The 72,089-nt window shown below is 41.4% G+C and overlaps 1 protein-coding gene across 1 annotated transcript; it reads left to right on the forward strand.

The window, feature by feature from the left end:
* The first annotated feature begins 13,918 nt into the window (after window positions 1-13,918).
* Window positions 13,919-35,623, forward strand: ICOS (inducible T cell costimulator). Its single transcript, XM_058549665.1, has 5 exons — window positions 13,919-14,014; window positions 29,374-29,712; window positions 30,401-30,507; window positions 31,496-31,580; window positions 33,640-35,623. The coding sequence occupies exons 1-5, from the start codon at window positions 13,957-13,959 to the stop codon at window positions 33,678-33,680; spliced, it is 630 nt and encodes a 209-aa protein (XP_058405648.1). The 5' UTR covers window positions 13,919-13,956; the 3' UTR covers window positions 33,681-35,623.
* Window positions 35,624-72,089: the final 36,466 nt, after the last annotated feature.

The raw sequence follows: 72,089 nt of genomic DNA on the forward strand, positions 1-72,089 counted from the left end.
TTATGTTATGTGGGTTTGCTTCTGGATTCGGTATTCAGTTTAGGTAATTCTTATACCCTTTCTTGGGGCCCAGCCCCTTGTCACTTCACATTCCAGCCCATTGATTGTCATGATTATGCTCAACTTTATTCTTCCACGAGAACTCTTGGATCATTTGGTCAGATTCTCAAACGTGAAAATTCCAGATGAAAAACATTGCTTTATAAATTGATTTGGAGAGAATTGATATTTTTATAACATCGCATGTTCCCATCGGAGGCTTGTGTGGCCTTCATTTATCCAAATCTTGTTATGACCCTTAGGAAGTTTCACAGTTTTCGTGATGTAGGTTGTATATACTTATTGTTATTTCCCCCGTGTAGTTTTCTAACCATTGATTTTTTTTCCTGACCTATAGAAAGCTATTGGTTTTTCTTGTATTTGTTTTGCTCGTGGCCATCTTACTGAACTTCTTTAATAATCGTAATACCTTTTTAATTCATTCTCTTGGATTTTCTTGGTGATCAGTCCCATCAGAACCAGTATCTGATAATTCTTTCTCCTCTGTTAAAGAATGTGTAGCCCTTACTTCTTCTAAATATCTTTCTGAATATTGAAAAACAGCAGGGGTAGCGCCTTCCTCCAAGTCTTAGGTGATTCCTTCAATTTTTCATAATTATGCACGCTCAAGTTAATGAATGATCTTTTAAGTAGAAACAGAACTTTTAATTTATTAATTACAATTTGTTTTTGTTTCCTAATTGAGTATTTTTTCTGTTTTTAAATATATATTAATTCTGTGTTTCTGCTTTTTAAAGGCTTATTTAGTTTTTCTTTTTTTATCTTTCTCTCTCTCTTTTTTTTTCCTAAGGAAGATTAGCCCTGAGCTAACATCTGTGCCGATCTTCCTCCACTTTATATGTGGGTTGCCACCTCAGCATGGCTGACAAGTGGTGTAGGTCCAGGCCTGGGGTTCCGAACCTGCAAACCTGGGCTGCTGAAGTGGAGCGCACCGAACTTGAGCACTATACCATGGAGCTGCCCTCCCCTGTTTTCTTTTTTGGTGAGGAAGATTAGCCCTGAGCTACTATCTGTTGCCAATCTCCCTCTTTTTGCTGAGGAAGATTGGCCCTGGGCCAGCATCTGTGCCCATCTTCCTCTACTTTATTTGTGGGACGCCGCCACAGCATGGCTTGATAAGCAGTGTGCTGGTCCACCCCCGGGATATGAACCTGCAAACCTCAGGCTGCTGAAGTAGAGCACGTGAACTTAACCACTATGCCACAGGGCCAGCCCCTGGCCCCCTTTTGTTAACTCTTGATCTACATGATTAGCTCATTAGTATTTTATTCTCGTTTAATAGGAAGAAAACTAAAGTTACATGAATACGTTTTTTTCCAATTATAGCTTTGGCCACATCTAATATGTTTTGATAAGTGGTATTTTATTGCCACGTTCCCCAAGGAGTCTATAATTGCAATTTACCATTTACTCTTTGACCAAAGAGCTTTTTAGAGAGTGATTTTTGAAATTTTCAGGTAGCTATGTTTTAACACTTAAATTTTTCTTACTAATTTTCAGTTTTATTGCATAGCGATCAAAGACAGTGTACATCTTCTGCTTTTAAGTTACACTGAGGGTTTCTTTGAGTCCTAATACACAATCGTTTTTCATAAATGTTCCACACATGTTGGAAAAGCAGGTATGGTCTCTAATAGACTAAAAGTTTAATATGTATCTAATAAATCAACGTTTATAATTTTGTTATTCAAATTCTATCTGTAAACTTTTTGCTTGTTTGAACTAACAAAGACTAAGAATAATCTCTCATAACTATTGTACTTCTGCCAATTTTCCATATATTTCTGGCAGTTTTTATTTTATATTTTCCATTGATATATTATACACATATAAAGATTTATGTGTATAATATACTAAATCTTCATTGTGAATTGTTTTTTAAATCAATATAAAAAGACTTTTTTTGTCTTGAGTTTTGCTTTGATATTAATATTTTGACCCCACCTTCCTTTCTATTTGTCACTGTTTATCATACTCATACACATCTTTTTACATTTTCCCTCTTTTGTCAATTTTGTATTCAAGTGCTTTGCCTATCTAACTGTGAGGTCTTAATGTGTTCCTGTCAATTTGCATGAGCCTTTTACATATGAAAAATATTAATCCTTTGCCTCTTTCTTGTATATATTGTCTCTCATCTGTTTGAATTACAATCCTTATTTTTTTTATGTGCAGAATTCTTTTTGGAGCCAATCAAACTTTCTCTATGAGATTTCTTTTGTTGCTTTTACGCTTGAATATACTTCTCTATATTCTTTTATTTTTTAATATGAATTTTATAATTTAACTTTTTAATTTATATGCAGTTTATTTTGATGTATGGTGTAAGGTATAGATCTAAAGGAATTTGTTTCCAACTAGCTATCCAAATATTCTGGCATTGTTTATTAAATAACTCTTCTTTCCTAGCTGATATGAAATGCTGTTTTTGGTGGACACTGAGAATTGGCTTGCTCAAATTCCGTTCCAGCCTCCAAGTGAGACTTCCCACATTGCAGAGGCTGGAAATCTGAAAGCTACCTTTCAGATGTGCCAGCACAACACTTATTTTGAGAATCACATTATTGAAAGAGAAGTGGAAGACATCTATTTTGCTGGCACAAATTATGGCAGAGGCAGGATAGTCTTAGAGTCAGCAGACTGCTGACATGTAGCCTCCAACAGTGGCCACGGCAGCTTTTAGGATCATGATAGAAATCTTATGAGTCTGGGGGCTGGGAATTATTTCTGGAAGCTAAGCTTAGAAGCTGCTTCTCCAGCCCTTCCAAAGATTTTGTAATATCTGATGACAAATCCTTTTCTGTTTAAACTAGAAAATGGTTTCTGTTATCTACAACTGAATCCTACCCAGTGCATTGACTTTATCAAATATTAAATTCTTATATACACAAGTGCCTAGTTCTGGATATATATTCTTTTCCATTGAGTTGTCTATCTTTGTGCCAGTATAAAATGATCTAATTATTATAACTTTATAATATATTTTGACATATGGCAGGCCAGTATAAAAAATTTATTCTTCTGGATGAACTTTAGTATCACTCTGACAATTTCCTCATAGTCCTTGTCCTACTCACCCCTGTTCCTTGGGGATTTTGATCCAATATGCTGTTTGAGGAAACTGCTCACCTCTGGGCTGGGGGTCCAGGTTGGGCTTACAGTATCTCGATAATAAGCCTAGTATAACTGTCACAAAATAATTCTAAGAGTTTAAGGTGGGGGTTTTGATAATAAAATGTGACATTAATTTTAATGGCTTTATAGCTGCACCTGCCAAAACTTTGTTTATATTTTTATATCAAATGACTTATGAAAAGCTAACATCAAAGATGCTTGGACACTTCAGTGCACCTACAATCTGGAGAGGCTGGGTCCAAGACTACTTATAATTGCATTCTTTAGGCACAGAAAAATGGAAACTCTGAGAGACTGAAGTAGAACTAAGCATAAGGATAAACTTCTATAAGCCCAGCATCTTTGTTTCTTTCTTTCTTTCTAGATACTTATAAGAGCATTAATCCAGAAACAAGTACACATGAGTTCTGGGTCTGACTCTGGACTAGCTAACTTGGCCAAAACATAAACTTCTCAGAGACGGGTTTTCATTCCTATAGCATAGGAACGATAATACCTGTTCTGTGCAAGTCATTGGTTTTTAACATATAACGTACATGTGGTATCGTGTAAACTGTACTACGCCGTAAAATGTGAGTTAATATATTTTTTGTCTTATATCATCTTTTTTACCAGCCTTAATCATCAGGGTATTCTGCTCTGTCTTCTCCATCAAACTTTTCAGCTATCTCTGATTTTTCTTGACTTGTCATGAGCCCCAAACAGCTACCCATTTGCTATATTAGTTCTCTTTGTCATTTGCTTTTCTGTCGAACCCCAGTAGCCTTTATGAGATACTTGCCCCTCTTCTCAAGTGGTTCAGCACTTAAGAATGGGGAAAACTCTTGTTACGTGTTAATTGCTTATAGTCACCAAAGTCTCTTCAACACATGAAATAGTGATTAAGAAATAAAGGTGAACTTTGATAAAAAGTGTGAGATTAATTTTATATCTGTTAAACTTTCATTTGACTTTTTAAGTAAAATGGTTTATGGAAGCTATGAATTACTAGGCTATAGGATGCTCCTGGGATTCAGAAGCAGTAACAGAGGTCTGAGCACTCAATGAGTCAAAATCTCACAATGGAACGAGGTGGGGGCGGGAGGGGGCTTGTGAACATCTGACAACTATTCTCAGGTTCATTTGGAAAAACAATTAGGTGACAATGAATATTTTTTGTAAAGAAAAACAGATCAGAGGCCTTACTTGGCCAAAATGTATAGCTCATTGTTAAGCTATTAAATCACTTTTGCCCTTTGTGCTTTAGGTATTCTGCTTCCTCATGCACGAGGTAATTTCATAAAACTTTTTATTTTTTATTGATATTTTAATGGTTTTTAACATTGTGAAATTTTGGGTTGTGCATTTTTGTTTGCCCATCACCATATATATGACTCCCTTCACCCCTTGTGCCCACTCCCCACCCCCACTGACCCTGGTAACCACAGTAGAGTTTTCTCTGTCCATGTGTTGGTTTATATTCCACATATGAGTGAGATCATACAGTGTTTGTCTTTCTCTTTCTGGCTTATTTCACTTAACATAATACGCTCCAGGCCCATCCATGTTGCTGCAAATGGGACGATTTTGTCTTTTTTTATGGCTGAGTAGTATTCCGTTGTATATATATACCACATTTTCTTAATCCAATTGTCAGACGAGGGACACTTAGGTTGCTTCCACTTCCTGGCTGTGGTGAATAATGCTGCAATGAACATAGGGGTGCATAAGCCTCTTTGGATTGTTGATTTCAGGTTCGTTGGATAGATTCCCAGTAGTGGGATGGCTGGGTCATAGGGCATCTCTATTTTTAATTCTTTGAGGAATCTCCATACCGTTTTCCATAGAGGCTGCACCAGTTTGCATTCCCACCAGCTGTGTATGAGGGTTCCTGTTTCCCCACATCCTCTCCAACATTTGTTGTTTTTTGTCTTGGTGATTATAGCCATTCTAACGGGCGTGAGGAGATATCTTAGTGTTGTTTTGATTTGCATTTCCCTGATGATTAATGATATTGAACATCTTTTCATGTGACTATTGGCCATCTGTATATCTTCTTTGGAGAAGTGTCTGTTCATTTCCTCTGCCCATTTTTTGACTGGGTTGTTTGTTTTTTTGTTGTTCAGTTGTGTGAGTTCTTTATATATTATGGAGATTAACCCCTTGTCAGATGTATGTTTTGCAAATATTTTCTCCCAGCTGGTGGGTTGTCTGTTCATCTTGATTCTGGTTTCATTTGTCTTGTAGAAGCTCTTTAATCTGATAAAGTCCCACTTGTTTATTTTTTCTTTAGTTTCCCTAGTCTGGGTAGGCATGTCATCTGAAAAGATTCCTTTATGACCAATGTCAAATAGCGTGTTGCCTATATTTTCTTCTATGAGTTTTATAGTTTCAGGTCTCACCTTCAGGTCTTTGATCCATTTTGAGTTAATTTTTGTGAATGGCGATAGCAGATGGTCCACTTTCATTCTTTTGCATGTGGCTGTCCAGTTTCCCCAACACCGTTTATTGAAGAGACTTTCCTTTCTCCATTGTATGTTCTTAGTACCTTTGTCGAAAATTAGCTGTCCGTATATGTGTGGTTTTATTTCTGGGCTTTCAATTCTGTTCCATTGATCTGTGTGTCTGTTTTTGTACCAGTACCATGCTGTTTTGATTACTGTTGCTTTGTAGCATGTTTTGAAGTCAGGGATTGTGATGCCTCCTGCTTCGTTCTTTTTTCTTAGGGTTTCTTTAGCTATTCCGGGTCTTTTGTTGCCCCATATAAATTTTAGTATTCTTTTTTCTATTTCTGTGAAGAATGTCATTGGGATTCTGATTGGGATTGCATTGAATCTGTAGATTGCTTTAGGTAATATAGACATTTTAACTATGTTTATTCTTCCAATCCACGTGCATGGGATATCTTTCCATTTCTTTATGTAATCATGGATTTCTTTCAATAATGTCTTGTAGTTCTCATTGTATAGGTCCTTCACCTCCTTGGTAAGATTTATTCCTAGGTATTTTATTCTTTTTGATGCAATTGTAAATGGTATTACCTTTTTGAGCTCTCTTTCTGTTAGTTCATTATTAGCATACAGAAATACAACTGAGTTTTGTAGATTGATTTTGTACCCTGCAAGTTTGCTATAGTTGTTGATTGTTTCTAATAGTTTTCCAACAGATTCTTTAGGGTTTTCTATATATACAATCATGTCATCTGCAAATAGTGAGGGTTTCACTTCTTCGTTACCTATTTGGATTCCTTTTATTCCTTTTTCTTGCCTAATTGCTCTGGCCAAAACCTCCAGTACTATGTTGAACAGGAGTGGTGAGAGTGGGCAGCCCTGCCTCGTTCCTGTTCTCAGAGGAATGGCTTTCAGTCTTTCCCCGTTGAGTATGATGTTGGCTGTGGGTTTGTCATAAATAGCCTTTATTATGTTGAGGTACTTTCGTTCTATTCCCATTTTGTTGAGAGTTTTTATCATAAATGGATGTTGTATCTTGTCAAATGCCTTCTCTGCGTCTATTGAGATGATCATGTGTTTTTTATTCTTTGTTTTGTTGATGTGATGTATCACGTTGATTGATTTGCGGATGTTGAACCATCCCTGCGTCCCTGGTATAAATCCCACTTGATCATGGTGTATGATCTTTTTAATGTATTGTTGTATTCGGTTTGCCAATATTTTGTTGAGGATTTTTGCATCAATGTTCATCAGCGATATTGGCCTGTAATTTTCTTTCTTTGTATTGTCTTTGTTTGGCTTTGGTATCAGGGTGATGTTGGCCTCATAGAATGATTTAGGAAGTGTTCCATCTTCCTCTATTTTTTGGAATAGTTTGAGAAGGATGGGTATTAAATCTTCTTTGAATGTTTGGTAAAATTCACCGGAGAAACCATCTGGTCCTGGACTTTTATTTTTTGGGAGGTTTTTGATTACTATTTCAATCTCTTTACTTGTTATTGGTCTATTCAGATTCTCCATTTCTTCTTGGTTCAGTTTTGGGAGGTTGTATAAGTCTAAGAATTTATCCATTTCTTCTAGATTGTCCAATTTGTTGGCTCATAAAACTTTTAAGAAAGGAAAAAACTGTTAAGTGGGTGAGCACACATACACACTCCCCTATGTTTGTTTATTCCTGCTATGATAATGATACATGATAATAGGAGAAAATCTCAAAAGTGCAGAAAAGCACAGAGGAAAAATACTTATTTGTAATACTAGCAAATTAATTAGCAAATTAATATACTGGTGCCTATCTTTTGATGGTTTCTAATGTATGTATATATTTTTTGTTTATAAATTTTTATCTAAAAATTTAAACATTAAACTCATATACATGTAATACATATAATGTGCTTTTTCCACTAACTGTATCATGAACATTTTCTCATGATTCCATGAAATCCTTGACTTGTACTTCTGGCAATTACACTTTTGACAGCGTTGGACTCTGCTGGATGTGGTTTTCTTTTTCTTTTGGGTTAAACGATGAACATTGATTTTTCTTCGTAAAAGGAAAGAGCAGATTTTCTGTTTATACCAGTAGGTGTCATCCATTCACACAAAGCACACCCAAGATGCCCAATGTCATTTGACTTCACCTCTGTAATATCTACCAAATCTCCGTATTTAGTGTTCTAGCCTATCTGAGCTGCTTGAGTGGAGGGCATTTATTCTAGATGGAAATTGGAGAAGATGCTGCCTTTGCCCTTAAGGTGCTTGCAAAGAAAGAAAAGGAAACAGGGAGCAGTTTTGAAATGGAATGAATTTCATAGGCTTGGAGTGATCATCTTATATCCTAAAAATATATCAATTACTGGGAAGAAGTTATTAAAATCTTAGTCTGAATAGCTACCCAAAGAAGGTCAATAATGTTATTGTCATGTTTTTCTGCAAGAGGGTCACCAATCTTAATCCCATGTATAAAAATTCAAGATGAGTCAAAATGTAATGAGATATTTTTAAAATATCAAAAAATTATTAAAAAGTCATGAAATTTTAGTCAATGAAAGTTGATTATAATAACTATATTTTTTGGTATCATGTAATAGTTCTTAAGAGCTTTCATATCCATTGCCTTTTGGTCCTCACAAGAATCCTCTGAGGTTACAAATGAGTAAATTTCTGTTCAGAGAGGTTAGGCATCTTGCTCAGGGCCACACAGCTGGTAAATGATGGAGCCAGGTCTAGAACAAGGATCTTCTGACATTATATGCATATGTATATGGAGGTACTGCCAAACGAGTGTTAGCTTTTTAAGCAGAGGTTAAAAATTGATAGTCCATGGGCCAAATTGGATCTTCAGAGATGCCTTCTTTGCCTCTCATAGTGATGGATCACATCGCATTTTAAATTTTTTGAATAAGTTGCAAAATTTAAATATTAGGATATTTTCCACAGAGACTAGAATTTCGTATTTATTTGGAAGAAATCAGAAGCTATGGCTGTACTGGACTCATATTGCCATGTGGCAATGTGCAGTGGATCTGATCGGCTGCTTCTCCTGTGGGCTTTCCAGTTTGCCCCAGTTCCCACCACTCCCTATTGCCTTATGCCAGGTCCACTTCATTCATTTGCTCTATCTGCCTGACCTCTGTACGTATATAAGTTTGTAAGTCTTTTTTGAGCTTTAGTCTTTTGGGAAAGATTATGTACTCATTTCAACAATGCTATTACAAGTCAAAATATTTTTGGAATAGCTTTCAGAATCAGGTTAAGAGTCACACACACAAAAATGGCATTGGTATTTTAGCCCATTTAATTTTTTGATTAACAAGCGATATTATATGCTTGATTACTCAGGCGGAGTATATAGAATGAGGAAAGCAGAGGATTGAAGCTCAAGTTCATGGACACATCAACATCAACATTTAGGAGGAGAGAGGAATTAGAACTGGCAGAGAAGCCCAAGGTGGAAGGGGTCTGACAGATGAGAGTTAAACAGAAGACAGCAATGATTCTGGTACATGAGGACCACACAATGAAGTGTCAATGAAGTGTCCTTTGAAATTAGGAGGATAAAGGTTTTCTTTTGAGAGTTAGATTTTAAATTCAACCCAAAATAGTTCAGAGTAGAGACATACAAAGTAAACTAAAACAAGCAGAATGGCTCTTACTTCTGATAACTCAGTTAGGAATGGGTGGTACTGTTTCAGGATAAAGTAAGTATAACATCAACATAAAGTAAGTATAGCATTAAACAACTCAGAGAGGCCAAGGGAGGAAGGGATGGAGAGTGCTGGTTGGAGATGGCGGTGTGGACTCATGGGTGAGCTTAGAGAACGCAGTTTCCATGGAATAACAGAGACAGAAGCCAATCTGCAGTGGGCCGAGGAACAACTAGGAAGCAGTGAAAGGCAGAGGCTGAGTGTGGACTTCTCTTTACTAAGAGAGAAGAGAGAAAGACAGCAGGGGGTGCAGGGTCTGAGGAAACGTGTTTGTATGTGTCAATGCCTGGGGAGATTCTAGCAGGTTTATAAACTGAGGGGATGGAGCTATAGGAAGGCGACCGGGGGAAAGGACAGGACAGAGGGACCCGGAATCCCGCAGAGGCTGGAGGGAATGGCATCCAGGGAGGTGCTGTATGACATTTTGAGCAATGGCACCATCATCAGAATGAAGGCCTTGCTGCCAAAGCGACGAAGTTGGGGCATTTTTGTTAAAAATATCAATCATATCACTTTATAGTCACACCTTCATGGTGACTTTTTTTCCTCATTCATGGAAATGTGCAATTAATTTATCCGCTTTATAGATTAACTAATAACTTTTAAATGAGAAAATATTATTTGGCTGTTAAAATGGAATGTTTCTTTGATGATTAGGGATGGACAAATTATCAGATAAGAGATAAATCAGGATGATTAATTATTATATTTATTGAATTAGTTTCAAGATGAAATACAAATACATCTTGATAATTTTCTGCCCTCAGATTATGATTCAGAGCAAAGTGTTACCTGGTGATTGTTCCTGAGGTACTGTGGTTCCTTCTAAAGTCAAGGATTCCTCAAACACTCATTCGCTATCGTCACAAGTCGTCCCGGAGCATCTGCTGTGCCCCAGGCGCTGTGTTGGGCATTGCAGACACGGCTGTGAGGGAGGCATCTTCAGTGCCTGTTCTGACACTGCTCACAGTCCAGTAGGGGCTGCAAGAAAGCAAACAGCTCGTTACAGTAGTATGATGAGTTCGAGGATGGGGGAAGCTGGGGGCTTTAGGAGGAGGCAGAGAAGCCACCTCACGGACGCCAGTTATGGACGTGGTTGGCAGTGAGGGAATGGGCAGGAAAGGCTTCTTCGATGAACTGATGGCAGTGTCAGCACAAGTCTGAAGGATGGAAGGATTTCTGCAGAAGAAGGGAGGCTGGGGTGGTGAGGAAGGGAAGTGTGGACAAGGAGAAGCTCCCGGTGGTTGGAGGAGGAGTTCACTTGGGGAATTTGGAGAACTCCACGTCATTCAATATGGTTGAAGTGCTCAGTGCAGGAGGAAAAAAGAACAAACGTGGCGAAAGATGAGGCTGAATGGAGGCCTAGTCTGCAGGGTCCTGTGAGGAGTCTGGGCCTTGTCTTAGACCCGCAGGAAGACATGGAGGGTGTTAGGCAGGGGAGCACAGAGGAATTCGATTTACGTTGTACAAAGATTACTTACTCTGGTTGTAGTGTGGCAACAGACGGAAACGGGACAAGAGTGGGGACAGAAAGACCAGAAGAGAGATGCTGGAGGCCTGACGTAAGCCAGTGACCCTCGCAACAGGGGGACAAAAGACGTGGCATCAGCTAAGAAGTAGGACAAGATTGGTGAATTAGTGGAGGGCAGAGAGGCTGACATGGAGCTTCCCCGCTGGTGATGTGGCTGGATGGTGGTGCCACTCAGCCATATGGGAAACGTCGGAGGAGAAGCAGTTCTGGTTAGGAAGACCCTTCTCCTTCAGTGCCTTCCTGTTTCAGATCAGCAAGCCAAGTTCAGGGGAAGCACAGACGCTTTGGGGATGCTTTTCAACCCCGTCATTTGGACTCAGTGGCCCTGGTGTGTGTGTTCCCCTACACACGTAGATGTTGCTGTCAATAAGTTTCAAGCAAAGCAAAAGAAAGATATTCACCCGTGGGACTTGAGAATAGCCGGCACAGCACGGTATCGTGAACCCTGGTGCCCGCAAAGTAAGTGATAATAAACATCCCACTTTTAATGTAACAGACTTTCCATTCCCCACCCCCACCCCAGGCATCTGCGCACACAAGTCAAAACTCTCTTAAGTCATGGAATGAAAAAACGAAAAAAATAAAAACAAAAAGTGCTTCCTGTGGGGGGAATGGAAATTTTTGCCCAGTTTATTTTCCAGGCCCATGAAAAGCAGTTCTGAATATTTAAAACCACAAGTAGTTGCACTCTTAGCTGAGATTGTTGAGAAGAGAAGACATGGGAAGGATCACATTCAGGGTCTTAGACACAAGGCACCGTTTGCATCAAAGCGAGTCTGCTCCACTTTAAGATCGGTTACCACTGAATGTCTTACAACAGAGAAGTGTGGGGCTTGGAAAAAGCAGATGGGTGCATAGCAAATACAAACGCACATATCCAGCTGCACTAAAGCTGACCCCAACCATATCTTGTGTAACTTTTCTCCCCTTGAGGTAGAAGTATGGCAACAAATTTTATTAGGAAATCTCTTTTGCATTCAAATATTTTGGAACTTCGTCTAGGACCCAAGTCCCCTTCTTCCACCAAAATATGAGGCCTGAAAATCATGTTACTGGTAATTTCTGGCCAGATAAAGGAGGACTAGCATGTGTGGTCATTAAGAGTATGGAATTCAGAGTCTCACTGTCTGGGTCTGACCTGGCTCCCTCACTTTGCAGCTGTGTGATCCTGGGCTCCTTACTTCGTCTCTCTAACTCTCAGTTTCCTCATCTGTGGAATGGGCATAATGATGGGATCTACCTCCTAGAGTAGTCGTGAGAGCCGAGCGAGATCATTCATGTTAAGCCCGGGGTCTGGCACATAGCATGGACTCCATAAATGTTGGTTATTATGGTCCTGCCCTGTTTTCCTCTGCATAACCGCAGCTGGTTCTAGAATTTGTGGCAGCTTTTACCAAAGGAAGTAAAAGCTCTCCATACTTAGATCCAGAGCTAGGCCACAACTAGGTTAGAAAAAAGCAATTATTCTCCACTGCCTGTCCCTTTGCTGGGAAAGAACTCTAGTACAAGCACAGTGGGTCTGGAAGCATTTCCTTTGGAAGCCTCAGGGAGCATGGTGGAAGGCAGAGGGAGGAAATCGGGGTGGCAGGTTCCCAGGGGTCCAGGCAGCCTGGTCTTTACTGCTCGGGCTAGCTCAACACCTAGAATAGCTCCTTTCACACCCACCAACTGAGGCCCAGGAGCCCAGACAAGGCACCCGTGGAAGCCTCAGTACATGGGAGATCACTGCAGGGTCAGCCTCCAACCTGCCTTTGGAAGCCCAAACCTGGATTCTGCTCAGAGCCTGGACGTTTTGGACAGACACCTTGGTTGTCCTGCCCAACTGATTGCAGCTTCTCACCTGGATGTCCCTCTGCGGGCTGAGAGTTGGTCCCGCCTTGTTGCTCCCCAGGAACCCAGCCTGGATCCAGCATCCTGGAAGCCGAGTCAGACCTCTGGATGGAAGGCTCAGCAGGCCTTGGCATCAATGTTCCACCTGCTTAGTTAAGAGTGAGGACCCTGAGGCCAGACCCTCCAGATCCTGGCACTGCCACTTAACTAATGATATGACTTGGGCCGGCACTTTCCACTCTGTGCCTCAGTTTTCCTTATCTATAAAATGGGGAGATTAGTAGTCCTCATATCCTAGGATGGTCAAGAAGAGTAAATGAATTAATACATGTATAAAACATAATATAAATCTATATCCACAAATAACCAACTTAAATATATGTGAAACCATATAAATTTAATAATATTAGCTATATTCATAATATATTTTATACATATTAAATATATATTTTACATTTAATCTTATATGTATTTTGCATTAACATGTATTATTTCATATAAAACATTTGTGTACATACAAATGCAATTACTTATATTAAGATTACTGTTGTCGCAATTGTCTACTCTATCTCTCTGCAGGTCCTGAGAGATCTTGGGAAGGCTTTTCAACTTTCCTGCTTTCATCTGAGGCTGTAGGTGCAGGATCTCTGGTTTCTACAGACCCTGCTGTAATATGCAGACAGTGTTTAGGTTAGATTAAAACTGACTCGATCATTTGGAAAATTATAATCTACAATGAATGCCTTGTAAATACTATTTCTCAGATTCCTAGGTTGTTCCTCTTTCAGATATCTTCATTTCAATTTCTGTAATAATTTCATTTACTTCTTATCTTATTTCAAAGGCTTTCTATCTCTGGAGCGAATAGCATAAGATAGAAATGTGTCAAATAGATGTTATTCATCGTGTGGCTATTTTTAGATTCTGTGATCTCCATGACTGTTGATTCAGAGAAGTAGGGTGGTTCTGAAAAGAAGAGGCATTGTCTCTTTCACCTGTTTTATTGGTACCAGAATGAGGGTGAAGTTTTCCTTTGTCTTCAAAATCATCAACAATCTGGATTAAGCTTAACCCCCATAAGCAGAAATGCCTCCATAGAGCCATCGACAACTAAGAGACTCCTTCTTGACTTGATGGTAAGTGTGACACTACATCAACCCCCACAAACCCACTTCCTTTCTGGCAAATAGAAAACAACTGAGAACATGAGTTTGCTGTCAGCTTTGAGCACTGACGGAGAGGGCTGTGTCCGTCTCTGGCAAACATGAAGTCAGACCTCTGGTATTTCTTTCTCTTCTGCTTCCAAGTTGAAGTTCTAACAGGTAAGTGGCCTATTGAATATCTGCTATTAAGTTATAATTCCAGCAAACATTAATAAAAATCAAAAGTAGAAAAACTAGGCACCAAATAGAATTTTTTTTTTCTTTTTTGGAAGTAGGAAAAATTGCAGAAGAGCCCAAGAAACATGGCTAAGGGTGTTTGTCATCCACGTCACTGTTGATGGCATTGAGTTTGCATTGCTGCCTTTGATTCTGTGTTTTAAGACGAAGAAAAATGTTTCATTGGACTATTAAAATTTTAAATTACCTGCTTGGAGTTACCTTTAGTGGATGAAGTCGAAGACTGGCTTACTGTTCTCGGAGAAAGATGAAAGGCAAAATGACTTGTGCCTCCAGAATGAAAATTAAATTGTCCTGGCATTTGGGCTGGGTACTCTTTCTGAAGGAGAAAATAAAATGGAAGGGCTTTGAAAAGAAAGATTTTTATTTTAATCCTCTCTGGGTGGTCTGTTGTCAGAAATGCCCAGGCTGCCACAGAGTTTTTTCAACACCAGTGCGGGATGTAAAAACATTCCCTAGCCCCTGTAGACATTAAAAAAAATTATTCAGAAGGCTTGGATTCTTTCTCTCAAATGGTATAGATCAGACTTTATTAGAACAATTTAAATAATGCTGCCCACAACCAAATTAATATACGTGCTTCTGTTGCTTCTTACTCGGTACATTTTTGCATTACGTTTGTTTTGTCTTCAACTCTGAGCCATGTTCTGGAGGCTGAGAAAAGCAAAGAGAAATTATATTAAATTGGGACGTTCTGTCAACACTAGAAGTGAAAGAAGAGCTTTTCGTAGGTATAATCTTATCTAGAAGTAAATTTTGCAGTGGTACAAAGAAATATACTTTATTTTTCTCTCCAAAAAAAATAAAAAACAAAAGCAGATTGGTCAAATGTTTGCTCTTGTGGTAGCTCAAGGTGGCTCAGATGCCCTTAAGTAAAGAGGAATGAGGAATGAGGGTCTACTTATAATAAGTGCCAGGGGCAGTTCGGGACTGCTTGATGGTTTAACTGGGCCTCTTCTACAACCCAATGAAGGCCTTTAGCAGGATGAACAAGGAATGAATAGCTTCGGAATTAATATTCATTCATTCATTCACTTATCCATTCATTTACTCAGCACCAAGCATTTGCCACGCAGGAGTGCTGTATGTACAATGACAAGCAAAACCAGGTCAGTCGCTGTGCTCATGATGCTAACGGAGTGGTTGAGAGAGACATTAATCAAATAGTTCCATGAATTAATGGTAATTACCAGCAGAACTCAGTTCTATGAGAGGATGTTAGAGAGAAGCCTGTCTAGACTGGTGGGTGTGGAGGAGGGGCTGGAGAGCATGGTTCATCGAAGTTTTTCCTGTGAAAGTGGTACCTGAGCTGAGATGTGAAGAACAAGTAGGAGTAGATGGGGAGAAGGGCATGAGAGTGGGAAGGACATTCCATACCATGAGAAGAGTAAGTGCAGAAGGCCTGTGGCAGGAGGGAATGAAGGAAGGTCAGCCAACTGCAAGAAGGCAGATGTGCCTGAACACAGAGAGGGAAGTGGTTGGGGATGGTGCAAGATGAGGCTGAAAAGAAATGCAGAGGCCAAACCATTCAGATTGTATGGATTTTCCAAGTGAAGGATTTTGGATTTTCTTCCAAGAACATTGGTACAAGTCATTGAAGGATTTGTCTGTACCGCTAAAAAGCATCCTGATATGCCAAACCCATTTGGGCACTTATGGTGGTGACATTGTGCTCAGGAGATTTGAATTAGCAATGGTGTACTTTCTGAGGAGGGATGGACCCAGCCTAGGTTGAATTATTTCAAGTTGCCAGACTAAGCTGACGAATAAATTGTACTTCTAAAATGGTATTGACCTTAGATTCTAATGGAATAAAACCAGTGTTCGCTCTCATCACACAGAAAACTGTGCCACGTGACAGGCTGTTTTCCTGTTGACAGCTGGCATAATTGAGGCATGAATGGCTAAATGGTGATGGTAAATATGCTAACAACCTTCAAATTCAAAATATCACCTCAATGCATTTATCCAGCAACTACCATTTTTAAAAGCTCCAAACACAAAGTAAACTGAGCATTGCAGGCCCTTTCCTTTGCATATTTTTAATCCTCCCGACTTTGTAGGCTTGCTTATTCCACAAAAAGGTAGGTATTTTCAACTTCAGTTGATGTTTGAAGAATCTCAGACCAGGAAAGGCTAATTGATTTGTTGCATAGCATTTGTGGCAGAACCAAGATTAGAACTCAAATGTGCCTGACTTCAGTATCCACATTCTTTCCACACCGGGGTGCAGTGGCTCAGATATGACACAAATCTCAAAGAGAGAAATTCTCATCAGTTTTGTTGCTTGGTTGGTGAGTTAAGAGGTTGGAAATCATGGTGAGTCTCAGTCTTCTCTCGATTTCTATGTAAAATTTAACAAAGCTGTTGTCTTTTAATGATTCTGGCACAATAGGAGGCTCCTCATTGTAAAAGAATCTGGGAAAAATGTGAACCTCTAATTGCATTTAGAAGACGCTTTTTCTAGACCTTATGGGCAATGGGGACCATGCGGGTGACCAGATGAATTCTGGTTTTAGAAAGACCACTTTGAAAGCAGTGGAGTGGGAATGACAGATGTCAGATGGTGCTTAATAAATGTGCATGTCTCCTGACGTGTTCTGGGTGGAAACTGGGAGGATAATCCTCAGGCTCATTTTGAGCCATGCTTTTGTCACCAAGGCACTGAAGCGGTGACTCCTGAATTCCGCCACCTCAGGAAAAACAGCCCATTGGCATCTCCAGCCCCGGCCCCTCCTCAGAGCGCTGAGAGGAGTCTGTGGGGCTGAGCTGACCTTTGATTCCCTCCCAGCACCCGCTTCCAGTTCATGCTGGATTTAAAAAATTCTGAATTGTCAATCTTTTCTTTCTGTAGATGAATTTAGGCCATTCTCACTCAGCATGGTAAGCCTTTATTGATTTTATTCCTTCAATAGGATGTTTATTTCTATTTATTTTCCTTTGTTATAGTATCCTCTTTTTCTCTTTTGTATTTGTTGGTATGATGAAGTTTCTGTTAACTCCTCTTTCCCTCAGTAATGTGGAAGGTTGACTACACTTCTTAATTGACTAAGTCATTATCATGTTCAGAGCATCTTAATTGAATGTCTATTGATTTATTATTGTATTCAAATGAATGACAATGCCCTTGCCTGATGCCTACCCCCCTCCCTTTGACATGAGAATGTAGGAATGTTCTTTCCTTCCCTCTCTCATGCTGCTCCATTAGTGCACCCCTGCCCCATACAGAGGTTTTGTTAAAATAACTGAAAACTTGTAGTTGCAGGTCATTGCTAAGTTTCTTCTTACGGCATTTCTCTCCTGTTTCAAGGATTCTTTCTTTACACTTCACCTGTTTTCAGTGACAGCATCCTTCTTGCCATCTGCTCCTGGCTTGTGATCTCTGTTCTGATCCAATGATCAGAAGATTTCCATCATTTCCTTCAGATACCCTGAACTCTCTGAATTCCAGCAGGAGTAAAGATGTCTTCCCTTTACTCTGATGGGTGACTACCATCTTCTCTGGGAATCGGATTCCTGGAGTGCAGTCTTTTCTTTGAATAGTCTGTGGATATTCATTCACTGTCTGTTGGCTTCTAGGGTTGCAGGTGAAGAGTTCCATGCTAGTCTGATTCTCATTCCTTTGTAAGTAACTTAAAAAAAATTCTCTAGAATCTTGTAAGCTATTCATTTCAATATTGGAACTCAGGAATTCCAGCAAGATATGCCTGGTTCTGTGAGTGTTTTCATTAACATTGCTTGGGACTGGGTAAGCTTTTTCAATCTGCTGTTGTAAGTGGAGATTTTTTTGTTTTGTTTTTTAATATCAGGGATATTTTACTCCCAGTACCTTAATTAATCAAGAATTTTTTTGTCTTTTTTCCTTCTTTCTAGAAATGCCTGTTATTCTCATGTACAATCTTAAGTCCCTTGTTTTTTTATCATTAGTGAACAAAATGGCTTTCATAACTTGCCATTCCTGTTAACAACTCCCTCAGATGAAATAGAATATTATAGTTTTTTAATTACTAGCAGCATGTTCCCATTTCTGGGTAGAAACAGAATGTAGGTGTGCAGGGAGGCCCTCAATTCTCATCTGAGCTTTGCTTACTGTAAGATCCATAGACTTGTTTGACCTGAAAACAATGGCCTCAGTGTTTACAGTTGTAAACTGAGCAAAACCCATAACTTAAGCAATCTCCCTATGCTAAGAATATGAATTCATATGCAAAAAGATTTATTTGGCTTTGTGAATTTAAAAAGATATTTAAAAAACCATTTGTAGTCTTCAATACCCCCCAAAAAGGGCTACATTTGCTCCATAAATGGCATCTCTGTGCCACTGCTATTACAATAAACTGGGTCTATCAAATGGTACTTTTTGGTCATTCTAAGTAAAATAAGAATTTTGGCATTTGAAACTTTTTGTAAAAATTCAAAATTATATTTTGGAAAGTGGAACGGAAGTATGTAGAGAATATAGAACACGAATGAAAGCTGTTAGTTAAAAAATCTTTTCTTTTCACTGATTTGGCTTGGAAGTTTGATGAAAACAGACCAAGATTTGTAAGATTAAAGAGAGTCAGAAGTTGGGGAAACGAACCTCCTCTAGGACATGCACTACATACTCATGCCTGTATCTGCTTTTCTTAAGCAAAAGCTAAGAAGAAACACGTTGTCCTTAAGGAGGGTGACAGACTCAAGGGTTTTGATTCAGTCAACCACTGGTTCTGAGACAATCTTTTGTTTGTCTGAGCCATGTTGACATGGACATGGCACCTTCAACAAGCAATTAAAGATCTTAAATGTAACTTTTTGAATTTGAGAAATAAAACTTGTTACGGACGTCATTTATATTCCCCCACAGCTCAGCATCAAAAAAATCCATTCATGAGCAACAACAACAGGCACAACCTCTCCTGCACCCACAATTAAAGTTCTGTTCGTTTTGTCCTAAGTCTAAAGCAAAAATCTCGTCGAGCTCCTGTTTGTACTTATTTATTTACGATGAAAGTTTCTTGTGTATGTGAATCCATATTTTTACATTTCTAAAGGCAGGTGAGTTACAGAATAATCATTAAGAATTTAGACCTTGTCAGAGCAAGGGGCTGACTTTGTTGCAAGTTCAGATACACGGGCAGCTCAACACACAGTGGTTGATGGATGAGGATGTTGAGGGAAATGAGTGTGTTCAGCACAATGTAATTTCATATCTAAGAAATTATTTTATATATTTTTTGATGTATGATAACTATTTCAATCACAGAATACATATATGGCACCAATGTGAATACTGCTTTAAGTGTTTGGGATGATTATATACCAAGTACATCTCAAAGGAAAAGCAATATCTGAAAAAAAACTTCCAAATATAGCTTAATGCACTACGATGCTTTTTAAGAGTGTGGACTCCGGTCTCAGATTGTATAATTCAAATTATGGCTCCATCACATGTTGGCTCTATAACCTTGGGCCAGTTACTCAAGCCTCAGTTTCCTCATCTGTAAAATAGGGATAAAAATAGAAAATCTGACTTAAAAGGCTGTTAGAAACGTCAAATGATATATTGCATGTAATGCATTTAACACAGTACTCAAAACATAAGAAAAATTCAATGCTTAGAAGTTGTTGTTAGTATTTTTTGGAAACTTTTGAAAGCTTAGATATTTATATAACTTTCAGACCTATTGTGCTTCAGGGAATTGGCTGGGCGTCATTCAGTTTGAGTCTTTGACTTTGGCCTGGGAAACAAGTGTTCTCCAGTATCCAGTGAATGAGAGCTCTTGCTCTGTCTTTCTTTCTCCTCCCCTCAGCCCATTGCAGGACATTTACCAACCATGCTCATATTTTTCCACACATTCATTTATTTAATATTATTGAGCTTCTAATAGGTTCCAGGTCCTGAGATTATTTAGGTGACCATGATGAAGTCCTTATCCTTGTGAAGCTCATGGTTAAGTGAGAAAGATAGATAAAAATAATTATGATCTAAGCTTATATGCATTATAAATATACTGATGTAAGCAAAGTATTATTGAGAACATAGAGATAGGATTCTTTGTCTAGGGGCCTCAGGGACCAATTTAAAATGGTTCTTAAAGAATGAATGAGGGTTTCTAGGCAGATAAAGGGGGTAATTGGACATCCTAGTCTATGGAAACAGAAGTAACAATGTGAAAGGAATGGCCAAAAGGTTCACTCTGGCTTGAACTATGGTCCATGAGACTGTGAAAGGATTTTGTATCATGCCAAGAAAATTAATTTTTTAACTCATAAGCAACAATCTAATGGAGAGTTTTAGGCTGGAGAGTGAAATGCTTTTTAGAAGCACAGTTTTGGGGAGCAGCATTAGGGATGGACTTGGAGGGGCGAGGCTGTTGTTGAGAAGTCCAGTCAAGAAGATGCTTCCACAGATGACAGAAGACACGAAAATGTCCCAGATTGGCAATGGGAGTGGAGAAAAGAAATTGAATTCAAGAGATATCCTTGAGCTGGAGTCAATTGGACTAGGTGACCAATTGGATCAGGACAGTCAGAGGGGGGAGAAATGAGGAAGACTTTGAGGTTCCAAGGGTCAGACTACTGACTCCCTTAGAGGATGAGGTTTGAGTTTGTGAGTGAATATTGAATTCAGTTTGGAAGTGTTACTCTTGTTATGTCAGGGGATATCCTGATAGAGATGTTCAAAAGACGTTGGAAATACCCCCTGGAGCCGAGGGGGAGGTGGGCTGGAGAGAAAGGTGTGGGTTCCTGGGGTAGAGAAGAGAGCTGAAGCCTTCAGTGTAAACGAGTTCGCCCAGTGGACACCCTGTCTGTGCACCCAAGGGGCTGTGCGCAGCGGCTGAGGACAGGAAGTCACGTGGACATCGTGGTGCTGATGGAATTCCTTCTCCCTCCCCATCTGTGGAGAAGAATTGGGTTTATGTCATGTCTGTGATTTCCCTACTAGCACAATTTCAAATCAATGGCAATGAAATAACTAGAAAAGTAATTTGCTTGAAAATTAATTACTTCATGAATATTGCTACAAAGTTTTATAACACCTCTGGGATTTTTCCATTTTCATGAAGAAAATCAGTTTTTACTAGAAGACAATCAATCTTCCATTTTCCTTATTATATGCACTTAGAGGACCAAGGGTTGTTTTATCCTCCCTACAGAGTTCCTTGGAGAGTAAAAACAATTCACACGTTTCATGTATGTGTGAGTGTATATATAGTCTTTTGGCTTTTTGACTTTCTCTTCACTTTTCTTTATATTTTTTGGCTTTCTTTTCTGCAAATGTTAAGAATTTAGATGGGGTGTATTATGCTTACCCTTCCTACGAATTTCCATCACTTCTTTATAATATGGATGCCTTTGAATAATAATGTAAATATTAAAATGATGCATATATAAAAATATGCTAATCAGGATTCTAAAAATTTTAGCTATTAGACTCAAAAGAAATGACACTGCTTTTATGAAGGGTGAAAAAAGTGGTAAAAAGCACATTTTTTAAATGCCAGAATTTCTTTGTAAATGATCAAATGTAACAAAAACCTAATCTAAACATTGCAATTTTTAGGACTTCGCCTCTTATGTTACATTCATGTGCTGTGCTAAGCTAAAGCTTATCATTGTTGGATTACAGAAAACGTGTTTAGCAAGCACTATCAGTAATTGCGAACTCAGGAGATCTTATCTCGCTATCACTCTGGGACCTTTGTGGAGGTTTGTGGTTAGCAGTCTAAGTTAAGGAGAGTCAAGTTGAATTGCTGATTTGTCTCGCACCCCCTGCATGGCATGGGTTTTCTAAGTGTTTTTGCCAAAAGCTCTTCAACTGGGAAAGTACAATTGCTTACAAAGGGTCCTGGCAGATGGGTTCTGGCAAGATCCTCTCATGCTGAAGAAATGAAATAGTTCAGATATTGAAAGAATCAACTTGCAAATAAACTTCTGAACCATAGGGCAATTCTCAGGTGAATGACCTTTTCTTCAGAGATTTTCTTAACAGCCCTTAAAAAAGAAGATGCAAATGCTCTTATCCTTTAAAAACTTTGAAAACTTAAAGAGATCACCTAATATAAAGCCTCTGGTTTTACTCTTGAAAACATTAGTCTATTGATATCAACGGTAATGTTATAAAAATCATAGTTAGCAGTGGTTAACAGGTTTGAGCCTCTATTGCGAAGACTGTACCCTTTAGACATAGTATTCATGTGACTAAGAAGATAAAGTACCTGTTCTCTCTAGTACTCAGAGTCTAGGAGTACCAACAAGGAGTAAACAGATATGGTAGAAAAACAAAAACTAAGACTTAATATTCAGATTCTAAGACTCATCACCAGGAGTCAAGAGAACATATTCTCATTTGTGTTTTTAACAATGCATTAAATGCTAAAAGATATAGCATGGTGTTTATATCACAAATCACTAACACGCTGTGGTTATGAAACATCTGGGTGTATGTATTAGAACAATCATTGGTCCAGGAGCCCCTGTCCTGGCCATCCCTAGGGCAAATTTAATGACTGTGCACTCTGGAGGATCCACATATTCCACCAGGTTTAAACCTGTCCTCCCCTCCATAGACATAGAAGAGCCAAGAGAATCATCAATCATCTAAACAAGTCTGTATGAACCCAGTGGATATTTACAGGTGAAGAACCTGTGTCTTTAAAGCTCAAACAGATAATTTTCATGAGATCCTGACATCCCAGTTAAGGAGATGTCTTTTATGCTTGATTGTATATTTGCATGAACTTGTTTCCAGAAGAAAGGCGATATGGTATAGCTAACACCGGAATCATGTCCCAGCTATGAGCTGTGTAATCCTGGGCAAGATATTCACTTTTTTGACGCTAGATTAACTTGATAAATGTAAATGTAAAATGAAAGGCTGAATTGGACCATTTCTAAGAGTGCTTTTGGTTCTTACATTCTATAATCTACAATTCATCTCCTCAGATTTATAATATCACTGAGATCTACATATTCATTTGTTCATCCATCCATCCATCCATCCATCCATCCATCCATCCATCCATCCATCCAATAAATGTTTACTGTGACTTACTGTATACCAGGTGCTATTGTAGATACCTGGGATGGATTGGTGAAAAAGATCAACAAGGTCCTTGATTTTCAAGCTTACATTATAGTGGGGTAGCCAGACAATAAACAAACAAATAAACCAGATATTTTCAGACAATGATAAATACTTTATCTCAGGCAATATGCTAGAAAGTGACTAGGGGTGTACTTTGGATTAAGTGGTCAATGGTTGCTGGGGAAATAAGAAGCAGCCATAGGAAGATCAGAAAGAACATTCCAGGCAAAGAAACAACAAATTCTAAGCCCTGGGGACCAGCTTCTCTTGTCTGAGGCATCAAAAGAAGAGCAGTGCGGCTGTAGTGTAGTGAGTGGCCAGTATAAAATGGTGTTGGAGAGCTAGGGTGGGTCATGCAGGTCATGGAAACCAGGGCAGGAATTGGATTTCATTCTAAGTGAGATGGGAAGGCGCTGGATGTTGATGAGCAGGGCAAATGACGCTATCTGATTATGTATGTTTGAAGAATGTTCTGGCTGCCCTGAGGAGAATGGATGGTGGATGAGTGAGAGCGGAAAGTTAGGAGGCTCTGGAGTCCCAGAGAGAGGTGAGGCTGGTTTACGTCAGTTGCAGTTTACATGGGGGAGAAGTAGATAGATTCTACCAGACATGAAACAGAGGTACAAGAAATTAGAACTTCTTCCTGTAGACAGGTCCAACAGTGATCCTGCGGGACTCGGTCTGGAGTGACCACTGTCTAGCTTTGCGTGGCTGCTGCTTCCATTACACTTCCCTTGGCTGTTGCTAGTGTCACTTCAACCTTAGATTCAACCCAAAATCTTTCATGCGTCCAAGAGGTTGTGTGACCCCAGACAAATAATCTAACCTGTCTGGGCCGTCAGTTGACTGTACATGGAAGAATCGGACTTGCTGTATGATTTCTAAGGTTATCAGGTCTGACTACGAGTGATGCTGGGCAAAGGTTGAATCATGTTACAGGAAACACGAGCATGAAGGTAGGGGTGTTTACAGGGTGTCTAAAACATGGACAGACAGTGTATATGAGAATTTATGGGATTGGAGATGGTATGTTAGGGAGAGTGAGGAACATATCAAAGACAGTGTGAGAGAGGATATTGTGGAGGGTGATTTTATATTAAGAGATGGTGGATGAAGAAAATTTAAGCATGAGAAAAGGAAGAAAAAGACTGGTGAGGTGGACACTCACAAGTTTAACTACTGGCATGGCAGAGGAACTGACCAAACTTGATACCCAACCAATCAAAACAAACGCTGGTATAGAAATTGGTGCTATCGTGCTACTACCCCTGGTTGAATACTAGACTTGGAGATAAGAACCCCAGGGAGGGTGGAGGAAAGATTCTAACTGCTTCTTCAGTTATAAGAAACGAATGTATTCAGATTTTCCTTAAATTGTTTGTCTTTCCATGAAATGCTTTACTCATGGTCATAGGGGTGATCTCCTTTTGATACTATTCTTCAAATGTCACCAAGGCTAAGGGGAATTTGTGATCAGGCGTTGGAGCAGATCTGTTCTATAGGTGCCAAAGTAATTATGAAGCAATTGGTTAGATGCCAGAAACCAGAGTTTCTTTAGTTGAAAACAGTTAAATTGCAGATTTAGAGTTGCCAAATTGTTTTCCAGATGAAATCTTAAGCACTGGGGATGTGGAAACTCAAGTCAGGCTTCTTATCATTACATTTAGTAATAAAAAGGTGACCTAGGAAGTTTTTAGACTAAAAATGATACAAAGAGAAATTAAGCGTGTCCAGTGGAAACGACACTTTGGAATCCCCAGTTACTCCTCTGATGTCAATGGCACACACCCTTGGCACTGCCACTAGCAAAAAATTGAGGTCGTCTTCCTAACCCTACCTAAATACTTTTATGGGCAAGGAAGATAGTCTCATTCATCTTCATCTCTCCTGACTCCCTGGAACAGCCTAGTATTATGCCGGGACTGAGAGAGGATTATGGGAACACGGTTTCTCCTCTGGAGGACCCGACAGCAAAGCAATGGGTCTCTCAGTTGTTTGTAGTCTCATCTGGATATGTTCTGATCCTGGATCCATAGGGAGTGAGTGTTGGAAAGAACTTTAAGATGTTTTGCTCTCACTTCCTTTATCACAGATGAAGAGACTGAAGTCCAGAGGGGTACTCTAGTCACAGAGGCTTGCTAATGGCAAAGCCAGAATTTGCCTCTGGTTTCCTTGGGAATCACTGCATTGAACTTGGACCCTGTACCGCCGACCACCATATTTCATCTTGCGTTGGGTTATAAGTCACAGTGTGGGCACAAGAGGGGAGAAAGCTGCTGACAAATCATCTTCAGAAGTAGAAGGCATTGCATCTACGACTGTGTGTGCACACCGTGGCCGTGGACACTTTTGCTTCAAGATCTCTTTGTGGTTTACTTGCTGCCATTCTCAAGTCCTTGGGAAATTTGCTCTGAACATTTCTAAAGGATCTGAGAACCAGCCTCCTGATTTTAACTTCCGCAGCAGATGGTAGAGACATAAGCATCAAAACAATAGTAGAGCAACATAATTTCCTCTCAGACAAGCACGTCCCCAAGCAAAACACCTTCCATTTCAATCGGATATAGACTGCATCTCCCCTCAGGCCATCAGTTCTTTCCTCTTTGCCTTTTGCTTACATTGTTCCCTCTGTTTTTAAAATGAAATGAGCATTATTTTCCTTCTCTATACTTTTAAAACTTTTTAATTCTAGAAACAAACATCTATACAGAAAAGTGAACAAATATAAATGTACAATTTAATGCATAATTATAAAGCATACCACCTCACTCCCGCAGTCACCACAGGTTAAGAAATGAAACATCGTCAGCTCACAGAAGGCTTTCCACTCCTGTGTTTTCCTTCCTGATTCCACTGTTCTCCTCCTTTATACGAACTGTTAGACTGGATTCTGTGATATTCATTTAGATTATATATTCTGCAAGAAATTGCAACATGCATATTTCACTTATCAAAGTTCCAAGTTACATATACCTTTACTATCCTCCTAGACAATATGTTCTAGGTTGACAGGTCATTTCTTTCAGCACATTGAAGATATAGGTCATAATTCCACTGTATCAGGGCTTTTATTGTTGATGTTGAGACATCACCTGTCAGTCTAATAGTTGCTACTTTGAAGGTGATCAATCTCTCTTCTCTGCCCGCTTTTAGGATTTTCACTATGATATGTCTAGATGTGCATATTTGAAAAAAATCTACATGCCAGCCTGGTGGCATAACCATTAAGTTCGCGTGCTCCACTTCAGCAGCCCTGGGTTTGCGGGTTCAGATCCTGGGCACAGACTGACGCACTGCTTATCAAGCCATGCTGTGGCAGTGTCCCATATAAAGTAGAGGAAAGGTGGGCACAGGTATTAGCCCAGGGCCAATCTTCCTCAGCAAAAAAAGGGGAGGATTGGCAACAGATGTTAGCTCAGGGCTAATCTTCCTCACATACACACACACACAAATCTACTTGTAATTTGCTGGGATTCTTGAATCTGTGGATTATGACTAATTCTGAATAATTTTGCTAACCTATTTTCCAGTTCATCAGCTTTCCCTTTAGCTCTGTCTAATATGATCTTTACCTATCCATTGAGTTTTAATCTCAGTGTGGGTTTTTTTTTTGCCAGTTTTAGTCGGTTCTTCTTCAAATTAGTTGACTTTTTTTTTTTTTTAGTTTCCTATGCTCTGCAGATATTGTTACAAGTTTAATTTTTATTTCTGTTTTGGAGATCTGATAATTCAAAGATATAATTATTTGTGGGTTTGTTTCTGTAGTCTGTTGTTTTTGTTATCTTGTTTCCTTGCATGTCTGATTATTTTTTATGGTGTGCTCGTCATTGTATTTAAATATTATTTGTAGAAACGACTTGAGGCCTAGGATGTAAATCTTTTCTTTCTAGAATAGTTTGCATTTTTACTTTCAAAAGCCTAGGGGTAGTAATAGTCCAAAATCATCTTAAACAAAGTTCAAGGATTGAGGTTTTCCAGACTATTGAAGTGACTCGAAGGTGGGTTTCAATCTGCACAGGGGCTGGTTTACTTCTGGTTTGCCTGTATTCCAAGGATGGAACTCTTTGGAGTCCCAGATTTTTGAGGGGAGGGTCTTCTACTAGATTTCTCACTTTGTAGACTCTAGGAGTTGAGACAGAAAAACAAAAGTTTGAATCTGGGAGAACAGCAAATGCTCTTAGAGTAAAAGCAGCTTCCAAGCTCTGCTCATCTCTCTGGTTCTCCAAATTTAACCTAGTAATTTTTCTTCCTTTTGTCATCTCTTTAATCCTTTTAATAATATTTTTAGACACTTTGTTCAGCATTTTTGGTTGTTTTGGTGTGGGAATTAGTTTGAATAATCTGGACATAACTGAAAAGTAGAACATGTGTGTGTATTTTCACAATCAAATTCCCCAAGTTGAAAATCTCTTCCCTAGTAATATGAGAGACATCAGTTAAAGCCTAGAGATATTAAACAAAGTAAGAAACTGTGGTGAATCTTAAATAAAACTAAAGCAACCAGTACAAGCAGAGTTGTGGTAAATGATCCCCTTCCATAACGCTAGCCCTCTTATAAATTGGAGCAATTCTTCCAGAAAGCAATATGGCAATACAGAGTGTTATAATAATGTGTAACATTTACAAAAATAACATTTTGACCAAATGTTATAATATTTACATAAAAGCAAAATGCTAAAAATAACCCCAATGTCCAACATTAGTGAAATGCTTTAATAAATTATGATAGATTAACATTATGGACTATTATATAGTCATTAAAAAGGATAATTATAATAACTACGTAAAAAATGGAATGTTTATGGTATAACATTCACTGACAACAGTAGAACACAAAATAATATGTTTGCTATATAAAACAAGTATAAAGAGCAAAAATACGCAAATGATATCTCTATTTCACTGGAGGACTAGGTAATTCTTTTTTCTTAAAAACTCTTTACGCTTGTTACATACTTTTCTCAAGACAAAAGACAGAGATTTCAAAACTTAAGTAAAGAACTGTCATGCTAATAATTTTTCCCAAACAGTTTCAGCATGAAACTTTCTCATGTTAAAAAAAGAAAAAGAAGGGGGCCAGCCCAGTGGCACAAGCGGTTAAGTGCGCATGCTCCGCTTCATCGGCCATGGATTCGCAGGTTCAGATCCCGGGCGTACACCAATGCACCGCTTGTTAAGCCATGCTGTGGCGGCGTCCCATATAAAGTGGAGGAAGATGGGCACGGATGTTAGCCCAGGGCCAGTCTTCCTCAGCGAAAAGAGGAGGATTGGCATCGAATGTTAGCTCAGGGCTGATCTTCCTCACACACACACACACACACAAAAAAAAAAAAACAAGAAAAAGAAGAAAGAAAAAGAAAAAAGGAAGGCAAAGATCAGTTTGAACTTAAAACCTAACAACTCAGAATCTGCAACCAGGCCAAAGCCATTTCACCTGCTTCCCTCTGTGAGCCCTACGCAGCTCATGAAAACAACCTTGGCTTCCTGGAAGCTTACAATTTATTAAAAGAGTGGAAAAGTAAACAGCAACCTGGAGCTCACCTTTGTCCTCAGACCTCATTCAGTTCTCGATGGTGTGCAAAGAAGACACATTTCTATCATTTGAAAATGCTTCATCCGTCCTTTTACTCTCTAGCAGGAGGGTATAGTGTAAATATATATAATCATCCATTTTCAGTTTAAGCTATTTTATACTTTTAAAAGTTTTTGTCCTAAGCTACACCTTTCCCCAAATCTCTCCTTGTTTGACTAAGTGCTAATCCTCCTCAACTTCAATTTCAAAAGTCACTGCTACAGTGGCATTTTCTGATTCTCCAATCAAAATTAGACCCCAACCCACCTGCCTTACTCGAGGAGCACTGCATTCCTGGCACGGATTACGGGGCATTACTACATATTCGTTCACCATCTTTCTCCAATAATGAACGCTGCTGAAGGGCAGGAAGCACATCTGTGCGATTCATGCCCTGCAACCGTATGATTTCACATATTACACGCCATACAGTCATATACGACATGCAAGCGCCCGGTTAGGTTTTCTCCTCAGCAGCTTCACCTTTGGTCTTGTGCTCTTTTTTGGTTGTGGGGGTCTTTCATTTGGGTGCAGTAGAGGTGGCTTTATGAAGAGATTACTTCTCTGTTCGAATATAATGATTAGGCCAACGTATTCAGAAAGCGTGATGTTTGCTCTGCTGTCTTTCTTTTTATCCAGGAAAAATCAATGATTCTGCCAAGTCTGAGATGTTTACATTTCACGACGGAGGTGTACAAATTTCATGCAAATACCCCGAGACTGTCCGGCAGTTTAAAATGCAGCTGCTGAAAGGGAGGCAAGTCCTCTGCAACCTCACGAAGACTGAGGAGAGCGGAGACACGGCGCCCGTGAGGAGCCCGAAGTTCTGCCAGTCTCAGCTCTCCAACAACAGTGTGTCTTTCTTCCTGTCTAACCTGGACGCTTCCCACGCCAGCTACTACTCCTGCAAACTCTTCGTTTTTGATCCTCCTCCTTTTCTAGAAGACGTTCTTAGCAAAGAATATTTGCATATTTATGGTAAGACATTGTTTTCATCTCCCAGACTTAAAAATACATACACATTTTGACGATTTTCTCACTAATGAAAACAATTAAACAAATAAGTATCTTTTGTGTTGGAGTTGATTTAAGTGCAATTGATGGCAATCATTTATGATGAAAATATGCAAGGGATGATTTATTATTAATAATAAAAATTAGTATTAATCAGTCATAGGCAATTTAATCATGAAGACTGCTGAGTTAGAAATAGGTCATGTTGTCTTTAAAACACATATGCCATTAAAATCAGGGAAAAAAGTTAAGACAAATGCTCAAACCCATGGCTTAATGGCTATAGCCTCTATTTACCTAAGGTTTAAGGTTTGTGTTTTATGCTGGGTTTGAAGTGAGGTGATTGAAAATAATAGTTTTATATCATTGCTTTTCCTACTTACTGCAAAATAGAGACAGAAAAGCCCTTTTTATTAACCACATTTGTAAACATATACGTGTATAGAGTCTTTTAGGTTTTAGTTTTTGGATCCTTGCTCTAATACTAAGATAATATTATTTACCATTTACTGGATTTCGTGATTGTAATGAAGAAAAGCTTCGTGTGATTAAATAGCTCTTTTAAGTTTGGTAAAAGCACTTGTGATGCAACACAGAAAGAGAAGATTTGATTCTCAGACTTTTTCCTTAGCATGTCTGTTTTCCAACCCAGAATCACAGCTTTGTTGCCAACTGAAGTTCTGGTTACCCATAGGATGTGCGGCTTTTGTGGTGGTCTACATTTTCGCCTGTGTACTTATATGTTGGCTTGTGAAAAAGGTGAGCAATTTCTACCTTTTCTTGCATCTGTTCTACTGAGGAATATCAGTGGTTATTTACTGCACATACTGCTCTTGCCAGAGCAATTTAATCAACAGGTAGATGATTTCTTTTCCTCAAGATATATCTACTAATTCGGCTACTAACTTGGAACAAAAGCTCATTTATTTTACAGCCACTGTATTCCAAAAAGGAGTCAATGGCTTAGAGAGAGAGATATTATTATTATTATTCAAAAGAGAAAAGGAAATTGGGTCCAAGGAAGACAAAAAGTCAGGAGAAAAATTAAAACATAAAAATAGACGCTTCTAACTTTTAAAAATTATTAAATGTGGGCAGCAAATTTGATTCTAAGCTTCGTAAGAGTTAAAGCAAAGACGAAACAATTAGTTGTCACTCAACTGGTCAAGTAAAAACCAATCAGCGAGAACATCTTAGAAGGTGCCAGGAGCAACTGGGAAGGAAACAGCCAGCTTCTTTACATGGTGAGTTATTAGGACTCCTTGCTTTTAAAGAAAACCACCGAAAAGCTAAGCATAAAGATAAAACAACACCAACAATGACAACAGCAAAATATCTCTGTGCTGGGGGATGTGACTTTTAGTCTTTCACAATACAGGTTCCCAGTCTGCATATTCTGCAAGTACGTCCACTGGGTCATCACTGACCAGACAGTGTGTATATCTGCGCAGAACGGCACTTGACAAGAGAGATAAAGAAGGAAGAGAGTGGGAGAGGGCCCATGATCTAAGTCTACTGGGGAAGGAACAATAAAGGCAAAAAGGAGGAAGGAGGTTCGGCAGAAAGCTCTTTTCATATTGGACTCCTGCTTAGCCTACAGTCAGGAGCCGAAGTCACACTGTAACACGTCTGTTATATACTACTTCAACAAAGACTAGAAAACAGCAAAAACAAACAAGAGCAGCAAACCAGGGATGGATATGGGGAAGAGTAGCTGACAAACCATGTTTCTGACTTTTTCTTCCAGAAGTATCGCTCCAGTGTGCACGACCCTAATAGTGAATACATGTTCATGGCCTCAGTGAACACAGCTAAAAAGCCCAGACTCGCAGGTACAGCTCCATCTGGGGGTTTGGGAAGGGAAGAGCTCTTGACATTAAGCCTGGAATTTTAATTCTTATTTTAAAGGAAGAGAAAATGTCTCTCAGGCCTAATTTTAGTATTTTCTGTGAAAGTCTGAATTTTCACTTTAACTGAATTTATGTTTTCTGAAGTACATTGAAAACAAACAAACAATAAATTTGTAAACCACTATTAAAAATAAACAAACAAAAGTTCATAAGCCACTATTGTATCAGAGCAATTTTCTAATTGATATTTCAAGAATAGAGATGATTCTAAGTCTTCCTTGTTAAAAATGTAAATTACTGAGTGAGGCACTGTGGGGGCTACACAGATATATGCAGATTTGGGACTGAGATTTGGAAGAGAGATCTGGGCTGGTGCTACCAAGGAGAAGAAGGAGAAATTGGTGAAGATATTCAGTTATTTCGATGTAAAGAATGTGAGGTTTAGGGGACTTGGATGGCCGCAGAAGGCGTTAGGTGGGACTTTGACCTTCTCCGTGGAGAGAGGGTTGTCACATTGTGGAGCATCCAGAAAGTCTGAAGCATCCATTGTGGAAAATCTGTAATCCTAATGCCTTTGAGGTTGCAATGATGTGAGGCAGACGGTGAGACAGAAGCCACCACATTTTTGCCACCACTCAGTGGAGAAGGACTGTATAAAAGGCAAGCACATAGCGTCTGTTGTCATGGAATTATAGCATGCGGAGGGAGCCAAATGCTCCTTTAGTCCATCTTCTCATTTTTTAGATGAGACAGATTGATACCAACTGATTCCTTTGGTTCTCCAGAGACACTAGCAAAGAGCTTGTGTTTCATTATTTTGCTATTAAAATCTTTTCTCTCGGTCTCTGTGCTCGTAATAATGTGTTCTGCCTTAGTGGACCCCTGAAAGCAGACCCTGAGACAGACACCTGAGTGCAAGTAGTTCATTTGGAAGGTGACCGCAGGAGGAAGGGGTGAGGGAGCAGGGAGAGTGAGACGGACAAGGAGGAAAAGCAAATGAAGGGTACTTTACCAAGGTCTCAGCTAGAGGCCACAGGACCTCTGAGACGTGTGCGGATGTCTCCCAGACTGTTCTCCTGAAGAAAGCAAGTAGGACATCTATCTGCTGGCGCCCGTCCCCACTGGCTTGGGGTTGCCTGCAGGGGGCATTAATTCTCCCTTGTTCCTGAGCTGTGCCAGGTGCTTGGGATGAGCCTGCTTTCAAGTGTTCAGAGAAAGCCTTGAGGCAGAAAAGCAGCGAAATGCACGGGAGGGCTATTTTGCTCGAATGGTCAGCATGTGCAGAAGTGTCCCCTCCAGCTGTGGCTGCAATCAAAGGTGGCCGGTTTCATACCCAACTGCCAAGCCTAGCATATACCTTGCAATTAGATGTAAAGTAATAATAACTGTGAAAATGGCCAGAGTGTAAGCTTCTTGAGGGTAGGCAGGTCTTTCTTCTGTATTCTGAAAGCATTATGCACACACAATTCCCTGCAGAGCATGACCAGCACTTCTGTAAAATAGGCTTCATAAAATTTCTGGAGGGTAGGTCCCCAAACAGATGACTCCACAGGCTTAGCACACAGCAGGTGCTCAAGAGATGTTTATTAAATAAATAAATGAATATTTAATCTAGGTCAAATATTTATTGGATGATTATTACATGAATAGCACCATACTGAGTAATGTGTGTTGGGTAGAGGGAGGGGAGACCCAAGGCAGTCCTTGTCTTCAGTTTGTAATGTCATTGGGAGAGGAGATGTGTTGGCATGGAGAGTTGGAGTCACATGATAGTGTCAAAAGTCCTCAATTAACGGCAAAGTATAGCGTTCAGATAATGTCTGCCATAGAAGTTGAGACTGGGCTGGGTAAAACTTCACGGGAAATGTGCAACTGCTGCTGGGTTTTGGAGCATAAGAAGAATCTGGATGGGGTGTATGTGTGTGTGCACATGCGTGTGCGTGTGTGTGTTTTTACAAGAGGCAGAGGAAAGGAGAAAGCTTGTTGAAGGTTATTGGCACATGGAGAGCTTTTAAAGAATTCTTGCTAAATTTTGTTACAGATGTGACCCGTCATATGGAAGTCTCTGGCACCCAGGCGTGAACCACGTTGGCCAGCTCCCTCCAGCTTGAAGTGCAAGATTCTCTCATTTCCTGAACCACGGAGAGTCTGACCTGATTTGACTGCATACATCTTCTACTGGTGTTCTGTTCAGTCTGGACCAGTGGCTCTGTCAGTCAGCAGGGATTTTAACAGACTGCCTCAGCACTGTTGAGTTCTCTCAAAACCAACACCCGCTCGCAACCAGCTTTCTAGCAAGCCCAGCTCATGCTCACACATAGACCTCACTGGGACGGAATTCCTGTCTGCACACGTGCTTCTAGCAATGCACCAGCTAGTAAACACACACGATCTACAAAAATTTTTTAAAGATGCTAAGGGTACTGAATCTGCAAAGCAATAGGGCAACCCAGGGCCAGCATCTGTCTGCAGTTCACTAACAGACTACCTCTTCTTCCAGTAGGGATGGGCATTTCAATCAGACAGTAGAGGGAGATGCTTCAAAACTGTAGTTATTTTATTTCTGAAGTGTGGACATGTAACTATAGTATGCTAACACATTAGTTCACAGAGCTCTTTGAGCCCCTGTTCACCACTCCACCAAGAGTTCAGATGCCTCTGCTGCCCTCACTTTTCCTTTTTAAAAACGCTTCTACATGACTACTTGACAGACACTCTGCGTAGGGAGCTATGTCTACGTTTCTTCCCTCCTCTGCTCGATTTTATATATATATATATAGTGGCAGCCTAATGACTATAACTTGCCTACCTTCTTCCTACAAGCATGTTTTTGCTCCAGAAAGACATCTTATTTATCTTACTTCCCCAGATTTAGTCAGAATGGTTTACTTTGTTGACTTACTGACGTTAGTGGCAGGAAACGTTGCCCAGAATCAAAAGCGACTTCATTTTGTGATACTGTTTTCTACCATTATCTATGTTTTCATGGTGCTATTAATTACAAGTTAGGCTATTTTTGTAGATCATATTCAAACTGCAAACAAACAAAACCATCTTTCACTGTCAAGCACTGTCCTGGGGGTGGAGCCAATGATCCCTTCAGCACGGAAGCTGCAGTTCCCAAGGCCACTGCCGAACTGTAGCAGTGCTGCCTCTGGCCTGGACAGGCTGGAACGGCCCCCATCAGTCTGGAGCCGCCATGCAGACCTGGGGGAATTCCAAGGTCTCTTGAGCCAGGGACAACCCCGTGCTCTTGCCCCCAGAGTCTGGAGTCACCCTGGGGACCACAGTGGGTCTGCCTGCACTTGTACCTCCAGGATCTGTGAAGAAGCACAGCTGTGTCAGGGGACATCAGCGTGATTCCCTCTCCTGGAACCCACTCAGTCTGGAAACTGGCCATGGCCCTTAGAGATAGTCTTCCTTTGAATATGATTTGGTTGGAAAGATTTTTAAATACATGTAACGTGATTATTCTTAGCTGAAATATTTTCTCCTCTTCCTGTCTGCATGCCCAAGGCTTCTGAAGCAGCCAATGTGTATGCAACAACATTTCTAACTTTAGGTAAAACGAGATTATTTACTGGTTTTAAAATTGGTAGCTGCCTGCTTATGTTTACTTGAAAAGTGAGACCTAATGTGTCATTGTGCATGCTTATATTATTTTAAGCGTGTGTAATGCTGGATGTGTACAGTACAGTACTGAATTTGTAATTTGAATCAAGAATGGTGTTCTCTGTTTCCAGCTGACGTGGACACCCTGGCTGGCTTTGCAGAGGTGTTCCCTGAGTTGTTAGCAGCTTTCTGTGGGGGGCGGGGTGGGGAGGAGAGCCTCCACGTGGCCTGTGGGGCCTGGTTGTTGGAGTTGTGCCCTGAAGCATCCTCACCCTCAGCACTGGATATTTCAAAGTGAATTATTAAAGGATATAATTTCTGTGAAATAAAAACTGGTTTTAAGAGGAGCTAATGAAATAGATTTTAGTAGTAGTAGGAAACTCAAGAATAAACATTTGATTCAGCAACTGAAATATACCTCACAGTGTTTTCTTGGGGGGAGGGAAATGATTACTTACAAATTTGACCTTGTTCTTGAAGATGGTTACATTGCTTGGAACAGTTGCTCTTTTCGTTTTCATTTTTTAAAAAACTTTTGAAACAACCACAAACTTATAAAAAATATGGAAGTACAGCAAAAAGACTGCTCTTTTCCTGAGTAAGTTTCTGACCTAATGCTCTATCATCTCTGAATAGTATGTATTTCCTATAAACATTTTATCCTTTTTCCTATATGTAAAGAAAGAACACTCTCCTCCATAACCACAGTAAACCATCAACATCATAAAATTAACATCCATACATTGCTGCCAGCTGATCCTCAGACTGCATTCCAGTTTTTGCTAAGTGTCCCCGTAATATATTTTTTAGCAAAAGATTCCATCCAGAATCTCCCTTTGCATTAGGTGTCACATCTTTGTCATGTTCTTCAGTCTGGACAGTTCCTTAGGCCAGCCTTTCATGGCCTTGGTTCTTTCGAAGATTACAAGCAATTATTTTGTAGAATGTCCTTCCGTGTGGGTCAGTCTGATGTGTCTTCATAATTAAAATCAGGTTATTGATCTTCAGCAAAAATCACACAGAAGCCATGCTACATTCTTTTAATTGCATCCAGTCAGGCGGCTCATGATCTCGATTTGTTACATAACTGATGTTCATTTTGATCACTTGACTAAGGTGTGTCTGTCAAGCTTCTTCATTGTAAAGTACTCTCTCATCTTTATAGTTAATAAATAGTTTCTGCAGAGGGACTTTGAAATTTTGTAAATCTTCTGTTCATCATCAAAGTTTCAATTTATTCATTTGTTCATTTATAACTGTGTGGTTTCCTATTTTATTCAATGGGTAAACACTTGTTACTATCATTATTTTATTTTGATGCTAAAATTGTCCCATCCTTGGCCAGCGGGAGCCTACTCAAATTGGCTTCGGTGTCCTTCGACTACGTCCCCGTCAATCTTTCAGCACGTCCTTGCTTTCCGGCAGAACGAGATATTCCAGGCTCAGCTCCTGTTCTCCCTGTCGCAGTGCTAGAATCAGCCGTTTCTCCAAGGAGCCCTGGGTTCTTCGAGTAGGCAATGGTTTTTAGAAGCCGATATCCAGGCATTTGTAAATACTCATTCTTATTGGGATTTCCCTGCTCATAGGCCCCTCAGTGGACAGAACTGGGATATAGATGTAAATGTGTGTGCATATACGTGTGTATACAAATATATATGCATAAATAATATGTATATTTAAATATAGTTGTAAATGAGTGTACATATGTGTGTATACCAATATATACGTGTATATATATATAATTAGAGGTGGAAATGCGTGTATATATATATGCATGCACATATATTCATATATATGCATACATACACACATTTACATCTGTTTTATTTCTGTACCTACATACATATGTTGAAATCCACAAGCTTACACCTATGCCTTTAATTTCAATACAACACTACTAGATATATTCCTTTCTACTATTTCTTCCTCTTACGACAGTGAGAAACCCGACTCTTATTATCCTGTTTCCTTATTTGATCAATGCCCCAGTGTGAACTCAATCCCCCATCTTGGTTGCACCCCCTCCCAGACGTGGTCATTCTTTCTCTACCTGGGTTCTGATGACTCCTTCCTGGCTGCCCACTCCTGGAATTGGCCAGCTTGGGCTCTGATTCCTCCCACTGGCCACTCCCACCCCATGCATGTCCTTCTACCCTGTTTGGGCTCTAACACCCTGCCTGAGTGGATCCTCCATCCCCAGCTTGGGCCACAGTGGCTCCCCTGGTATGGGTGGCTAACCTCGTGCCTGTTTTATCCTGGCTCCCAGAGTGTGCCCGTCTCTCTAAGTTCCAATTGCCTACAATGGTCACAGGTTTGCTGCCCTTTTTTGACAGCAGTTCCTTCCTACCCAGTGTCATTTCCTTACTTCCCTACTGGTGTTTCCTTCACTTCTCACATAAACTGCTCACCCTGGAATCCTGTCTCATCCTCTGCTTCTGGGGGAACTCCAGCTCAGACACCTCTTTGCCCCTCCAGGCCAAGAGGAAACAGTGGTTTTGCACTGTTGCTGGTCACTGGTGCTTCATCCTCCCTTGTTGTTCCTGGACTCTGTCTATACCTTTGGAAACAACCCCTTTATTACCCTCTTCATTTAACCTGTGGATTGTAGCCTATTTCTGCAGCGACTCTGACTGAATCACCCTCAGAAGTGGCTTACTCCTTCTGCTCCATTCCCTTCTGTGTCCAGTGCCCTGGGACACAGGGTCCTCTTAGGGTCTGACCTCCTCGATTAGGAGTATTAGCTTGAATTCTGATGAATGAAATTTTCCACCTTGTTATGTTTTTCTTTGTTAAATTCACATTAGTCACAAGAGGAGACCACTTTTTCTTTGTGGGATCCCACTCCTCTTCCCACTCCCAACCCACTCCATTTTTTGTTTTTCTTTCCACTGGGTGGATAAGATTTCTCTTGGTGCCATGGAAGACAGGCTGTGCTCAGCCTACTTGCTAGTCAACCTTCGTTCTATGAAAATGAGGAGCTGGGGAATTTGAAATTTTCCAGGCAAGTGAACACATCAGTATCAACATTTAACCTCCGCCCCTACCCCAGGTTCGTGTTCTCAGTAAGATGAGGAAGATGGTGAATCCACCTAGTCTTTCCTACCTAAAGGTGAGCTACCCTTGGATGACTTTCCTCTGTGCCGCCTTTTACTTCTCTCTATCTTGTCGATTGGTGTTTAGGAATTCAAGGTATGAATCTTAGCTATTCTCCACCTTGCCGTATAGTCTGTCTAAGGCAGTGAGACAGACTGTCATCAAATCTAGAAATAACGTCTAATACCAGCCCTTGTGGACTTTCAGGTTCTCAGTTTTCTAAGTCTATCCGTTCTTGTGTCACTTCAGGGACATGCTCTAACCATGACTAAAAATAACGCTTTCTCCCTTAGTCTCCTTAGCATAGCGCATCCTATGAATTTTTTCATTTTCAGGATGCGAATAGCGATGGTTAGGCAGATTCCCCAGGAATCTAGTCTCTGCGAGTAGAGCTGGGCAGAAGCCTTCGACTAAACCATGGACGCCTGCCACTGACCTCTCTCCCTGAGAAAGGGTCTTCACTGAGGCAGGTTGAAAACAAATCTCTGGTTTGGTACGGGACAGTTTTTGGTCTTCATGTAAATCAAGAGTATGATGTATGGTTCTTTGACAACAATACTGAATCCCATATGTGACTTCCCCTCTACTCTGTCCTCTTGGCTTTATGGTGACAGTCCAAAGTGACTGCCTCTTTTCCATCATTATTCCAACAATTCGGAAGTCATGGTGAAATGCTCTCTTGAGCTAGGCTAGGAAGATGACTTGAATTCCAAATGCAACCGAATACTCCATCTAAAGTCCAAAACATCAGATAAGCTCCCCTAAAATCCCCAGGATAAAATCCAGATACCTCTGAACCCATTCATTAACATTGAAAGAAATGCTATTCCTTCAGAAATACATTTTAACTGAAAATAAATATATCTTTTCCCAGTCTTTTGAGAACATGCCAAAATGGGGATGGGTTTAATTCACAAAGCACAGCAAAACTTCATTAAAAAACTCCTTTTCTCATTATCAGTGCCTCTCTCATGCCTTGAGGCGGCCCTCAAAGCAGCTCCTCCCTCCTTTTCTTCTGCCGGAGGCTTTTCTGAGCAGCCTGCACACCTCTTCCCTCTCCTCCCCACATTTCCCCATTCAAAGTGGCTGATGAAACAGCTCCCTCTTTCTTCCTCCTTCACATTGTCCCTGTACTGGTTTCCTACGGACGCTTCAACAAATTATCACCAACTTGGTGGCTTAAAACAACACAAATTTATTCTCTTACAGTTCTGGAGGCCAAAAGTCTCAAATCAATTTCAAGGGGCTAAAGTCAAGGTGCTGGCAGGGCTGGTCCTTCCGGAGGCTCCGAGGTAGAATCTATGTTCTCGCTTTTCCACAGCTTCTGGTGACTACCAGCATTCTGAAGCTTGTCATCACTCCAATCTCTGCTTCTGTGGTCATGTTGCCTTCTCCACTTCTGTTGTGCAGCCTCCTCTGCCTGTCTCTCATAAAGACACTTGTGATCACATTTAGGGCCCACCTGGATAATCCAGGATTGTTCCCCATCTCAAGATCCTTAACTAATCCCACTTGCAAACATCCGCAAAGTCCCTTTTGCCATATAGGATAACCCACAGGTTCCAGGCATTAGGACTGGGACATCTTTTGTGGAGCATTATTCAGTCTACCACAGCCCCCTAATGCCAGGGTGTTTTGGGGTGGGGAATCCCCTGTGAACCTTTCTCCAATCCCAACGTGGGTCTCTACACTTTGGATTCCCCCCCTACTTCTGTAATTCTCTTTCTGAAACTCCATGCCCTTCCTCGACAACTCTCCAGTTGTTACCTCCTTTAGATTCTTTCCCTATCCAGTGGGCCAGGTCCCAAGTCTGAGTCCTACAGTCGTCATTAGTTTTAGACTTCAACCCAGTGCATGGCTGATGCTCATTACTCTTAGTAGAGTAGGAGCTGGGGTGGAGGGAGGACATGCCAGTACGGGCTTCAGTCCCATGGGCAATGGTGAACTCCACTTCGTCAGTTCCAGTCTCCTTTTCATTATGTCCACCAAAAGGAGCTGCAGACCCATCGGGTTGTTCGCTAGTTGGTCCATTACAGTAAGCACATCCCCGAAGAGCAAACTACACTTAGGAGTCAGTACAGTCTGAACCCATGTTAAGAAAAGACTCAGTTGCCTCACTTAACCAGGAACCTGTCCTGTCCTTGCTGTCATTGGGTCCCCATCACTGTGAAATAAAGTTTTCTTCTTGCTTTGTCCGGCAGGGCTTGCCAGAATCTTAAAAGAAGTTGACATTAGCTTTTACTGGCTGTTCACTTTATTAATGTGGGAAGTGGGTGAGACTTAATTCCATTATTTTGGGTCAGAGTTTCCCCTCTAATGGAAACCAGGGTGGGGATCTTCTATTTTCCTCCATCCCCTGGTATATAGTAAATGCTATGGGGTCTGAATTTATTTCTTAGCAACAGTCAAGAAAAATGGCTCTTTCTGGGAAGCACTTCTCTTTTAACACAAAGAAACCCAAGTGAATGAACATGAGAAATATGGGAACCATTGACTGCATTCCAGTCAAAGCTTGGATCCAGCCTAACATTTCCCAAATGATGCTCTGAGAGTAAATCCTATTGGTATGTGAGGAGCAAAGGAGTGATTTAAAAGAATCAAAATGCCTCTCCATGCTTCCCCCCTGCCTAATCCCACTCTCTCACCTTGAAGCAACAATTACTTTATGTTGAGTTCTGGATTTCAAGTAAAATGTTACAGAAATTCAACTGTCCAGATTTTCAAATGCTATAATGATCAGTTTTATGAGATCAGTGAAGGCAAGGTCTGAGATATCAAATCTGATCACAAGGAAAAGTATTTATAAAGCTCAGCAGAACAACTACAGAATCTCCACAGACTCTCCAACCACAGCGTCTCCAAGGATCCGCAGTCCAATTTTTAGATGGTCCAAACAAGTAGAATGATTTCCCGTGGTTACATTCCTAGTGAGTACCAGAAGCAGACTAGAACCTGTACCCTTATTTCTGACACCATTGCTTATCTCTTTTTCCACTTGCTTTATCCCACCCAACCCAACTTCATATACCCTATATCTCCTCCCTAAACATTCATTCTCCCCTCTTATCTCCCACGTTCTTCCACCCACAGAGGGAGGCTGAAGAGGCTAAAGGATGAGGAGGGGGTGGGCAGCAAGCAGAGGTGAGCAACTGTGGGGGAAGAAGCTTCTCCCTCTTCGCCAAGACTTGTCCCCACCCCCGAGTCCTGCCCACCCTCGGGGCCATGGTTCTCCCGACACCCCACTCTGCCCCTGACCCAAGACACACTGGTGTACCCCCCTTCCTCATCCAAGTTCTGAGCACATATAAGAAGTCCTGGCCAAAAACTGTTTTTGAATGAAAGGGTCAGTGGAAATGAGAGCTAGATCGCTGAGCTCTGGAACTCAGACCTTATCCTTTCACTTCTCCCTAAATCCTTTAGTTTAGTTGCAGCTCTCCTAATCACCATCTTTGCTAAAACCTGAGAGTTATGCAATTACCTCATCATCTCTCCAGCAAGAAAGAACTTGCCAGCACTAACCTTTGTCTCTACGTGTCTTCTGGGAAGCATTCTGAGTAAGAGAAGTGGTTACTGTCAGTCACTCAAGCGTCAGAGCCCTGCTACAACCTTATCAGCATCTATCTTTTACTCTGACACCACAACTCCAGCCAGTGTAATTCACTTACCTAACTACCAGTCGTAAGATGGGCCTGTCATTGGTTTGGATATATGAAATATATATAATAAGTACAATGAAAAAGATGTTCAGCATCACTATTTATTCAGGGCAATGCAAATTAAAACCATGATGAGATAGCACTACCTACCCACTGGTATGGCTGAGATTAAAGCATGGCCAGATATGGAGCAACTGGAACTCTCATTCATTGCTAGTGGGCGTGCAAAATGGTGAAGCCTCTTTAGAAAACAGTTTGGCAATTTCTTATAAAGTTAAATATCCCCTTACCATATGACCTAGAAATTCCACTAGTAGGAATCTTCCCCAAAGAAATGAAAATACTTGTATTCACCAAAACCTGTATGCAAATGCTCATTGCAGCATTATTCATAATAAATGAAAACTGAAAACAATCAAAATATCCATTAACTGGTGATACTCAGATCCAAAAATCATGGTAGCCCTACTTGTGATAAATAAGGAAATGATCCATTTAAGCATTAGGTTTAATTGTTAGAATCTCAGCTGAGTCTTTCGGAAAGAATTTACAGATAAGAGAAAAATGAACCCCCAGAGACATATCCTATGAAAACGAAAAAGATTGAGCAGAGTGAAATTCTAGCCAAAGCCTGGAACATCCAAAAGCTGAGGGAAGACCGTAGTGCTCTGAAGATACAGGGCAGAGAAATCAGCTTTCACTAGACCCCTGGGAAGAAAATATCTTGAGATATTCGTAGAAGCTTTGGTTTAGAGATCTACTGAGGGCGAGACTCCAGCAGAAAAATATGTAGGGAGTCGGGTAATACCTTTTCTAGGAAACAGGTTTCATAGGCCCAAGCAATTCTACTTCAAGAGGCAGAGAGAGCAGCCATTGTGTCATAGGACTGAAATGCTTGCTGGGAAATGGATATGGAAATGATGGTCTAAATAGATACCACACTAGGTGTGGCACCAGGACACCTGAAATACAGACTTGAAGGGAAACAGAAATAAGATCTTGTGACTGGTACCGTAACCACTTTCTACAAATTTCTACACTTTCTAAGAAGGCTGTGGTGTCTTCAACACTTCTCTCTGAGAAGAGAGGTAGTGTGCTCTTGGATTTTTCCCTCAGATGCGATAGTAACCTCTTAGGAGAAATTAACCTCTAGGAGAAATTTCTCCCAATTGGGTTTAAGTTCACAGTCATGAACTTTAGATAAGGGACATCGGCTGACTGGCATCCTGGCAAGACTAAAATTGAGACTCTCTCCTCTCTGATGACCTTGTTTCTTTAGGCCCACTCATTCGCTGCCATGGTCTTTGGCCACATTAATGTGGCTCCAGACTAACTATTGTGTTCAGGAAATAGTTTTGCCTGAGATGAGCTTTCTAGGGCACGGGTTTTGTCAGTTTTAAGTTTCATGAGTGCAGTGGTGCTGCTGCGGGTGTTGCTTTGGATTCTTTAAATGTTGGGGCCCACAAGAAATGACGCTCATTTCAATAACACAAATCTCAGGCAGCAGTGGTTGAAGGAACCCGGACTCCACCAGGTGTCTGAGCCCGAGTGCTTTAGCTGAGCTGAGTAGAACAGAACTTGGGGAAGGAGAATTAAGGGCATTAATTCTTTTGCACATTAAATTATTTGGATTTAACTTGCAAGAGAATTTAATTTTTGGACTTCAATTTCTTCTGGGAATTTCACAACGGGAGGGAGTTTATATTTGGGGCATCTTTATGTTGTTGGAACTTTATTTGTGGAATATGTTAGTGTTGCCATTTAATCATCTTGCTTAACCTCTGATGAGCTATATTGGGCAGTGTAGTTGGGCATAATTTGGGATGAGAGATAGAAGAGGGAGCAAATTCTCAGCCTTGGATGCAGCGGAGATTTGGAGTTAATCTAATGAGTGTGCTGTCTGGGAGCATTTTTATGCTTCCACAGGAAGATACCACAGGAGCAGTCAGTGGTACTGAGGAAGCAGCCCATGAAGGTGGAAACAAGACTGCCCGGATGAACAGCTGATCTCTCATTCAGAGGAGCGCCACTCTCTTGGTTGATATAATTCATGGAGAATCCCAAAGGAGAGGAGACAAAAACATGGGAAATGATTGAAGGAACCCTCCCTTTCCTCAATCTGTTTTTTTTTTTTTTTTTAATGTGAAGGTCCTTAACAAACACCCTTGTCTTTTATCCATCTTGTTTCTTACTCCACCCCTTCTGATAGTAAGAGACATCCAACGGTCCACGTTGATCCATTTGGTAGAGCTGATCTATCATAAAGTTCAAAGCCCTGGGGTGCTAATTTCTATTATTTTCTCCCATCCTGGATCAGCATGAGGCAGTGATCCTGGATAGTGTTTTATTTGCAGATCCAAGTTTTTGCCTTGAGTGGGATTTGCTAAAGTCTGACTAGGCTATGAACGGGAGGTAGTGGAGTAGACAGTGAGAGTACACTCTTTTTATTGCATGAGGTAACCACATACTCCACCCTTGCCTTCACAGTAAGAAATCTAACATTTTGATCTCCATTTTCCTGACTTCAATTGAGAGTCTATTTCTCAATTGGTTTTTAACACAGATGGGTTAGTAGAGGTGTTTGTTTGTTTGTTTGTTTGTTTTTTGATTCTCTCAAACCAGAGGCATCAGTGCAAATCACAAAGATAGGGGAGAGTAGGGTTTGTCAGAGACAATTCAGTGATCTGAGTGTTCGTGAAAGTGATGGGAAACAAGCCAGGAAATGTAGTTTGGGGCCAAACGTGGGTAATGCTTTTAGATTTAATTTTTTTTAGCGAATAAGGGAAGCACTGGAGGTATTTGAGCAGGGCAGAAACATTTCCAGAGATGAGTTTTCCAAAAAATAGTCTGGTAGTGGTATGTAACAGACTGAAGACAGATGAAAGGAGATGACCACGAGGAGAGGTAATGGCTGAGCAAACAGAGGCAAGAAGGAATGATAATATTATAGATGTATAGCTTGACAGATGATTCGCTACTGAGGGTGAAGTAAGTACAGCTGTCAAACAATAGAGTTGTTTGGCTTTGGAAGTTTAGAGCAGGGTTGCCAACTTTTTTCTGGAAAGGGCCAGATACACATTTTAGGCTTTGTGGGCCATATAGTCTCCATTGCAACTATTCAACTCTGCCATCGTAGCATGAAAGCATCCACAGACAATATGTAAATGAATGAACAAGGCTGTGTTCCAATAAAACTTTATTTACTAAAACATCCAGCCCACAGGCTGTGGTTTGCTGATCCCTGGTTTAGAAGGTTATGACACCAGTGCTGGTGTTAAACTATCACCTCTGAGCTCTAAACCCATCCTGTTGTTCCCTGCCCTGTGACGCTGGGGCGGGGGCTGCACAGACCGCTTTTCTGTTTTGCCAGCTGCTCCTGGTGAGGTCTGGAGCAGGGAGAAGGGACACACTCCTTGCTGTTTTGCTTGCTGTTGCTGTCAGGGTCATGGCAACAATGGTTCTTCTCCTTGGAAGCTGCAGCTGGTTCTCACTTCCAGTCTCTTCTCACACGCCCAGAAGCAGCCTCTAAGAGAGCTGCCTCAGAGACACCAGCACCAGAGGCTGGCACCCTCCACAGGGCGTCATGAGGCTCCTCCTCTGAGCTCCTGAGACCTCAGTGCCAGCCGGGCAGAGCCCTCTTTCCAGATCAAAGATCTAAGTCCTAAAAACCCTAGCCTCTTCCCCCTTCCCCACCAGCCCTGTGAGTGCTAGCCTCTTCCTGCTGTACTCATCTTTGTGATACCTCAAAATTCCCTTCTGCTTTGTCTTTTCAATCCTCCAATGCCTGTTTAACTTATTTCCTGTATTAAATTCTCTCTATTGGAATAACTGGTGTGGTTTCTGTTTCCCTGACTGAACTCTGCTCAAGACAGAACTACGATCTGTGTAGAATAGGGACATACATAGGGATATAGATAGGAAATACAACAAGTGCACTCTTGAAGGGGTTCATGTTGAGTCTACTTTTAGAAATGGTGAGTTTGAAGTCCTGAAAAATTAATCACTTCTAAATTTCTAGCTGGCAACTGGATATTGAAAAAAGTCGGGGATGTATCATTTACACAAAGGTACTGTGTATATAAGTGGAGATCAGCAACCTGGAAAAACTAGCTAGAATGGAAAAGATAGAAATAGGAAACATCTTCATTTTTGAGAGAAATGTTGAGGAAGAAGGAAAGACAACGAACATGACAAAGAAATAATTGTTTTAGAGGCAGAAGGAAAACCTGCAGAATATAAGAAGCAAAGAAAAGAGTGAGTTTTAAGAAGAAGGTGGTCACTACAGGCAAATCCTATAAACATCAAGGGAGATCACTGGTGACTGCCCAAAGGGCAGTTTCGCTAGAACAACAAAGTTAGAATTGGGAGGTTTGGTAAGAGAAATGAAGCCAGGAAGAACTATCTTTTCTTTTTTTTTTTGAAGACATTTGATGGTGAAAGGAAGATGGCAATTATACAGAGATCTACAAGCCTAAATAAAGCAATTTTTATGCATTTATTTTACTGAGGAAAACTTGAGGCAGTTTTTACATAGAGAAGTTATCCCTGGTGAGCGGTAATGGAACATGCATAGGATAAGGGAATAAGACACGTAATACAGGAATGGAGAAAGGTGGGTGAAGGTGGTTGGGTTAGAGAACCTCACTAGTGTAAAAGAAGGGCATCACTTTATCTGAGATCCAGATGAATTTCATGAGGAGGAGAGAAGCAGAACTTGTGTTGAAAACTGAAACTATCCTAATTCCTTGTTCCTGTGTTAAACAATAATGGGACCAGACATATATTCCCGTGCCTATGCTGAGTAGTGCTGAGACCAAGCAATAATCATAACCAACGGCTGCTTGTTCAGGGAATACGTGCTCATGGATGGTGAGACTGTGGACCATGCTGTCCAGATCCCTCTTCAAGGAAAGACTTCCACTCCAGCTGCTGGGGAATGCTGTCGGCAGAAAGCCTTTATCCGTCATTCCCTTCAGAGATTACCTCAACTGCAGAAAGCTGCCTTGCCAGTTACTTCCTTCCAGGGCTAGCTCATGTCCAAGGACGTGGCCCAATGTGGGACACTTCTGATGAGTCATTTTAAATACATAGAGCTCCTTATGGGGACTGACTGACTGTGGAGCTTGCATCACAGCTTGACTTCTCTCCCTGGCCAATCTGGCTTCCTCTCCTTCCATTGCACAGGTGTTGATCTCAAGGGTACTCCCTGATAATCACACTGAATTCTAAATGTCACCCAGGGAAGTCCCTAAAACATGTTCCATGTCAAATGCTTTAAGTTGTGCTTGCTTATGGGAACCAACGTGCAACAATGCCAGGCGGCCAAACAGCAGATGGATCCGACCCAGAAAGGTCCAAGATGGTGATGGGGTGACATGCGCGAAAGTTGCCAGGCGCAAGAAGGGAAGATCTGCGCATGCCCCAAATGCCCCCGCCTCTGAGCAACGACCTGGAGACCTCTCCCCATTCGCATCCGTAAGAACTCTGCTCGCCTTCCGTTCGGAGAGAAGGTGTTTTGGAGCAGGTGCTCTGCCTCCTCCATTCATTGATCAATGAATAATGTTTCTGCTCTGCAATTCTGAAGCGGATCTCGTTCTATTGGCGCAGGCGGGTCCAGGCAACAAGGGCCCACTTGCGAGTCACCAGTCCCTTGCGCCTCGGTAAGATGAACTCTGCTCCAGAGTCTGCTTCATGGAGAGCACAAACTGTCACTCCAGCTCGACAGCTTACTTCTAAACCTACTCATCAAGACTTGCTTTAACATCTGTGCCCCACTGTCTCTACCAAATCAACTTATTTTGTCATAAACTCAGCCCAATCCCAGCCAGTTCCTGCCTTCAAGCCCTGCCTTAAAGTCATCCAGCCTAGGCCCTAAATCTCTCTGGATAACCCGTCTCAGTTTTCTATTCTGAGACTGTCAAGGTGGCGTCCTCCCTTACTTCAATACGTTTAATAAATTTAGTTTTGCTTGATTTACTTTTTCTGGTGGTCTTCTAGAGAATTGATAGTTGAGAATTTCCATCAGATATCATTATTCTTCCCAAGTTTAGAAAGCCTGATAGCTTCAGGGAAAGTTTGGAAAATATATTTTGGTCAATGTAATAAGGAATCAACTCTAAAAACAACATTTTCTGTCTTGACTTGGGATTTCTCAAGGTAGATTGATCTCCTTGGGGTGCAAGGATGGTGGGAGTTCTACAAACTTGGGCTCAGATGACATGGTATAGGACAGTCAGAGTTGATAGCCACTATCTTCACCTTATAATTGGTGTTCCCAGAAGTCCTTATTCCTCTGATGAAGTAGCCTGGGCTCTGGTGGAAGATGAGTCCCTGATATCTGCTTGACTCAGCGGTCATGTGTTCCTTTGACTTTCAGCACTCTCCTCTCCTTTCCTTCATCCTCCTAGGCTTATCATCCTACCTCCTCCATCTTCAGCTGCTTGTAGGTTAAGCAAGAGAAGCTGATAATCACAGAGGGCTTTTCTCTCTTCCTTGTGTAAAATATATTAGTAGGAATTTGGGAACACATAGACAAATACAATAATTTCCTTCCAAATAATCCTAGAGAGAGCACAAAAGCGATTATATGTGAGATGAACTTTGATGTGCTCAAACGTGATATGATCTAGAGAAAAAGTATAATCTGTTCTCCTGCCTTCTACTTCATTCTTAAAGTATTCAGAGATGGATGTTTCCTTTATAGTTATTTTTCAGTAACTCTCACTAGAATGTACTTGTTATGTGTTGAAATTTACACCAATTTCTTCCTGCTGTTAATGAAAATAGCTTATATTACCTGCTACTGAACGCCTGCTGGGACAAGCCCACCAACCCTCTCAGGGTATCATATCTTACCCTTGAGGTGGTTAGTGAACCTCTTCTCCATCTTCTCTTCTTTAGGCCAAATGGACCTAATTTTTTCCTTTATCTGATTTCCGAAAGACAGCTTCAACTGCTCTTTTTTGAAAGCATTATTGGTAAAGGCAAGGGTGGGACATTAATTAAGTCAAGTTCAGCCCACAAAAGATCCTTAACTCAAATTACCAGCCTTTGAGTTTTGAAACTTGTGAAGTTTAGGCTTATTTGAAGTCGTTTGGGTTTTCCCCTCCTTTGATTATCTTCGTTATCGACAGCAAACTCTGGTGCCTGGAGGCAATGAGTATGACAATTTCAAGCACCCCATCGGACTCAAACTCTTGTGCTGTGCTCTTGAAGAGCACCTTGAACCACAGCTGGCTATGGGAGCCACCTGGGAGCCATTTCTACTTAGAGGTATAGCAAAGGGAGGACGCGGTGCTCAGAGAGAGAACGAGACTGAGTTCTGGTGCCTATAATCTAGAAACTCTGCACCCTCCCCCCCCCAAAAAAAGGAGCAAAGCAGAGGCTCTTGCTAAGCACTTTGTTCCACAGTATAATTTGCTTTTCTGAAGAAGTGGTACTTACTGTTGCTGTAGATCAAATTAACATATGAATCTTTAAAAAGACAAACTTGAATTAAAAAAGGACACTTTCTTTAAACAAATAGGTTAGGACATGTTTCTTAATTACATGCTTGAAAGATAGTTTATAATGTGATTATACAATTTTCACTAAAAATTTGTCTAAACTTAGTCAATTTTTTATTCTCATAATTATCATGAGCTTTTCGGCTTTCTCACCCCACACCTCTTCATTTTCCCACAGTGATCACTAGCTTTGAATTTTTCAGTTTCTTTATATCACCACCTACATTGGGGCCAACTTCTCTGCACTCAGGGAGAGGGAGCAAGGGGTGTGCTCTAAGTGAGCCTGGACCAGAGCCCGGGCCCTAGTGGGCAAGGCCATGGCATCTCACCCCGGTTATACCCAGTCCTGTTTCGTTCGAAGCGCATTGCCTTTGTCTGTGCGCTTCTCTTCACACGCTGTCACCTCACTGCCCATCAGACGCACTTGGAGCTCATTGTCCTCATTTACAAAATAGCTTCTCAAGTCTCTTCTGTCTCTACAATTTTACTGTTCTAGCACTTTCAAATCTTTAGCTGCATCGCCAGCACTTGAATTTCAGCATCTCTTTAATTCTTTCCTGGTGATAGTTTCGGGGTTATCAGGGTCTGTGTTGTTTAGTTCACTGCCGAAAACTTGTGCTCAGCTCTTTAATTTCTTCAGGGGGATGAGAGGATGGTCCTCACGTGCAAAGGACCATACACTACATTTGCAAGATGAATTTGTATTTTTTAAAAAATTTTTGATGAGGTCACATACTTACACAGTCAGGTGTTGGACAATTTACTCTGGGAAACTCCTAAAGCTCCCAAACTCCATGTGGAGATCAACGTAATCACAAGGTGTTGCTGCCTCCGTCTTCCACCCTTTGACAACTTGCTCAGGAAAGAGGTGGTCTGCTTAGATTTTACTTCAATTTGGGAATTTCCATTGTCCCATTTTTTAGTATTTTTATATTGTGCCTTTTATGGTTTTTTCCCCATGAAAGTTAGATGGAGAGAAGGGGATTTCCCCTATGAGAATGGGCAGAAAAGAATGATTTTGCAAACTAAAACAAGCAGCCTTATCTGTGGCCCTCCAACATGGGGACTGTGCTGGAATTAGCAACCATCTAACTTTTAGGTTTACAGAATAAGAATACATGTGATACAAGCTTCTTTTATGTGATTTCAAAAGAAAAAAACCCTGTTAAAATGTTATAGATGGTAGTTGAAATGATTCGTGGACTAAAATAGCAATTACAAGTGAACAATTTCAAAATCAGAAACATTTGGATGAAATTTCTTACAAAACATGGTAAACATTTTATAGGGTATTTCAGTGTAATAACTGTCTTTTGTCACCAGCTGTCTTTTAAAAATTTATAGTGATTTTAAGTTAAGCTACATTGGAAAAAAACCAAAGCAACATAGTTTCCCTTTTGAGTAAATTAAAGAACTTAGTCTAAGAGACAAAGAGCATTTTAATCTCTGAGTCTGTCAGAGGCAAGGGAGCTCCGGGTTGGGAGTGGGGAAGGGGAGGAGAGCCGCCGAGCAGGGAACCGTGCAGGTTGGCATATGCACGTTTGAGGAGTAAGGTGAGGCAGCCAGGACCACGCAGGCAGACCCAGAGGCTACACCCTAGAGCATGAGTAAGTCAGGAAGGCCTAGGCAGATGCAGAAATCCTATGGGATCTGGAAGCAATGCCTGTTCCTCAAAGAGTTGGCAGCCAGGGTGGGTAAATGTAGATAGAGGGGTTGCTTCTGAGAGCTCTGGAGCCCAGAGGAACAGGTGGCCAGAAATGGGTTAAAGCTGAGGTAAACATAAAAACAGCAAATAGCATGAAGATGTGTTCACACAGAGATGCAAACTAAATCTGAGGGCACGGATGCTGCTCCCTCTGCTGTGCTCCTGACTTGGGACCTTAAGGTATCTGTGTCTGACTTCTGACCTGACAATGTTTCTTTAGCTGCTACTATGAGGGGCACAGGAAATACAAAACACAGCAGACTCGAAAAGATCCTGCGTCTCTGGAGCATTCACAGCTATTGACTCATCACTCTTCTTGTCTGCCCTACCTCCTTACTGCTCCTTCCTATGTCATGCCCACTTTTTCCTCTTTCACTGGCTCTTTTTTCCATTTCTTTTTTTTCTAAGTTTTCCTTCTTAATATTCAATTTATTCCCAAAGATTAGTCTATTTTCCCCAAAGAGGATGACCATATTTTCAAGTACTTAGATGTTTTTCTCTGAATTTCTCTCCATCACTTCACCCATTATATATAAATTATTCATTACCAGGAGGGGGGTATATAGATGAGTATAATATCCATTTAAACCTTTACTCATTTATCCAATAACCATTTATTTAGTGCTTAACAAGTGCTAGACATTATTTGAGATTCCGGAAATACAGAAATGATTAAGATGAATTTCTTGTCCTCAAGGACTCACAGTCTAGGGGAGGAGTAAGACACATAAACACGTAAGGGCCTCAGAGACTTAAGTGAACAACTGTGAAGGGCTAGCGAATGTGTAGGAATGTTTGAGAATCCCTTCACAGCCTAACATCACTCTTGTCTTTGTCTTGCTTTCCTATCATTTGCTAAATTTTGGAATATATTTCACTTTGCTGTATAGTGTGCATCTCTGTATGTCACATTGTATCCTCTTATTTTTTTGTCATGGTGATTGTTATAAATAAATAAAATTAATAGAAGTCTATATTCAGGGAAGATGATTTTTGAGGTAGGCATTGAAAGACGGAGTTCAGGTAGTAAGAAGGAGAAAAAGAGGCAGAATATACAGTATGTACAAAAGCATAGGGAGATAAAAATCTTGGGGTATTCAGATAATGGTGGGTAGTTTTTTGTGGGGGCATGGAGTGCCTGGAAAGGAGTGGAAAAGAAGTTTTGGAAGGAAAAGAGCTTCTGGTCATACTAAGGAGATTAGACCTTGCCCTGTAGTCAATGAAGAAACATAGGTGGTTTTTAAGGAGACAAGTGACTTGTTTGGCTCTGTGACAGCAGAGTGAAAAGGGTAGATTGGAGTTGGGGGCAGGTGCAAAAAATTAGGGCCTGGACTAAGACAATAGTGGTAGTGGTATAAATGCAATGATCAATTTGAGCAGTACTGAAGAATCAGAGTGACCTAGGTTCAAGAATGTTTGGGCACAGCCAGTGGCAGAGACGGAAGAGGCAGGCTTCCATCTGGATGGTGGATGATGTCCTCATTCCCACAGACATTAAATACATGGCCCTTGAAAGTAACTTAGAATCCTTTGGAAGCAGAAAGTCACCAGCACGTGAGAACTGAGTTAGCAATAGTTTACCTTACCTCACAGTTTGCAGTTTGCCATGGGTTTTCATTCCCTTGCCTGATACCCTGTGAATAATGTCACAAGGTAATGCATGATTGAGTGTCAATCATGTGGTCCCAACAGTGAAGGCTATGTGTGGAGAGATGGTGGCATGGTATGACCTAAAGAATTCTGGGCTATCCAACAATAGAAAATAACATTTGTAAATGTTTATGCTCCCGACATAGGAGCACCTAAATATATAAAGCAAATATTAACAGACCTAAAGGGAGAAATAGACAGCAATACAATAGTAGTAAGGGACTTCAATATCCCACTTTCATCAATGAACAGATTATCCAAACAGAAAATCAATAAGGAAACATTGGACTTAAATGACATATTAGACCAGATGGGCTTAACAGCTGTTTACAGAATATTCCATCCAAAAGCATCAGAATACACATTTTCCTCAAGTTCACATGGAACATTCTCCAGAATAGATCATACATTGGTCCACAAAACTAGGCTTAATAAATTTAAGAAGATTGAAACTTTATCAAGCATCTTTTCTGACTACAATTGTATAAAATTAGAAATGAATTGAAAGAAGAAAACTGGAAAATTCACAAATATATAGAGATTAAACAACATGATACTGAACAACCAAGTGGTCAAAGAAGAAATCAAAAGAGAAATAAAAAAAAATCTTGAGACAAACACAAATGGAAATACAACATGCCAAAACTTATGGGATGCAGCAAAAGTAGTTCTAAGAGGGACGTTCACAGCAATAAATGCCTACATTAAGAAACAAGAAAGATCTTGAATAAACAGCCTAACCTTACACTTCAAAGTATCAGAAAAAGAAGAACAAACTAAGTCTAAAGTTAGTAGAAGGAAGGAAATAACAAAGACCGGAGCAGAAATAAATGAAATAGAGACTCAAAAGACAAAAGCAAAGATCAATGAAACTAAGAGCTGGTTTTTTGAAAAGATAAGCAAAATAGACAAACTTTTAGCTAGATTCACCAAAGAAAAAAGAGAGAGGACTCAAATAAATAAAATCAGAAATGTATGAGATGTTACAACTGATACCAGAGATATTAACTCAAAATTGTTTAAAGACTTGAATGTAAGACTTGAAACCATAAAACACCTAGAAAAAGATGTAGGGAGTAAGCTCCTTGATATCGGTCTTGGCAATGATTTTTTTAGATTTGATACCAAGAGCAAAGGCAACAAAAGCAAAAATAAATAAATGGGATTACATCTAACTAAAAAGCTTCTGCACAGCCAAGGAAACCATCAACCAGATGAAACGGCAACCTATGGAATGAGAGAAAATATTTGCAAATCATTTATCTGATAAGAGATACTGTCTGAAATATATGAAGAACTCATACAACTGAATAGAAAAAAAACAAACAACCTGATTAAAAAATGGGCAGAGGATATGAACAGACATTTTTCCAAGAAAGACATACAGATGGCCAACAAGTACATGAAAAGGTGCTTAATCTCACTAATCATCAGGGAATTGCAAATCAAAACCACAATGAAATATCACCTCACACCTGTTAGAGTGGCTATAATGAAAAAGACAAGAAACAAGGAATGTTGGTGAAGATATGGAGAAAAGGGAACCCTTGTGCACTGTTGGTGGGAATGCAAGTTGGTGCAGCCACTGTGGAAAAGAGTATAGAAGTTCTTCAAAAAATTAAAAATAGAACTACCATATGATTCAGCAATTCCTCTTCTGGGTATATATCCAAAGGAAATGAAAACACTAACTTGAAAAGACATCTGCACCTCCATGTTCATTGCAGCATTATTTACAATAGCCAAGACATGGAAACAACCTAAGCGTCCATCAACGATGAATGAATGGATATAGAAAATGTGTGCATGTGTATATATATACACACACAAAAGAATATTATTCATCCATAAAAAGAAGGAAATCCTGCCTCTCTTTCCTGCTTCTGCAGGCCTGAGCCCCAGGACACTAATTGCAGGGGTCAAATCAAAGGCCTGTGAGCCTCCCTCTGGTTCCAAGGAAATTAATAGAAGGAGCAGACACTGGAGACGTCATTTTACAGAGGGTGACCCGAGGTCCAGCTGATGAGGTGGGTGGTCTCCACACTCCCAGCTGGTGGGCAGTGGGGTCAAGGCAGAAGCCCACGCCTCCTGAGATCACAGTTGAAGTACACTCTCAGCAGCTTCAAAGCTGCCTGCAGGGGCCTGTGCTCTCCCTGGCTGGGGGGAGTCTCACTCTAGGCTTTGGGCTGGTTAAGGGCACCTAGTCCTGGTTCTCCAGAATGAGAGGGGCAGATAATCTGCTGAGATGTCTCATTCCTCTGGGCTCGGTCATCTACTCACATGCATTCTTTTCCAGATAGACTCTTCTTTGCAACCACTGGTGCCTGTAAATTGGCTCTTTACTCCCCAGACGGCCTGTGTGACCCTCCCTGCCTCCCTCTTCTGGCTCCCACAGCCTCCCAGGGTGAGAATTCCAGATGAGGCCCCTAGGGAAGTCTCATGCCACTTCTGCAAACTCTTTCCTTCTCCAGAGCCTAACTTGTCCAAAGGAAGGTTTTGGGAGAATGGAGCTGGAAAAGAGGATCCTGTGTGCCCCCCTTCCCACTTCCAACATATCCTGGTGAGACCCCCCTCATTCACAGTCTGCCCCTTCCCCAGGTCAAGCTCAAGTCCAAATTGAGGCCCTGCTTTCCTTTAGAATCACGGAGTGTGAAGGTCACCTGCTGGCCCCACCTTCCACTTCCTCTTACCAACCACTTCCCCTCCACCATTCTGGGCCGGCTCTGACAGGAACCAGAGCTGTGAGTTTTACTTTCTTTGGACTCCAGTTTTTTATCTTTACAGTTTGTTTCAGTGGGGCGGAATAAGGAGTACTCTAGGTGACATTTAAGTTTTTTCAGGTCTATCAACTTATGAGTAAATATTCATCTTCCTTCACCAATCTAGTTTTTCCTTCTGACTAAACTGTTATTTCCTGGAAGGCAGGAACTGCTGTGTTCATCTCTGGATCCTGATGACCTGGCACAGGGTCTGACAGAGAGAGTGTAGAATTAATGTTATTGAACAAACACCTGAATGAATGACCTTCATATTCCATTAATGACACCATGCCCCATTCTCCCTGCCTGCTGGGATTAGAACCTTAGGGTGATCTCTGCCTCCCTTATCCCTGCATAACACCCCCACTCCATTTTGCCCTCGCCTATTGAATCTGGGCACAATTCTTCCCTCTAAGCGTCTTTCAACTCTGGCTTCCCTTTCCACCTCCAGACAGTCACCTGAATCTCTGCACTTCACCTTAAATTTGGATGATTGTAACAGTTATTATTCTGTTGTAGTCTCTCTCACCCAGTCCCACCCCATGTACCGCCACCATGTTAAGCTTCCACAGCTTTGTATCTTAAAACCTCAAGTGCATACAGTGTACAGTTACACACAATTCTTGTCGTAATCTGACTCCCATCTACTTGGCATGAATTCTCCACTTATCCCGTCACTCATGGTCTCCCAAACCCTTGCACACTCCTATCTCTGTGTGCTGCTTACTGCTGTTTCCCCTCCCTAGAATGTTCCTCCCCTCACTATCTGTCTAAGCGCACTTCATCCATCAAGGTCCAGCTTGTTATTCCTCCATCAACCTGAAATCTTTCCAAGTTATATTCTAGCTTATAGTATTCTGTGCCTCACTCATCTGAAAAATAATGGCATCACATACTTTATGAGGATATCTCTGATGCTATCTTCTTGTCACATGCTTATGCCTTGTCATCCCAAGTATCTTGTAAGCTCCTTGAGGGTGGGGAGTATGTCTTATGTATCTTTGTATTTGCTATTGTCCAATGACAGCATAGCAACAACAACAACAGCTGACATTAGTTGATTACTTATGTGTGCTAGACACCACACCAAGCCCTTTATATTCATTATCTCCCATATTACTCAAAACCACCCTACGTAATGGGTGCTCTTACTATCTCTACTCTTGAGATGGGGAAACTGAAGCTTAGAAATGTTAATTAGTTTGCATTAGGTCATCTATAAAGTGACAGAATTTAGTTCAGATTTACATATAGTAGGCACCTGCCAAAGTTGAATAATTAATTGTCAAGGGACATGTCTTTTTTTTTTTCCCTCCAAGTGGCTGAAGCAGATGTGTTGAGAAGGTGGTAGTTTTGGGCTGGGCTCTGGGACTGCCTTGAGGAGGTTTAGGGGGAGTCAGTAGCAGGTCAGCAGGCCTGCCGGTGAAGGGTAAGAGATTGTAGGACGAGGAAAAGAGGGTTCAGAATCAGTTAGACCCACCTCTGGGAAAGCCACAGAATGTAAAAATATCCTGGGTCAATAGCCTACGAGAAAGGAGGAGGCTTGGAAGAAGCATTACTGCAAGACAGAGCTTGTCTGCTTGGTTAGCTGGGACACTGGGGAGCACGGAAAGCTCTCGTTAGATCTCGAGGAGTAAGTATGCTGGTTAAAATTAAGACAATATTTTGTAGTGAGAAAACTGTGATGTAAGTAATATGATTCCATTACAAGTAGTGGGTTATATTTGATAGTGTAATGTGTTCAGGCCCGAAGAGGGAGTTCAGACTATGTTCTGGGTTTACTCTCACCCTTGGGAACCATAAAGTGGGAACAATAAACCTTTACTTTCCAACCAAAACATTTCCCAGGAGGCTACCAGAGCTTCTCAGGGTGGGACGGCCATACAGAGACTGAGATGATGACTGGCTTCAGGACTCAGATGAAGCATCTCTTGGACTGAAGGAAGCCCTGTGTCCATCAAAGGTACAGTCCCCTGTTCTGTTCTGGCATTGTGACAGATGACACTCGGGTTACAACCCACCAAAGGGCACTCCCCTAGGCAGCCAGATGCCCAACCAGTCTCCCTGCTCTGGAAGTGGAGGGGTAGTGGAGCAGTATGGGTTTTGGTCAGCTACCTGGAATGGACCACTCAAAGTCCAAACCAAAGAGCCCTGACCTGGAGAGGATGGCAGTTGAGAGTTATCAAGCATGAAGACCATGCACAAGTGCAATGTTTGGTATTTTACTCATGTTATCTCATTTAATGGTCACACCTCCAGGAGAAAATGGTTTGAGGAGGTCCCACAGCTAAGAAGAGGCAGAGTGGAAGTTCGCAGCTAGATCTTCTGATTCTGAAGGGTATCTGTGCTATTTTCTGCTCAGCAAGAGAAAGACCCTGCCCAGTTCTGCTAGAAACTGCTGTGTGACCTTGGTAGGCCTCTTAAAAAGAGGATGTTGACCAAGGTTGCTTCCAACACCGTGAGTCCCTCTCTAATATTATCTAAAGAAGGAATGGGAAAAAAATCTAAATGCTAGGTAGAAATGGTCTGCCCAATCCCCATCTGGTCACCCCACCTAAATTTTTGTAGGTCAGATAATGGGCACAAAAGAACCAAAAGAGGGAATTTGTGGGAAGCCCAAGTCATAAAGCAGTAAATTAGATAATTAGCATGGTGATAGACGCACAAGGACCAGCAGACTTTACAGAAACCGATTTCTCCTAATTTGGCCCATTCCCACATGGGCTGGGACAGGCCTGAGATCTTTGAGTCCTTTTCCCTTTGAGTTATAAACGAGTGGTTTATTCCCCAGCCGATTGGCCTAAGAGCTCAAAAAGAAGGTAATAGAAGATGCACAACGCTATGTGTCTCCTAAAAATTACAATACTGGCTGTCTTTACATGGGTGTGTAGAGATTGTGGAAAGCATTATCTGCAGAGGAGCTCATAAGACTACAATAGGAGAGGATATTCAATGGCCACAGCAGTTATATATAGATATCTTAAGATAATACAAGAAGGAATGAAATACTGATATGTGCTACAATGTGGACGAATCTTGAAAACCTTGAAAACCAGGTGATCTGTGTAAAACACTTAGCACTCAGTGGCACACAGGAAGTTCTCAGTCTGTGGTGGCCGTGCCAACAGAGTTCTATCATTATTGTTACTATTTCTAAAAGTGAGAATGTGTATGTAAGAACCTCTCTCTCAGTGTCTAGCCCATGGCAGACTCAATAAAACGTTAGAACCCTTTCCCTAGTGAGAATTGTGTTCTTTTCCTTTTCATTAGAAAAATATACCAAGTAAAAACCATTTATGCTAGGAAAGCAGGCAATTCAAAACTCACTCCCCTCCCCATTCACCCAACTAAAATGGAGACATTATTAAAACAAATCAGAGGCCTCAGTTTCAATAGATAATTTTTCTCTTTCCAAGAAGTCACCGAAAACACAGTTTACCCCCTTGTCCTGGAATGGCCTCGGTTCAGGGTCTTTTTCCAGAACTGAAAGCAAATGGAGTTCCTGCCCTGGTTATGAAGTTACAGAAATCATCTGCTTGCTTCTTCTGGAAATTTATGTTGTTTTTCTTCAGAAGTCTTCTGTTATAGACCGCACGGTTTCTGACTTAGTCAAGCTCTAGTTTCTTAATCATTCAGAAACTCTCAGTTCAATCAGACAAAGTTAATCCTCCTTCGTCCTCAGTAAAATCCCAAAGAAGCCACTAGCTTTTGTTGATTTGATTGTAGACTGTTCATCCTGCCACTCAATGGAAGAAATCTACAAAAGACTTCATCCGGGAAACGTGATAGTTAAGACTTTTCGCTTCTCCAGTTTAGATTTCAGAATTTTCTTACATTTATATTTCTAACCCAGAAACCATGTATTAAGTACTTTTAGATGTGAGAGACCTGCTTTCATAAATTTTTACACAGGAGTTCAGGCAAATTAGATAAAAGCAGGTGACATATTTAAATACTCAATGATAGAACGTAGCATAAACATGTATACGTGGTCAGCTGTGGGGACTGACTGCCACATCAACGCTTATTTGTTACCGCTGCCAGACCTCTGATTTCAGTAGCCATGGCCGTTTGAGGTCTTGGAGGTAATTTGAAAGAAAAGAAGCCATGGGCCGGCCCTGTGGCTTAGCGGTTAGGTGCGCGCGCTCCGCTGCTGGCGGCCCGGGGTTCGTTCCCAGGCGCGCACCGAGGCACTGCTTCTCCGGCCATGCTGAGGCCGCGTCCCACATACAGCAACTAGAAGGATGTGCAGCTATGACATACAACTATCTGCTGGGGCTTTGGGGGAAAAATAAATAAATAAAAATTAAAAAAAAAAAAAAAAAAGAAGCCAGGACTCGTGTGACTTGCAGAATCCTGGAGATCCTCTTGATTTCTGGATCTCTGACTAGACAGCAGGGAGGACATCAGACAGGGAAACGTGCACCTTTGTCCCTCCCCTGTCTACATCCTTCCCCTTTTGACTTTCTGCTAACAGGGACGTGATTAGCAGCACTCAAAGACATCTGTCTCCAGAATTCAGCAGCCAAAGGGGAGAAAAACCACAGAGAAGCTGTTATGTAAACAGAGCCATAGAGCCATTTCATTTTCTGGAAAGCATCCTGCACCAAGAAGCATCAGGGAGGGAAAAGTTCTGAGCATCTCCTATTTTTAAAGCTGGTTACTTAGTTCCCCCTAATTGAGACAACTTGAATCTCCTCAACACTATTACTTCTTCTTTGTTTGTTGGAACTTGCTCTTTCTTCCTATTCCCAATGACTGAATCTTCCAGAGAGGGGGAAATTGGTGAGAAAAAGCTTTATGGAGGACATAATTCTTGAACTGACTCTTGGAATAGGAGCCAGCGTCTGTCTGAGGGTCATGGCAAGGATAGTCTAGTTGGAGTGGGTGGGAGGCCAGACAGGGAGCTGTGAGAGATGAAGCTGTTTCAGTTGCGGTAGCCAGATCCCTCAGGCCCCCATTTTTGTTATACTAAGGAGTTTGAATTTTATCTTGGGAGCAATGGGGAACCTCTGATGGACTGACCTAGTAACTCCTATATTTCTGCTTGGGCACCTATGTGAATGATATTCTTATTCACAGAAAGAAAAACCTGAGTGGGGAGCACATCTAGGGGGAAGAATAGCTCTGTTTTGGATCTGTTGAACTGGGAGGGGGGGCTGTGGAACTTCAAAAGGTGTTCAGTAGGCAGTTAGGAGCTCAGGAGAGAGATCTAGGCCAGGGACTTAAACCTGAGAGTAAACAGCATACAGGTAGTCAAGAAAGTGGTGGAATGCCTGCGATTTCCTGTGAAGAACTGTAAAATGAGAGGAGCAGAGGACAGTAAATAGGAACTCCAGCAAAAAGACTGGAAGGCGTGGTCAAGGGGTGAGGGTGGGCCAGGAGGGAGCCTCTGTAATGGAAGCCAAAGGAGGAAAGAGCTTCAGGGAAGGAGTCATCAGCCATTCCAAATGTTACCAAGGAATGGTCAAGTCACATGAGTCTTGAGCTCTGTGATGAATGACCTTGGCAAAGCCATTTTGGAGGGTGAGATTTCACAGGTCTAGTGAGGGAGTGCAGAGTCGAAGATTAGCAAGGCAAGACACTGAGAAGTTGGTGGTTCTCCGAGCCTCCATAGTGGAAGTGACTGGGAAAGTATGGGACATAAGACATGAGGGCACTGAGTTCTGGTAAAAAAGGTAGGAGAGTAGAGCAGAACAAAGTCTCTGTTTGGTGACCAGTGAGAGGAGCACTGCATAACCTCACTTACGACATCTCCTGATCTCCTTTTGCAGGCAGGAAGGAGCCAGTGGTGCTGGAGCCCCAGCTGTGGCAGTGCTCCGGAGTCCAAGCTAGACTGAGGGGGGTGTGTGGAGAGCTGGCCCTGGTACTGTGAGCATGGAGCTAAGAATGATCCAAGAAACCGTTTGCAGAGAGAGAGTTGTACTGGATTTTTTCTGAGGCCCCTTTCAGCTCTAAAATGTTATGATTCTATGATTAATTTGCTAAATAAATTAATAGTGCAAACAGTATTTCAAGAGAAACGTTTAAATTACTTATGAGAGCAAACTTTTTAAGTATCCTCAAGCATCATAAAAAATCCACTCCCATAGAAATAATTGATATAGCAATTATAAATCTTTCTTAGCTATTCATTCAAGCAGACTCCCTAAGAACCGTGCTTGGCCGCATTCTATTTACCCAGTTCAAGTTCTTGTTTGTATTTCAAAGCCATCAAGCTGCTTTTCTTTAAACAATGTGTTTTGGCCTGGCCAGCCCCCCAGTAGGGCTGAATTATTAAAGTTTTATATTATGTGGAAGATGGGTTCTTGATGAATTGGTTCATCTCTGGAGAAATGCCCATCTTCTTCTTAATTTAGGACACAGCTGTTAGAATTGCAGACTTCATCAAAAATGGCCGCATATAACTCAGACGACTCACAGAAACGTTTCCTCTCAATTGGCATGGTCTTTGAGGACAAACCACATTCTAAAATGTTTGTGTAACAGGAAAATGTGGTGTCAAGATGATCAAAACAAGATAGAAAATGGTATATTTTCACAAAATTTGCATATATTATTAAAAACTAGCCGAAGGTGCACCTACAAAATAAGAATGCAACATTTAAGGGAGACGGCCTGATAAAAATGCAGGCAGATTCAGTGTGCATGTGATCAATAGATCCAACAATGACAAAGATGAATTTGTTTCTTTTCTTCAAGTTTGGGAGGACATCAGCAATGCTCCCTACCACAGCAAAAGCAGATGAAACTTCTGCTATTCATCTCATTCTTTGGTTATTTTATACTTGGATGAAATGTGTGAGTTACTTAAGCTCTCTGAGCCCTAGTTTCCTTAGCTGTAAATTGGAGAATATCGGGCAGTGTCCTGGCAGAAATCAGATGGCACTTAGAAACAGAGTGATTTAAGGAGTGCTTAATCAAGGGCTATTTACAGAAGTGTGGGCAGGATTCAGGAAAAGCAACGAGTGATGGGGAAACTCCCAGAGGTAGTAGGAGCAAAGACCCTGCAGGCAAGCTCTGTGGAGAAGTTACCTGATGTGATCTCGTGACCTTAGGAGAGGGATACAGCCAATGGGTAATAACCTGGGAGGGAGAGAGCTGGAGACCTCACCGCCCACCCATCTCCTGCTGTTGCCTCTGACTGGCCAAACCCAACTACAAGCCAGAGATCAAGGCAGCCAGTGGAGGCAGTCTATATGGACCCACCTTCCAGGGCAGAGAAGGGAGGAGATGGTTCTGGAGTGTTGTAGGATGATATCCACAATGATGAACAGTGGCGATATCAACCTTATAGGGTTGTTGTGAAAATTAGGGAAGAATGGCGACTAAGTGGTTAGCACAGGATCTGACTCACAGTAAGCACTTGGATTAATAAATATTAGCAGCTACTATTATTTTTATTAGTAGAGACATTCAATCATATCACTTTCAAAGAAGTAGACTGTTAGTTTCTTATTAGTACTATAACAAATTACCACAAACTTAGTGGCTTAAAAAAATACAAATTTATTCTCTTAGAGTTATGGAGGCTAGAAGTCCAAAGCCAGTTTTATTAGGCTAAAATCAAGTTTCGTTTTCTAAGGCTCAGGGGAGAATCCATTTCCTTGCCTTTCCCAGCCTCTCCTGGCTGCCAGCACTCCTTGGCTTGTGGCGCCTTCCTCCATCGTCAAAGTGTGTCACTCTGATCTCTGCTTCCACACTACATGACCTGCTCTCTGACTCTGACCCTCTTGCCTCTGTCTTATAAAGATTTGTGACTACATTTAGGGACCACCTGGATAATCCGAGATAATCTCCCTACTTCAAGATCCTTAATCACATCTGCCAAGTCCATTTTATCATGTTAAGGTAACATATCCATAGGTTCTGGAGATTAGGACATGGATAGATTTAGGAGGCCATTATTTAGCTTACCACAGGTGGATCTGGGATTTCTGGGGCTAAGTGGAATTTCCTTGCTGTTTGATTAAACATTTGCTCCCACATGACTCCTGCAACATCCAATGTCATTGTCTTAGACTGCATTCCCCACAAAGTGAGAGCCCAAAACAAGGGTTTACGTGCAGACAGTTTATTTTGGAAGTGGTCCCAGAGCATGAGTGACGGATTGAGGAAAGAGGGAAAGAGGGAAAGCCAATTCAAGGATGCATTATTGGCTTGACCATCACTGTAGGCAGCTAGAACTTGATCCAGGTGGGACCTTCTGAAGAAGACTTAGAATGTATTCCAGAATAGTCTGCCCAAGACAGTAGGACTGGTGGGAGAACACTAGCTCCATCGACTGTTGTCCAAGAGTTTCCCTGCAGGGTGCTAAATCCCTTGCACTTCTAAGCTGCGCATGCATGAGTCCAAGCAGGTTCCCCGAGGTGTCCCATGATGCCTCAGTCCCAGGGCTGAAAGCTAGAGATATGTGAGCAGCTAAGGTAAAGTTATACCAACTGGTTGCTGCCGCAATGGCGAGAGTAAAGAGTGATCCAGAAGAACACAAGGTGGGGCATAAAATATGTCTAGTACAGCCAGCAGGCTCATATTAGAGTCAGAATGACTCTGTATTGAGATGCATAAATGTGGCTTGTTGTGCAATGATACAGCGAGATGCCAGGATTATTTGAAAATTTTGCCCAAGTCCACTATTTTCTTATAGGAAACATTAGGTCCATGACATGTGGTTACAAATAAAAGATCAAAACTCTTTGAAACAGCCTGAAACGCAAAGTTCTCTTTGAACACCCACTCATGGTTTTCTTTATAGTCTGGTGGAGAGGGCCAACATTATCATTAAACAAAAGATAAGACATAAATAATTAAATAGTCTTGAGTGTTCTGATGCTGTGTACCCAGTCTGGGAGTCAAGGAAGGTTTCCTTGAGAAATTATGATTAAGTTGGGATTTGAAGAATAAGTAGATGTTAGGTAAGTAGATGTTAAATAAAGGGAACAGCATTCCAGGCAGAGGGAAGGGTCTGTGACAGACCGGAGCATGGCATACTCAAAATTAAGAGGTCCAGCATGGATGGAGTGAGTCGTAGGAGTGGCAAAGATGAAATTAAGAAAGGGAGTGGTGATGGGGCAGAGAGAGATTATGCAGGGTCTCCCAGGCCAATGAAGTTTTTGACTTTCCTCTTGGGAAGTCACGGAAGTTTTTTTTTGTAAATAGGAAATTGACAAGATTAAATTGCATGTTTTCAGAGCTCTTGATGGAGGAGAGGGGGCAGGAATGGATGCAGGGAGATGAGTGAGTCCCAGTGAGGGAGAATGATTGACATATTGAGGACACAAGTCACTGTGATAGTAGCTGAGTCAATCACATATGGATTTCATGATGCACCAGGGTGGAAGTGACCCGTGTCCAAGAGGTATTTTATGACTTCTGCAAAAGCCGAGGAGTGTCATTTCAGATTACGGACAACAAGTGGGTCAGCAAAGGCAAAGATGAAGACAAAGATGAAGAAGAAAAAGGAGAAGGAGGGGGAGAGGAAGAAAGGATGGAAGGTAGGAAGGAAGAAAGGGAAGAAAAAGCAAGAAAGAGAGAGGAAAGAGAGAAAGAGAGAAAGAGAGAAAGAGAGAAAGAGAGAAAGAGAGAAAGAGAGAAAGAAAGAAAGAAAGAAAGAAAGAAAGAAAGAAAGAAAGAAAGAAAGAAAGAAAGAAAGAAAGAAAGAAAGAAAGAAAGAAAGAAAGAAAGAGAAAAAGAAAGAAAGAAAGAAAGAAAGAAAAGAAAGAAAGAAAGAAGGAAAGAAAAAGAGAGGGAGGAAAGACTTCATAGCATCATCTGGAACAGAGTTGAAGGAAGATGGTGGATTAACATTATTCTAGACCAGGGTTTCTCTACCCTACTAACATTAGTAACATTTGGTTTGGAGGTCTGTTGTCTGTATTGCAGGGTTTTAACAGCAACCCTGGCTCTTTACGCTAGATGCCAGTAGCAACTCCCCCCACTTCCTAGCTGTGACAACCAAAAATGTCTCCAGACATTGCCAAATTCCCCCTGGGGGGCAAAACCACCCCCAGTTGAGAACTACTGTTCTAGACCTTGTAAGTTTTTGGTGCCGTTAGAAAGAACATGTATAATTTAAGAAGCCTAAAAAATTATTTCTTTGGTTTTTTAACCTCATTTTATGGGTAACCAAACCAACAGTTATATGATCAGTTTTTGATCTTTGAAAATACTTAATTTATTTCCAGATAGTTTTAATGAATGGTATTTTAGTTTAAACAACAGGAGAAATGTTTTATTACAACCTGTCTGCTATCTGAGCCAAAATGTTTCACATGTGGAAAATAAGTCAAGTTGAAAAACAAGTTGAGTCAGTAGGTCACCAGAACTGTGTGTGAGTAAACTTTTATGCAAATTAATCTGCATTTTGCTGCTGAAAGAGACACATTGAGAAGATAAAAAGGTTGGCACTGATGAAATACAAATCTTCATTTTTTCTTTATTTTCCGTAGACCAGAAAGAGTTTAAATGATTTTTCCATGATGCAGAAAAGCAATTTTTACTTGCAAATCATCAAACCACCCAATCTCTCTCTTTCAAAAGAATGATCTAGCCATAACTGGAAATTTCTCTCATTGCAATGTTGTATATCCCCCTCCACTCCATTTTCAACACCTTAGCTGAAGAGATCTTTTTATCAATATGCAAAGCTGATCATGCTTTAAAGCTGGTTATTGGCTTGCTGTTGCTTTCGGGCTGGAGACCATAATCTTCACCAAGCTCCCATTACTTGAGCTTTGCCGCACCAGTCTTATCTCAACTCTTTGGACGTTCCATTTTTTCCTCCCATCAGGGGGCTTTGCACACCTTGGGTCCTTTGCCTGGGAAACCCTTCCACAACTTCTTCAATCGAGTAAACTTATTCTCATCCTTCAGATCTCAGCTCAAGCAACATTTCCTTGCTTCTCTAACCAACCCCCACCAAACAGCCAAGTAAACAAACAAATGCCCCTGTGTCAAATAGTCTAATAGTGCCATATATTTTTTCTTCATAACTCTAATCATATTTGTAACTTTCCATTTATCTCTGTGCTTATTTGATTAACGTCCATCTCCTCCACTTCGCTGTCATCTCCATGGAGAAGGAACTGTATTTCATCATCCTACCATTGTGTGCCCAGCATCCAGCAGAGTAGGCTGTCAATGACCATTTGTTAAATTAATAAATTCTTTAATTTATTAGTCAATATTTTATCACAGGCCACCATGTACATCAGAGGTCAGCAAACTATGGCCCACTGGCCTGTTACCTGTTTTTGTAAATAACCTTTTATTGCAACACGGCCACACCCATTTGTTTGCTGTTTTCTAAGGCTGAGTTTACACAGGCAGCGTGGAGTAGTACAGAGAGCATGTTGCCTGCAAAGCCTGAAACACCATCTGGCCCTTTACAGAAAAGGTTTGCGGACCTCTAATCCAAGTCATTTACTTCTTGTTTGGCTTGTTAGCCAGTTGCCATACAACCTAATACCAGGAAAATATGAAATAAAAGTAATGTGAATATATATTTTCACTGCCAAAATATTTAATAGTAGCAATCCCTCAGTGAGCACTTGCCGTGTGTCAGCCGTTGGGGTAAGCATGCTACTTACATTACCTCATGAAACCCTAACAGGGCCCTGCTTTATTTTAAACAGAAAGCATTCAACTTAACTCAGTTTCCCGGAATCTTGAAGCTGATGTGGAGAAGTGCATGCCAGGACCAGCTTTCTGTTTGTTTGATTCAGTCATTGACTGGGTGCTGGGGAGAATGGTGGGTGGTGGCAATTCATGTTTGAAATGTTTCAGGTGCTACATTTCCTCAGGCTGTTGAAAGAGCAAAGGTGAATGGGTAATATAGGATGGGATAGGGTAGCGGTGGGCTCCCTGGAAAGTAGTAAGAATCAGCAGTGGCTCTTATTTTAGGTGGGTTCAAGAGTGGCATCATATAGCAGAGTCTTTGGGAAAAACTGACTAGGAATAACCAAACTGGGAAATTGGCAGGAAAATAGAGGAGAGGATGTTGAAAAGATCCATAGAGGATGGGTCTCAAGAGTCTAAAGGGGTCAAATTTGGTGGTGAGAAAGTGACAGAAAAGGAGCTTGGGAAGCCAAGCTGAAGGATCAAAAACCCAGAGTGGAAAACTTGAAAATGAAAGTGAAGAAGGCAGAGTCCACATGACAGGATCAACAGAACCCTCGACAAAGAACCTGGGCAACTGAACACCTGGATCAAGGAGAAGGGCCTGAGAGAAGAGCCATGGGGCACAGAAATGAGGACGTAGCTGGCTGGGGACTTGGCATTCTGAGGGCCCCCACCCAGAGCCAGAGACAGCTTCTCAGAGGGCAAGCACTAATTCTGATGGTGGAGGCAATTTTGTCTACCTGGCTTCCTAGAGGGGGACAGAAGACAATCCTTGGCAGGAAAAACAAAACTAAGACTCCTGTTCAACGCCTCTTTGGGCCAGTTGGCTTGGTCTTTCTCTTTGTACTTGTTCTTCCTTCTCTTCTCCATATTTCTGGCATATGCCTCAACTGCCCAAGTTTGGTTTCTTGGCATCATCTCCAACTCTTCCTTCAGCAACCCCCACACCCCGACTTGTCAGCACACCCAGAATCTCACGTGTCCTGCCCCATGTTGCCCAACATAACCCAGTTCCCTTCCCCTTTTCCTTTCCTCATGGCATTGGCATTGTCTGGGATGGCTTTACCCAGTTTTACCACCCAGAAAAATACCCCCTCATCTGACAATGCCCAGCCCAAATGTCATATCTTCTCAGTAGCTTTTTCAGACTTCCCCACCCCTCGGGAAGAATTAATCACATCCTCTCTGTGCCCATGGCGCTTCTTACACGGAACTCTTATAAAGGATTTGTGGCTCCCCATTGCTCTTAGGATAAGGACAAAAGCCCTCTGCGTGTGGCTTACAAGTACCTGCGTGGGTTCCATCCGACCTCACCAATCTTGCACCTAGCTCCCTCCCGTTGCTCTCTGACCTGGATGGAGCTATTTCTTCTGCCCAGAAGACTCTTTTCTCCTCTCTTTACCTAGTCAATCTGCAGTCTTCTTTCATATCTCAGCTGGGGACAGCCTTCCCAGAGTTCTCTGGCTAGATCAAATGCCCCATTTCAGCCTCTCATAGCTCCCTGGGCCTCACATTTATAGCCCAGTAACAGAAGCAGTGCTATAATTGCTCCTGTGATTATTTGATTGGCTTGCCTCCCCCCATACCACATACGCCGGGAGTTGAAGAAATGTTTCTGTTGGTGCTGGCCTGTATTTCCGGTTGCCCAGCCCAGTGCGCGGCTCAGAGTAAGCACTGAGCACATAGTGGTCAACGAATGAATCAATGTTGTACTTGTTTGCTTATGGGTCTTTCTCTCTCTCCAGATAGAGGGTCCCTGGGAGGTAAGGCTGTAACTCCTAGTCCTTTAGACTCTCAATGTGTCACAGTACCTGCCACATGGTAGGTGCTCAGCTAATTTATTTTGAATTACATCATATTCCATTTCAGTGTCATGGGTTGGTCTCAAGTTTGACCAGCAATTGTAGTTCTTTGATCACAAAGGTGGTGAGACAAGAGAATATCCACGAAGAAAATGTGTCCCCATGGAAATGCCTTTATTATATAAATTCCTTTCAGTCATCCCATGGCATCCACAGCTTACCCTCATTACCAGTGTTCTTCCGTCCCTGATGCTCTGGTGATCCACGTAGAATCCTCACTGAGTGGCCTTTACTTCTCTTGACCTTCAACTTTTACGCTTTCTTTCCTGATAATTTTGCCATAATCACATTTCTGCATCTTCTCCTCTCCCCCCAAATCTCCTGCTCCCCCACAATGACCGTTATTTACCTTCTTAATTCTGCCAACCCAACTCTACTCCCATCCTCCCACACGGATCTCCTTCAAGAAGCAAAATGACAGTCTAAAGGGAGCACCAAGAAAGAAAAAAAGAGATTGTGTTCCTCCACTTGAAGCAAAGGAATTCTGAGAGCAGGTGTAGGAGGAACTGTTTTTTTAAAAAGAGGAAGGTGGGCGAATTGTGATGTTCTTTTTGGTCTAAAGCAAAAGGAAAGTGATAGACGAAATTAAACTCTCTGATGCTTACATTGTAAGATGCGACATGAATGATTTGCCCTTTGACCTCAATGTCCTCCTTCTGAGTGAGGCATGACCCCAGATCAGAGATCTGCGCACTGGGCCAGAGCCTCAGGGGAATGTAAGGCTGTGGCAGGAGGCGACAGGCTCAGCAGAGGAGTCGTCAGGGGTTTCTGGGACTCTCCAGGCCCCATTGGGGGACAGAGCTTCATGCCTGCCCTTTTTTCAGGGCTTAGCCCCAGTGTCTGGAACATAGATATTTGTTGAATGAATGACACCATCTTACAGATTTTACCTAGGAGACAAAAAAGGGTTTCAGTGATTAAAAAAAAACTAGTGTTAAAAACCACTGGATTAGTGCTGTATAAAGCCCCCTGTGCTCTAAAAACAACCACTTCTATGAAATTTAGAATGTCAATTATATAAAAATAAGTGATATAATAGCCTTGAGGCAAAAATATCCTAGACCGTTATGCAAGATACATTTTCTTCAGTTGAAAATCATAATCCATAAAATATGCATAAAAAACCTTAAAGTGTAAAACAACTGGGCACTTAGAAAATGATTTCAGTACAAAATCCATTGTCCCACATTCGCCTCCAGTTCCTTTCAGGCTCAAGCCTAACCTCCCCAGGAGTTTTCAGGAACCTCAGGGAAGCAGGTCTCACGACTTTGGTGTCATTCATGTCCCTAGGCTGGAACCTCTTGCCTGACCCATCTTTTATCACCTCCCAATTCCTTCCTGGATGTGGCAGTCCGTGCCATGTGCCCTGCCATGACCTTTGAGTGCCCTTTGCTATAAGAGAATCTGTCCCTCTGGCTACAGTGCCTCTGGTGTCATATTCTACTCAATCCAATCCTGCCCACAGGAACTCTAACCTGGCACAGGGTTCTTAACTCTGGCCCCTCAAACACAACCAGAACCTTAGGCCTTGAACATCACAGTTCCAGGAGCATCCAACAGTGGCCTGGGGATACAAAGATTGACATGTCATCCCTGTGTTTAGCCACCACAGCATGAAAAGAGAAGGTCACTTCTAAGAAGTGCAAGAGGCCTGGGTGGAAGTATGTCCAGACACTCCTAGGTCCTGCCCCAGTGGCTTGAGGAGTCACTCTTCTCGCAGGCTTCACGTTTAAATATCCACATCAGACATCTTTGTGAGTAACACAGCCATTTTTTTCTTTTCTTCTCTTCTCTCTTTTATTTTTTTAATGATGCTTTGTGGATCGTAAGTCTCAGGTTCTCCATCCTGGCGGCGTGTGTGTGAGTTTAGGAATCTCAGCCCCAGGGAGGCAGGGAAGTCAGTGTAGTAGAATTGGTGTCGTTTTTGTCTTCTCTGTATCCCTTCCCTGCTTATTCTAGCAACAGGACCCTCTCTCCTTTGGAGGACTGTTCTGTGCATTCCACGTGTTGGTGGGGGCTGCCAGTCACAAACCCCTGTCCTTTCACTCGACCCACAGGCATGGGGAGGGTACACAAGTCAGGCCTGCCACGTGATTGTAAGCCACTCACCTGGAAACAGGGACGAGTTCATGAGTTGGGTATATGACCATTTAGGGTCAACCAGAGACCTTTCATGGATGGATAACTGGATGCCATGAGGAAGATGATTCTCATTCTGCTGGGGTATCTGTTCCTGGATGCTGTGGGTTTGGGGTTGCCAAGGGCCTTCTCCCCACCACACAGGGGGAGCCCATCTGCCAGGAGAGAATGAGACCAACTCTCAGAGAGAAGCAGAGCTGAGAGGTGGAGACCTGACAACTTCACTGTTTCCCAGATCCGATTGTAGCGGAAGCTTCTTCTACCCGTGTTCCGTGAGCTTGTAAATTCTCCTTTCTATTTGAACTAGTTTGCATTAGATTTCTGTCACTTGCAAGCAAAAAGGCTTTAGCCAATACAGAAATTAGTATCTAAGAAGGAGGGCATTGCCAATGACGATCCCACAATGTGGAATTACCCGAGTTGAGGTAAAGTAGGGGACAGCGGTGAGGTTTCTCTCCCAGGCTGGGAAGATCAAATGTTTGCTATGCACTAGCAGAGCAGCTGGCTCCTTATCATCTTTGGGATTTTAGGACTCGAACTATGAAACTGCCAGGCTTGGAGCCTCAGGAGATTTGCTAGAGAAGTATCAGAATGATACTTCTGTCTTCACTAGACAAAATGATCCTTTTCAGTCTTCACTAGAGCCCTGAAAGAAAAAGACAGGTTGGTAGGTTGAAAGCAGAGAAAGCATAGTCTGTATCTGTGGATAGCCAGAAAGCCAAGACCACTAAGGGTCAGATAATCATGTATCTGTGGAACTGCAAATGCCAAAGTGTCTGTCCCCTTCCGAGTTTAGTACAAGGAAAGACAGAGATTATATTGGAACCAGGGAAAGACCAGAGAATATGGGAACTTCTAAACACTACTTGTTCTGTGTCACTCCTGCTAAAT

This window comes from Diceros bicornis, chromosome 10, assembly GCF_020826845.1.
Source record: "Diceros bicornis minor isolate mBicDic1 chromosome 10, mDicBic1.mat.cur, whole genome shotgun sequence".
In the NCBI taxonomy this organism is placed as follows: domain Eukaryota; kingdom Metazoa; phylum Chordata; class Mammalia; order Perissodactyla; family Rhinocerotidae; genus Diceros; species Diceros bicornis.

What these genes read in the sequence shown, in the direction of transcription:
- ICOS (XM_058549665.1), top strand. Translation starts at nt 13,957, where the DNA reads ATGAAGTCAGACCTCTGGTATTTCTTTCTCTTCTGCTTCCAAGTTGAA. An exon ending in AGAATATTTGCATATTTATG is followed by an intron (nt 29,713 to 30,400) that starts GTAAGACATTGT and finishes TTTCCAACCCAG; the next exon opens with AATCACAGCTTTGTTGCCAA. An exon ending in TATGTTGGCTTGTGAAAAAG is followed by an intron (nt 30,508 to 31,495) that starts GTGAGCAATTTC and finishes TTTTTCTTCCAG; the next exon opens with AAGTATCGCTCCAGTGTGCA.